We start from the raw sequence: 54,292 nt of genomic DNA, 5'->3' as shown, positions 1-54,292 counted from the left end.
ATCGCCAGATCGACCAGTAATCAGTTGAGACATAGATAAATAGCTGGGATCAGCTCTGAAGCGTTGATTCAGACCAGCAATCACGGCACACTCATACAGAAATCATAGTACGCCAGACCTATTGAAGGCGTTGAACCGAATCAGCCGGTCAGCTGGCATTCACTACCGTATGGCAAGGCGTAGGCTAGAAAAGTCTGGCTTGCGGTAGAATTTGAACCCACGACTAGTCTGCATCGACGCTTCAGGGCTGATCCCAGCTATTCATCTTTGCCTTAAGTCTTAACTATTCAGTATCTGTGCACACACTCTGTATTGTCACAACTGAATATTGAAAACTCAAAGCAATTTTACACTTCATGCTTTCATCACATCTCCAGTAAACGATAAATTATTTAACCCTTAAACTGCTGAATTTGTTTCGACATATTGTAATCATTTTTCTAGTTTAGTTGTTCTGATGTTGGCAATAATCTTTGTTTTGCGTTATATTACCTATCAATGATACAGCACCATGACTTTACCAAATTACTAATTACAGTTTTAAGCGATTGGACCATAAAGCAAAACAATACTGTATATGATGCTTTGTAACTTTATTCGCAAATAAACTGAGTTGCTAAAATATTTGAAATCATTAAAATCTTGGTTGACAATTTAACGTGAAATATTTCTGGCAAACTGGTTCCTCATGGTATTTTGTCACTGGACCGACAACAAAGCATTAAATATTTTTTATACACGCATCGTTTAGGCAAATCGTTTTAATCGAGTTCTTGTAACTTTCCTGTTCTAACTACGACAAGTATCATTAAAGATATTCCAAAAATTACTTTAAAATGTAAATACAATTATAGTTAGTCACTGCTAAAATCTTAACACATATACTCTAGCAGCCTTCAAATAAAAAAGGGTGGAAAAAGTCACATGAGGAAATTGGCGGTTTTTGAGAGTTTTAGCAATACTTTATTCTGAAATACGTGAATATAAAATCAAACAGCTAGTTGCTTGGTGGATAAAAACTATAATCCACTTCATGTCCATAGATTTTATGTTAATAAAAAAAATCATTCGTCCTTAAGCTTAAGATATATATGCATATTTGGCTGTAACAGCGTAATGCATGTCCAATACCTTATTATACCGTAGAGCAGTAGTCGGCAACCTTTTTTGCACTGACCGTTTTTAAACGTGAAATTTTATCGCGGACCAGTCTTTGAAAAAACAACAAATATTTAGCAATAAAAACGCCTAAATTAGTTCATCATCCCCGGAATACATGAGCAAAATGTTTCAAAGCATTTGACCTGAAAAAGTATACGGCCCGGTACGAACTCCTCGCGGACCGGCGGTTGCCGACCACTGCCCTAGAGAATGGATACGTAAAACGATTAAGAAATATTTGTAATAATTTTGTTTGTGAGAAACTGGTTTTTGAAATTATTTAAGCCACTGGTGGTGACAAAGAGCAGTTTTCAATACAATGCTTTGGAAAGATATACTGTCTGATTAATCGAGCTCTAGTTGCCGTTGGGAAAAGTTTTTTTTTGTAGCACAAGAAAATGCAGCGCTGCATTTTTCGTTACACGACGACGCAAATCTGTTTTAACGGCGAAAAGCAATAACCAAAAGTTTGTGCTTTGTTCACCATGATACGAATGAGAAACTTAAGTTCAGCCTAAAATACAACACAAAAACGAAACTATGGCTTGTAAACAACACAAATATGCACAAGAAAAGAAAAAAATAACATAAGCACAATATTAAATTGTCAAGATATCATACTAAAACCCAACAATATTTTTACGTCACTTATTAATTTTAGTAAACATAAAATAATGCATTTGGCCGAAAATGTTTAAAATGTATATTTTATACTCAACTAAATAGTAGCATTATTAAGCTACAGACAATGCCCACTGTTTCAACTTATGTCCCATCAGTGCAGTTTTTTTTAATTATTTATTTTTTCACGGGGTTCGAGCCCAGGACACTCCCGGGGACGAATCCCGATCAGGTTTTTTATGTCTGTGTATGGGTCAGGCCAACTTCGGCCAAGTTCCTGCCTCCCCCATCAGTGCAGTTGGTGATAAGAGATAGACCGTATTTGCTAGTGTAGCCATCCAACGGCACTCAAATTTGTTGGGTGTAACCGCCTACTATAGCCTTGCTTTACGTATTCTGTTCAATGCCATAACTGGGCATAAACAACAGTGTAAACTGGCTCACAATCGCCAAGCAAATGCTTGGGAACCAAAGTGAAATCGGCTTAGTGTCTCAGTTGCATTATTTCTTCTATATACCTTGTAGGTTGCTTGTTTGATCGTTATCACTTACGAGACACCATGAACGCGCGATTGCTTTTTTTGCGTTACCTTAATTGTAACGGGACACGGAGCTGATTTATGACGGATGCATTTGCTTGTTACGTTCTGATGTATGTAACCAGCCCAGCATAGTGAGTTTAAATAATACTCACTAGTCAGTATTCTATCAGAATTTTGTTTATCTTGTGCGTATTAATGTATGACTAGTTGCTTATTAGTTTGAGTTAGACATCCGCTGAAACAAAAAATATGCCTCATCAGATGAAACTTTTGTTTGTGTTTTGGGTAGTAATGCTCGTCGCACTTTTTGCTGGAAGTAAAGGTAAGTCGTTTGATTGTTTGTAAAGCATCTACAGTTTGATTGTTTGTAAAGCATCTACAATCTGAATTTGGAATTTTATAACATAGGTTGTAATTCTGCGAAACTAGGTAAAATTTGAAAACCATATACGGATGTGTTCATTAGTTTAACGATGAAAACAACGGCCCAAATAGACTTAAAATACTGCATGCTTTATTGTTCAACCGTTTCGGCAAATGCTCAGACCATCATCAGGGATATGAAGGGCCACAGCAGTTGCATCTGTTTATAACCATACTTCGCACGCATGCAGGTGGCTTACACCTCGCTGCTGCGCACCTTATTATCTTTTGTTAATATGCGACGCTTGTGTCGCACCTTTTTTATCATTCTTTTACGTGACTTAAGTGGATATATACTGGTAAAACTGGTATGGCCCTTCATATCGCTGATGATGGCATGACTATTTGCCGAGACGATAACTATGAAAACAAAAAAGTGCAACGTACTTTAGCTCTCGGGAACAAAAAAAAGTGCTACAATGCAGTTACTTTTAACTTGAAAAGTCTAAAGCACACGGCCATTGACATGTGGCGGATTTTTGTCTCAAGGTTAAACCACACAATTTCAATAAGTGCTCAATACGTTTAACTAATTTTCATATCTGTCCGAACTCCAAAACATTTTGCTGATTACTTACAGCTCGCACATCTACTCCCAAAACAGGATGTCGACCAGGAACAGGCCTGAGAAGATGCATAGGTAAATGCGCTGTTTGTGCAAATAAAAAATAATATTTTGTTTTACATTGGCTCCTAAGTCAATTGCTTATTGCGAAAAACATTCAATGCAACTTCATTTTTCTTGTTTAGTGTGCAATCTTAATTTTTTGAATATTAGTTGTCCTGCTGGGAAAAAGATTCAAATAATTTCAGCACTTTATGGACGACTTCAACCATACTCAAAGTAAGTGTGAAGGAATAACTTATATTTGATGTATTTTTATGTAACTAAACCATTTTTTTAATGCAAACAATCAGTTAATGCATTCGATGCCATGTTTCAACATTCGATGCCACGTTTAATTTTAAGCAACAGTACTTTGTGTAGTATTTTTTCTATTTATATGTTTGTAGATTTGATTTGAGTGCGGAAACACCATAACTGCTGATATTAGGTTATTTCCTTTTCATCACCTTTTCATTAAACTAATTTTATTGAATGCCCAACAAAAAGAGAAAGTAGCCCATACCTTTGTTGTCGTACGTTTACTATTTTTGAAACAAATGAAGCGAAACTAGGCAATTTCATTACTTATTTCAGGGTTTGTCATGGATCTGCGAAGGAAAGTACCGACTGCAATGGATCGGAGGGTGTGGCCATGATTATGAATTTGTGTCAAAACAAACCTCACTGTTCTATACCAGCATCACTCAATGTTGAAGATCCGTGCAGTAAAGTAGATAAATACATCGACATTGATTTAAACTGCTCAATTCCGAAACGTGAGTTGGCCGTTTTCAAAATCACATTTTAAGAGCAACAAGAAAGTAGGGCGCTTCAACATGGTTGTCTGTTACAGGATCACATCACACAATAGTAGAAAATAGTGTTCACTGCTTTGTTATCACTCATATTTAAAGACGTTTTATGAGCGCATTGAAGGTTTTCATTTACGTCTATTCTATTATAAACACATTATTTCACAGACGAGATGTTTTTGGAAACGGTGCGACATCTCATACCTGACGAAGCAGATGGATTTAAAAATCTTGAAAACCAAATCGAGAAAGTTTCGCAGAATCACATTGATACCAACGGAACCACCTACGACTTCGGGGAAACTCAACTGCATATCGTAGTTTCAGAAATTACAGAGGAAAGATACAACTACAACTCTATTCTTGAGCTTCGTTCGTCTCACATTGAATTCCAACTAGAAACAAACAACGTTAGTCGAATTGTTACTACTGTGTTTGTCTATAAGATAAACCAAACTAAAACAACAGAGACCCAACGTATAACCCCGAGTTCTCTCGCTGTAACCCGGTACATAGCTGCAGAAAACACAACCTTTATTGTCATTAATGGCTGGGACGCCGATAGCTTCCTGCGTTCATCCAATGACACAGCAGGTAACGATCAACTGCAAGGAAACGCAAACCTTGTCGTAACCCCAGCGTCGTCTGAATCAGTCTGTAAGCAGATTAAAAAAGAAAAAGAAAATTCGACAAACCTGATGATTAGAAAACTAGCACCTATCTGTCTTTTCGTCGAACGGTTATCGAAGAAGTACTCTGACGTGGGTTGCGTCACAAGCATTGATGACGTATCAGGTGACGTCATTTGCAAATGCAATCACCTCACTATTTTTACTGTGCTTCTGGCTGTGGAAACCATCACAATACCTGAATGGGTTAAGGTAGATAAATATACGGCTTTAGTAAATAATTGCATTTAATTTGACTTGGTATTTTCAGATCATATCTTACACAACAGAGGCAGCATCTATAGCATTTCTCATTGCCACCATAGTCATACTCTGCATACATCAGCGACACGACGATAGGAATCCGGTTCAAATCAGCTTGTCTTTGGCTTTTCTGCTGCTTCACGCAACCAACATGTCACATGACCTCGCGGTTTCACATGAAATCTCATGCATGATTTTCACGGTGACCGTGCATTACCTCTTGCTATGTGTTGGTAAGCATGCAGGCTTTAAACAAAAAAAAGTTTAAATCGTAGTCATAATCTTGGTTTCCTTTACAGGAATGTGGTTCCTCATCGAAGGAGTTCGTCTAGTGATGGCCACCTCCTTTCCATATGCGTTCGAGGCACAAGATCCGCAAAACCGTGTTAAGGTCTTTATGGTAGTAGGTTGGGTCGTTCCAGCTCTTATAGTGGGTGTTGCTGCGGGTGTTGGGTTTTCCAGTGACAGTTACATGCAACCCCAACCGTTCTTTGAGCAGTGTAACGAATTTGAAAACCAAACTTCATCCATTCCTAAGTATGACAGATGCTGGTTAGCTCCCGGTACTCCGATCTTCTACGCTTCGGTCTTCGCTCCTCTTGCTCTCATACTCTTCATGAATACCATGATCATCGTGAAGACCACTCACGTGATGAGCAACACACGAAGTTTGCACAACAAAGACGAAAATGCAGAAGTAGAGAATGCGCTGAGAGCAGCAAAGTCATTCTTTCTTCTGCTCGTAATGCTTGGAGGCACTTGGAGTTTGGTATTCTTCACAGGTGTGTTGCATACAAAGCAAAGAATACATATTTATACCCAATCGTTAAGCTTCATTCAGTGCACACTCTTGAACTGCAAGCTCTTATTTCATCAGTACATATGGTGACATAACCCTTGCATCGTAGGCTTGCGTAGTGCCTCACAAAATCTGTTGGATGTCACAACTGTCCATAAGCTATGTAGAAAATGAATCACAATGGAACCAAAGTTTTTTTACTCAATGCCATTTCACGAAATATTGCTTTGCAATATGCCCCTTTTTGCATCATTTAGTAGGATTTACAAACGTTGAACAATCTTCCAATATTCTTTTGCCCAGTTACAGGAAGCCTGTGTATCACCCATGTAGATATCTTTCCCCAACTTAATCCAATCACAACATTTAATATTTTTTAACTTTGTGCATTTTTGCAGGAATAGGGTACGACATTTCGAACGAGGTGTTCATGTACATCAACAGCCTGGTGAACGGATCGCAGGGAATCGTCGTCTTCCATCTGTACTGCGTCATGAACCGCGTCACCAGACAGGAAATTCTACCGTGTAAAACTTGGTCTAATGAACAGCAACGAGACAGCGCAGACACGGGCTTACCTCACTTACGTTAAAGGTTCAATTTGAAACCACCTGTTGAGCGATTTGTTACACATTGACGTTTTTTGTTCTGGTCATAACAATAACGGCAGTAGTAATTTAGTGTTTATATTAGATGTATTGATCTTGTCGGGATATTATTAGTACCATTGGCCATGCAACGTCGGGGTATCGAAGTTCTAACCTGACAAACTGTTTCCGCAAATTGCTATTGGTGACTTTGGATTATCTAAACACAATCGATCTCATGATGCAATTGGAACTCTGAAGCGTCTGTTATTTTACAATATTGTTATTCTTTGTGTCAAAATGAGTTATTCAACAGCACAGTTTTGGAGAAGAAACATTGTGTTCTTTTTCTACAAGTATAATATACTGGTGGGAAGCACTAGTGTAAAAGACATTTTCAATGATAAGTTTTTTGTATTTGTTTCATGCAAACTTTCCGCGTTGCGTTTTAATGCAATTACCCAGGGTTTTACCTTTGCTTGCACATATTTAAAGCAAATCATTTCGGCTTTCATTACTTCTGCTGTATATTAAACCACACATATAAACATGAACAGCTTAACGTTTCGTTGTATTTTAACGTACATGTTGTTTATGCATCTTTGTCATCTTTTAACCTTTTCTTTCACTGGAATCAATTTACGATTTGCCAGCCCATGCATTTTCCCGCTATGACAACGTTGTCTGTCTTGTTATCAGAATTTTGTTTACATTACGTTCATTACACCATGGCTTGACGTGCTAAACAGGTGCACCTATGGTGTTGTTCACACATTGGCAACAATGCAATACCCTTTAATTGAAATGTATTTGACATTTTTAATATGGAAATCTTTCTATCGCCTTTGAAAGCGTTGTAAAGTATTTGTTTTTCCTGGGTTTGGCTTTCATATTTTAACACCTTTTCAAAAAGTTTTGGTGTTCTTAACCAAAATTGTTACCTCGACCAACGAAATTTGAATCGGTGTATTTTGAATCTTTTGTGTCGATTTGGTCTCTTTGATCTTAGAAAATAATGTATATTTTTTGTGTCTGTATAAATTGTGAATATAGTGGTAATAAACACGTGTGCGTTAACTAACATTCTCTAAATGTATTGTAAGAACGGAATATAAGAATTATGTGGGCAGCACCAACCGTAAAATTAAGTACAGAAAATTAGGTTATGTGCAACTGAGTTTAAATTACTTGCAAATGTTGGTGAAGTCAGAACGGGTAACACGCAATCAATAACAAGTTTAAAGAGATCGCCAAAACGAGGGAATTTTCTAATCCAGGGGCATTTAACCAAGTGTACGTGCAGGTTTTGGAGTATGCACTTGATTCGAGATGCGGATGAGGGATATATATATAGAGAGAGATTTGCAGCAATACAAAGATGCTAGCATTGTGCCTTGTTCTGAACCCAGAAAGTTTTAGTGACATTGTTAAGTTAAGACCAAGTGCTTACCCGATATTTAGATATTTTTAACGGGGTTCGGCTCAAGACGCTCCTGGGAACGAATTCCGATCAAGTACTTTGTACATATATAAATATATATGATGTATTCGGCCAAGTTCAGGCCCCCGTTATGTATAGTGAAACGCAATAGATATTTGAAAGCCGTTGCTGTACGACACTTAGTGGTCATTAAAATTAAGAGTTTGTAACCGCTAGATGACAGAGCGTAAAATAGTCTGCAGTAATGAAATACTATGCTGTACATCAGAGGCGTGCAACATACGGCCCGCGGGCCAGTGTCCGGCCCGCGGCACCTATTTTCGTGGCCCGCGCAGACTTCAAAGTACTCTATTAAGTATGAATACTTTTACTGTTAGAGCATGGCATGTTGCTATTTGTACACCATCACTGGTATTTTTGACTTTATAAAACGTCACACCGTGATGAGGTTTTATCCACTGTGATGACATATTCCCATTGTTGCATCATAGTGTGCATTATGACAGAACTGCCTTTCTAGCAATGATTTAGTAACATGATTTATAGGTGCAGTAAATATATTGACATTTATTCTACGAAAAGGTTAGCAGATATCCCATTGATTAAAAAGTACTCAATGAGTAACTGGATGTGTTCGCTTTGCCATTAAATAAGCTTTTTAAAAATGTATGTGTTGCTTTATTGTCTGGGCCCCAGCATCATTTTAACTGTAAGTTGTGGCCCACTGCGATAAACAGTTGCACGCCCCTGCTGTACATGAACAGGTACTTGGCCGAATTGTCCGGCGCGCCTGACCCATATACAGACATAAAAAAAACAGATCGGGATTCGTGCACGGAAGGGTCCAGGCTCCAAACCCCGTGAAATATATATATATACTGCACAAGAAAGTACACAAGAAAGGAATGGGGATGAACTATTAAACTGCATATTGTTGTGTGCTAGACATCATACTTCGCATTGTAAATGTTACGATACCAAACCGAGTGTATTTAGATTTTTTCGCTTTTTGAATCCAGTACGGTTATAAGAATGTTTAAGATAACGTAGAGACGTATATACGCTCACCTCAAGAAATCACCTGGCCTTTTCGTTTACATAGTGCAGTGGTTTTCAACCTGTGGTACGCGAAGCTTTTTAGTAGCTTTCTGTTCTGCTCAATTTAAGTCAGATAAAAGTGTAACTTAACTGACCCAAATGATCAGCTCTGTTTTTAACGAAACCACTGTCTTGGTTATGTATTTTAATTGCTAATCTTGCTGGTTTCATAAATATATTGGACTAGTCAAGAAGAATTGGCCTATACTTTGGCCAACCCAACCAAACAGAGGTACGGCACACTGGTATAGTGAAACAATTGCAAACATTTTTTTTGCTTGGAATTTGTTTATAAACTCAGTAAACCTACTGATTACGAGTTGTTGACATATGATGACGTCAAACAACATCGGGTTCGTTTTGTTGATTTATGACGGAATATTTTTGTTATGTGATCAACGTTTACCAACCACGGTAAAGGCATTTAAAGGATTATCATGTCGCTGCGGATGTTTGTTTTTGAGTCTTCTGCTCATACGTTAATTGAACGGTTTGCACAGGGATCACATTTTTTGTTTTTTTTTAAATAAAAGAAAGGTCACCAAACTGGTTTAATACCAAGCGAACAACAATAGCTTCAATAGTTTTTTTCTACTTTATTTAGTTTACTATTTCCTAATACCTACAAATAGGATAACTTTTTCTAACAGGCTGGCTTTTGACATTTTGTATAATTAGCGGTTGATGCATGTAAAATGCGACTTGAATTTTTTTGCAATTTTTACTACAGTACACAACACTTAAACAAATGTTTCATCTGTATTTCATTAAAATAAAAACTTTGTTTCACAAAATGTATATCGATTACATATCGTGTAGAGCGTGAGAGCATTTAGGTTTGATTTAATTTGTTTGGCGTGACAAAGCACAGCAAAACAATAACAACACAAAAACAATCACCCAGTCGGAAATGGCTGCGCAACGTTAGGACGTTTGGGGCTTAACAAATGCTTTGCCTTGTATAACAAAATTTATTTTGGTACAGTATTTGACTTCGTATCATGCATACGTTCATCGAATTAGAACGCTTGTATTAAGGTAGGAATACCAGGAATCAAACATGAAATATTTAAATAATATATATACAGTAGAGTTTCAGTTATTACACAAAACACAGAAAACAAATCATTCGTGTTTTACTAATGTTTCTGGCATTAAATTATTCAGCATGATTTGCATAGCTCATTATAGTCATTTTTAGCTGATATTGCGCAAGACAGCTGTTTTCATTGTTCGTGCTGTTCAATTTAAATAGGTTTAGAAAACACGCAAATGCGCAGCAAAAGAAACGAAAAACAACAAGGTTCTGAATCCAAAATCCTTTATGCCTAGTCAGAATTTTTTCTGATCATTTTAAGCCCATGAATGACATCATATATAAGTTGAGTTGATACCTTTAGTGCAAAACGGGGAATAACTGCACGACCATGAAACGTCATTATGCGCAAAAAGCTTGCAAATCAAACTTAGAGAATCTTGTATAATAACGGCCTTTTTACAATTAAATGGCACACATATTTAAACAACAATGCATTGATTGGATTACAGGTCTTTGTTTTATTCGGATGTACACAAGGCATAAAATATTCAAACACCGTCGTTCATCCATAAATAGTAGATGCATTTGTCCATACGTTTCCATCTGTTTGTTGAAATTTGATGAGGGTAGTTGGACTTATCATTTATTTTTTAAATTTGGGAGAGCGTCAAACTTGATACTCACGCTAACAAATAAATTAATATACGCAAAAATACTTTGTGGATAGATACCGCAATGCTTTCATACATCAAAAGATAGTTTCGGTTTTGCTGAAGGCGATTACTTTATTCATTGTTAAGTCGAGATCGAGTTAATCATTTTGCGTGTTTTCTGCATGATTGCAAAGTTAGTTTCGATTTTGCTGAAGGCGATAACTTTATTCAATATATGTCAAGCTCGAGTTAATTATTTTGTGTGTTTTCTGCATGATTGCGAACAGATAAATTTTCGCAGACATCTGTTGTTGCTACGATAGGGCTATTACACACACACTTAAAAGCATATAAAATGTTCAGTTAGAAGTTTTCCGTGTCTGGGTTGTTTAACAGGATTTCAAAAAGTTTTGGATCGATTTGCATGATTCATCTGCCTTTGTTGTTGCTTCCATCCTATACTTTCGGACATTCTTTGCTTGTGTGCCCGCTTGGTACGAAAAACATACACGGTATAAAACAATAAACCAACAAAAAGTTGGTGAATGTTTGTCAAAATTGTTTCTGATCAATTTTAGTCAGTGGGTGTGTGATTTCGTCTCAACTTTTCGGCTAACGCTGGTGAATTTTAGCTTGTGTCATTTTCCAGAAAGTCCATGTATATCCTAACTAAAATTGATTAAAATTTACAACGAAAAACACAAATCAAACAACAAGATAATTAATCAGTGACAAAATTGTTGTGATCAGTTTTATCCCATGTATGGAAGAGAGACTATTGGAATAACGCGATTTCGTCTGTTTTCCAGCACCAGAGGGAAGGAAAATAATCTTTGCTTGTAGTTGGGAAATGAGAGGATCAAAGTAACATTCAGAGCGACCTGATCCAAGACGTGAATGCAACCGATTATTGGTGGTGAAAGATAGGGAGATGTCCGTACATAAGGATGCAACAAGAGTAGAAGAACAGTGAACATGATATCTGTTACTACACATGCTACAGTGCTTGCAATTAATCGCTTGCTCACATCTTCGATGCCTGAGAGGTTTCTGTAGTAAGTTGAGAGCGGAAGTAAGATGAGAAAAAGCAAGAGAATGTGAGATAAGATGTAACCGCCGTAGATAAAGGCGACCAACGAACCAAGTTTCTCAAAGGAGCAACCGTAACGCCTTTCATATTTTGTTCCAGTTGATAATAAGAGCAATATAGAAAGTGAAGATGCAACAGCGAAAAGGAGCAAAACAAACTTGTTTGCATACTTTGCCACCCTGTTCCATTTAGTAGATGAAGTTACTGATCTGTACAAAGCATGTTGTCGTAGCCACAGAATAAGATATACCGAGAAACGGTTGCCCACGTTTGCAATAACTAGCACACTTAAGCTGAATGTGCACACACCGCTTAAATATTTTTTGACTGTGATATTGAGCAGAGGTGGAAGTAGAGATAAGATTAAAATATAAGAAGCAACACAGCAACATCTGTTAACTGTTTTCAGTTCATTTTCTTGCTTTGCAGCCAAATACACGGATGATGAGATTGCAAGATAAAAAATGATGCAGATAAGTACTGAAATTGCAACTGGTTCAATCACATCCAACCAATAATTTCTGATCACAATTTCTGGTGTAGTCGTCTCCATTTGGAAATTGCAAATTTTACCGGGGTAATGAACGAACGTTAATAAATATGATTTATTAAAACAAAACCTACCAAATACAAGATGAAAGGATTTTAGGAAGAGTAACGAACGTGTTGTAAACGACTTTGTTTCAACTTTTTTTAATGTTAATTAGATCTAATCAACACGTTTTATCGTTTCCATATACGGTTCATAGATTACAATTGTATCAAGCAAACTGATCTTTTCACTGAAGTAACCAACTTAGTAATTCAAATTTTTAAGTAACTTTACCATTTGCCAATTATCGAACTACATTATTTTTTTACAATCGTCTGCAACGCTTATAAATGTTTCACTTTCACTAACTTTCTAACACACCGTGTTGGACACTGCACAAAAATGTTAAATGCAACAACATGTATGGTGTTTTATGTAAAACCTTCTGTAAACGAAAACGTATCCACACAGTCTAACTATCCCTGCCAGTAATGAACCCATTACCAGACAACGTATGTTTTGTAGGGATTTAACTATTTTATTGATTTTGCTTCAGAGCTATTAAAACATCACAATGCACGTAAATAATTTAACACCATCCATTACATAAACCTTTAACAATGACAGCTGGAAAAGATAAAAAAAATGGAATTAAAATGTTTAACACATATAAGTCGTTTGGTTGAAATGAAGGATAAAAAATTTTCATCACATAAATTCGAATTTGACGCTAATAATTTGCGTGCAATTTTTATTCCGCAATATTTAGTTAATTGATAAGAACAAGCTGTTAAAAGTTTTGTGATTTGTTAAATCTATGCTATTATTTGATAATAATACTCTCCTGTGCAAACTAACATCAATTTTACAACACTTTACTGTAGCTTGAAAAACATTAAAACACATTTTAGTTAAATAGATCAGACAGAATGTTGCTGAATTGTTGCTGATTGTGGAATTTATGAAAACTGATTTGACATGTCGTACTGCCTTCTACTTAAGACGCAAAATTGACTGCCACCTTTGAACAGATTAAAAAAATAACCAACAAACCAAACACATATAATAATCAACGCTCGATGAAATGTAATTAACGAACTTTAATTTGTAAAACTCAACTACATTTTTTCGCTCAAGAGCATCAAAAATTTCGTTTTGAATTTTGTTTCGAAACAAAAAAGTGTCATACGAAGCGAATTTTCGTTTTTCAAACACATGCACATGTTTGAAATTTGCCCAACTTGGGTATTTAAAAACACACATGTTGATTCACACAAATTGAAAACCTCATCAGTGTAACGTATGCGAAAACAGATTTCGCATTAGTGGAAATTTAAAAACACACACGTTGATTTACACGAATGAAAAACCACATCGGTGTGAAATGTGTTAAAAACGATTTACTCAAATTGGAGCATTAAAACGACACATGTTGATTCACACTAATGAGACCTGATGTTTTGTGAAAAATCATTTCGCTGCAGTGGTAGGTTTATTTAGCACATATTGATCCACACCAATGAAAAATCGTATTACTGTGTTGTGGTAAACGCTTTCGCGAAATTTGAAAAGAAACACGTTGACTTACACTGGTGAAAAAGGCGAGTGATGTGATGTTTGTGAGAAAAGACGTAATTTCAGAGCACATGTTGATTCACAACAATGAGAAACCTCATAGATGTAATGTTTGTGAAAGAACCTTTGACCGAATTGGATCATTAAAAACCAACATGATGTACCACTCTGTAATTATCAAACTCAGATTGACCAAAATTCAGCGTATAAGTCGCCAATGTGTCAGTGGTGTTTGATCGAGGATAAATTTACACCACCGGCCAAACAATGTGTCAAGATGTTTTTCAGACGATTTCTTGCTCACATTTTCGGTTTTCGGACGTACATGATTGGAAACCGTCAGTACGTTCTGTGTATAAGTTCGCAAAAGGGAAAAGGCTTCAGCCGGGAAAGTTTATTTTTCTCGTGGTATTTGGTTGTATTGTATATAAAGCGTGTGCATTTGTTATTTTTGTTTTAAGCAAGTATCGAGTTTGTTCTTCAATTTACATGTGTTGTTGCCGGTCCGACTGGTTGTGGGAGCACCTTTTTTTATTCGCGTTTGATAAGTGAGAAAGGTTATTTAGTGTTTTAAGTATCGTTTTAACACAAACAGTTTCAGGGGTAAAGTGTAATTCGTTTACGTATCAAAGTCATTCTAAAAATGTCCAATCGTCTGCACATGTTCACAGTTCTGGCGCAGAGCTAACCAAAGCTTGCCTAAGGGGCTATGAAAGGCGCCAATCGCGAGACGATCAACTGCATTTGCGAGTGCTGCTATATCATACTCAGGCTTACGCTGCAAATAAAAAATGTGCAACGTCACAACAATCGCGCAAACACAAGTGGAAAGCGAAAAAGGCAATCGTTAAACGCTACTGGGATCGGTCTTTAAAGGCCCTGCACGACAAAGTGCAGACAAAGTCTATGCCTTCTAAGAGTGCGTTGAGCCATCTGGAAGTTGTCATGATTTTAAACAACGAGACGCGAAAGTAAAGCTTTGTAACAAAATGTTGGAGAACTATCGTTTTTAATGTGATGTCCACATTTAAAGTGATGAATACTTAAAATTTTTTTTAACTATATGACTTGCTTACCTCCAACCCTTCAGTCACTATTGTTAAATAGAAGCATTGAAATCATAGATGTTGATGTGGTGTTGCAACGACAAATTCTAAAATACGTAACCGTGCTTTTGTCAAAACTGGTCTAAAAACGGAAACTGCAAAACAAAACAATAAAAAGTAACCTAAAAAGAAGCCCAATTTTAACTGAGATTTCAATGCCTGCCAAGACACGTGCATGTAAAAATCCATGCAAAATAAAAATGCGTTTGGCAACACTGCTAATAAAACGCAATCTGCAAGTAGTGATAGTAAACCGCAACTCGACGTCGAAAAACAGCCCAATTGGACAAGAAAACCACCACCATAGCATCACTGCTTGCAAGACATTCAGTCGTAATAATATGTAATTGAAACGAACAAAGAAAGTTTTTTAAACCAACACTGGTAGATATATGTATGTACACAAGTGCGTCAATTTATTTGCTTATTTGAGTCAGTATGTGTTTCTTGATAAACAGCAATAAAGGAAAACATAGCAGTTTAAATGTGGAGGCCACAATTTGTGAATTATGCATGATCGTAGCCGTAACTGTCCCGGATTTTTGGCTCTGTCCCGATGTCCAGCCCGTTTGGCGGTATACGATTTTCACAATACGATTGTGAGTTGATTGATTATAATCAACCAATATTGGCTACATTTTTCATTTCCTAATTCTTTGACATCAGCGGCGGAAACTAAGGTTTGCATTTTATGCAGCTATGTGGGGACAAGGCCTCATGAATAAATATTTTACTTCAGCTTCCAAATTTTCAGATTTGCAGAAATCAATAGCTGGAATAACTGCATTGTACTGATGTTAGCAAGAAATTGATTGGCATTGGAAATAACCACATTTTTCAATTGGAGGCGGTAAAGATTTTTTTTCTGTAACATTTACAAAACTAACTATTGTTTTTACGATCCGAAATTATTGGAAATATGACCTCTAAGGTAATGGTTACCATATAACCTTCACGTTCATTTTTAAAGAATTTTGGTAGAGTGGTACGTTCCAAATGGGAAGGGGTAGCATCGTACCTTAAACGTAGTTTGTTTTTTTGTACTGTACATTACGCTGCCATCTTTGTACCAATAAAAATAACGTCCCTGTTTTCTGTGCAAAAAATATGGCACGCCTAGCTATACAGCATTTAACTGGTCCCAGACTTCATTAACGTTTCTATTTTTTGTTCAAAATGTCAAGATTTTTACGATTTTTGGGTTACAAAATATAAAAGCTAAAAACCACTGATTTAAACAGTATTGCGTTGAAAAAAAAAAAACGAAACAGTTTTTTAACTTTTTGATCATTTGCGTGACTTTTTCAAAGCACAGTCATCAGCACAAACCTATACCAACACCGGCTAAAAAGATTTCCGAAACTGGTAGAAAATATGCTTTAAAGGTACCGCGTAAATGATATGTGAAGGACAATACGCTTGTCAGATTCAAAATGCTTTGGTGACAATTTAAAGCAGTGATAAGTAAAATACTAATTGCTGCTTCCTATACTCGATGCATGACATCGGAAATACCTGATTGCCTGTTTTAGCGTTTCTATTTTTCCATTGAGACACAGAGCTGATGTATTACATCGTTCTGTTGTGTTGCGTGTAATACAGTGCTTCTGGTCCCAGACCGCTTTATTGTCAATGTGGTCAATTACTTCCTGTGATACGAGAACGTACAAAAGGCGGAGGTCGCAGCTGCACAACTAGTTACTATTTCTCCGTGTAACCGCAACAGCTGGTCTCATAAGCTTAGTTATATTAGATTTTTAGTAGCAAGTGTAAATGATAAAAAGATAGATTGGTGCGGACCATTTTGCTTGTGTTTGTTCAGAACGCACAATCTAAATGTATCCCCTGTGCTATGGTATGTTGTATCGCATTCGTTGCTATGCCGAGAATTAGGAATGCAGATAGCGGAGTGTGGCCTATATGTTTTCAAAACTGTTAACAAATGTTGTATTAGACTTTGTAGTCTACCGAGTCCCAATATAGACAAACAATCTGTTGCTGCCAGGCAAAATGAATATACAGCAAGTTTGCTCATACACCATGTTTATTACAAATAATCGACGTTTCTTCGTCCCATGCTAGACGCCTTCATAAGGACGTTAAAACGTCAATATTGAAAGCTTTAACAGCATCACTCACTGATATAGAATGGTCAGTTTTCAAAGTATGTAATATCTCAAATACGCTTTTGCATTATCAATTATATCTGCGATAACTCATGTGCTTTAGATATTATCGGTTTAAAAAATGTTGCATGTAGCACAACCTCTTTAAAAACAACAAGTATTGTCCTAAATATGCTGCTAAATGCAGTTACACACACGTTGTAAAGCAGTGGTTCCCAACCTGGGGTAAGTGGACTCCTAAGGGGTCCGTGGAGGCAAACGTACTTGGTACCTTTCACCAACAGTACAATATTTTTAAGTTTCTAAACCGATTTTAACAGATTAAACCTTTGGATCAAGAAAACTTGAGATTGTTACTTCCATTGTGACATCATAACACACATAAACAACAGAACTAATTCTGCTTTGTTTCAAGTGTTGCACTCCAGAAAATTTATTTCTTTGTTACATCGACTGGTACAGACATAAATTTATTGAGATTTAGGAACTGTGAACGTTGATTACAATTCTGCCCCCAAAGCGAAAGTAATAACATATACTGCCAGAAACGAAAAATAAAACAAAATTACGTTGGGGGTACGCGGACCTATAAAATTTGTAAAAGTGGTCCGTGACTACAAAAAGGTTGGGAACCACTGTTGTAAGGTAATAAAAAAATCCTTTTTATTTTCCAAGATTTTCGTTTCGATCCGTTTCGCAGGCTGCTCCGTGTTTAAAACAGTAAAGCAATATGGCAAATAAGAAACTCCATCGATGTGATGTTTGTGAAAAAAGTTTAAGCCGAAGTGGAACTTTGCAAAGACACATGTTGATTCACACTAACGGGAAACGCCATCGGTGTGATGTTTGTGAAAAAAGATTCACTCGGTTTGAACATTTGAAAAGACACATGTTGCTCCACACTAATGAGAAACCCTTTTGGTGTGATGTTTGCGAGAAAAGATTCAAGTGGGCAGCATCTTTAAAACGACACCTATTGATTCATACTAATCAAAAACCTCATCGATGTGATATTTGTGAAAAAAGATTTGCTGGAAGAGGAGACTTGAAAATACACATGTTAACTCACACCAAACATAAACCTCATCGATGTGATGTTTGTGAAAAAAGATTTGCTCGAACCGGAGACTTGAAAACACACATGTTGACTCACACTAATAGGAAACGCCATCGGTGTAATGTTTGTGAAAAAAGATTTAAATGGACATCATCTTTGAAGCGACACTTGTTGATTCATACTAATTAAAAACCTTATCGATGTGATGTTTGTAAAAAGAGACTTGCTCTAAGAAAACATTTACAAAGGCACATGTTGATTCACACTAATGATAAACCTAAAAGATGTAAAGTTTGTGAAAAATGGAAAAGACACATGTTGAAACACACTGATGCAAAGTCTCATCGATGTAATGTTTGTGAAAAAAGATTTGCCCAGTTAGAGTATTTAAACAAACACATGTTGACTCACACCAATGAGAAACGTTTTCATTGTGTTGTCTGTGATAAACGCTTTCGGCGAAATGAACATTTGAAAAGACACATGTCGACTCATACTGCTAAGAAATGCCGTTAATGTGATATATGTGAGAAAAGATTGAATTGGAGAGCACATGTTGATTCACAACAATGAGAAACCAAGAAGATGTCATCTTTGGTCCAAAGTGAAACATTGAAATTTAACATGATAGCATGCATTAGTGAGAAATGCCATTAATGTAACATTTGTATGATTAATTAATTTCAAAGCGGCAACTGTATAAAAGTAGTTTAATAAAGAATTTTCTATCGTATTATTCAAGTTTACTTTAACAGGAAAAAAGAAGGATCATTTGAGTTGAGTTTGTTTGCATGATGAAAAAAAAACTTAGCGAAAATATTTTAAACAAAGCGAAATAATAATAAACAATCACCAAGTCGAAAATAGCTGCGCAACTCTGAAATGTCCTTAATTTCCCTTGATATTTAAAAACTATTTAAATTATTGTTATTATGTTCTAAATTAAATGCAAATACGACCTTTAACGTTATTGTAATGTTTTAACCTTCATATACATTTTTAAAGAATGTTTGCAGAGTGGTATGTTCCAAATTGGAAAGCGTAGCATCGTACCTTATGTTATACGTTCTTTTTGTTGATTATGTCGCACCATATCTTGTGCTGCCATCTTTGCACCAATAAACAAATACCGTCACGATTTTCGGTAGAAAAAATGTGGCATGTCTAGCTATGCAGCATTGCGCCCTGACTGCTCTGATTAATTACTTCCTGTGATACGCGAACGTAAGGATGTCTGGTGTAGCAACTGCACAACTGGTTACTGTTTCTCTGCGTATGCATAACAGCTGTTCTTTGTAGCCTAGTTAAGGTTATGCTTTTGTAGCGAGGTAAAGCTAGTGTGTTCGGTTTTGTTTACTATGTTAGTTCATATTCGACGTAACACATGCTGAAATACCACTGTTTTTTTTATGAAACTTTAGACAAGCGTTGTATTAGATTTTGCAGCCTATCGAGCCCTAACATAGAATGAATAGTAAATAAGCTCTTACTGAAAGGCATAATATACGAGTATAGCCGAGAATAATTCTTTCAGCAGTTTCATAGAAATAATTGACGTTTCGACGTCTTATACAAGACGCCTTCATCAGGATAATGGCATATCTTGCAAGATAAATTTCCTATAAAGCGACAAATTCACACCAACCACACACATAAAACAGCGATAACAAGATCGCGCGGCTGCAAACTCGCACCAACGTAGTGATAGAACAAGCTCAATGGTGTAAAAGCGGGCGATAATTTTTCGGAAAGGTACCAGTTTACCTTCATAGATGTGGAGATTTTAAAAGCGGCGGATGGTAAACTTTTCACGTGTGTGTCCAACAAAGCTATTTACACTTCACGTCCCACCATCAACTATAAAGGAGCTGTTGTCAAAGCACTTAACGATCAGGACAGACGCTTGATGACAGACCTGGCAATGCTTCAAACGGAATCGCAAAGGGTAAATGAGGCCCTGCGGTTAAATGGCTACTAGAACTAGATTCTCCGTAATCATAAAAGATTACACGGAAACAGATCCAGTACAAAGAACGTGTCTTCGTCACCTTACCTTACATACCAAGGTTAACAGATTTAATCCGCCGTATGTTGACCACTGCTCAAGTGATACTGATTACCACAAGCGAAGTTTCCTACAGTCTTGGAACATCCATTCCTGCGCTAACATAATGAACGTAAAAAAAGGTGTTCTAATACCGATTAATTATCCGGCCGCTTTTACATCTCTGAGCTTGTTTTATCAATACGTTGGTGCGAGTTTGCAGCCGCACAATCTTGTTATCGCTGTTTATACGTGTGGTTGATTGAAATTCGTCGCTTTATAAGAAATATTTTTTGCAAGGTATGCCATTGTCCTAATGAAGACGTCTTGAATAGGGTGTCGAAACGTCGATTATATATAACAAAACTGCTTGCTGAGCAATACACGGTTATATGTTATGTCTGGCAGCAATAGCTTATTCAAATATTCTGACAGTTAAATGTACATTTATATGTACATTTGTTGTACTCAAAGGTTGTGCATAAGTTGGAGAAAAAGTGTTTTAAAAAAAAAAAACTTTAAAAGTGTTTTTTTTTTGCAAAGACATTTCTTGAAAAAATTTATTGCTAAATGCAGATACATACACCCTGTGTGCATGAATAAAAACTAACCTTTCATTTTTTCCCAGATTATCCTCTAGATCTCTTTTGCACATTGCTCTATGATTAAAATAATATGACAAACAAGAAAACCCATCGATGTGATGTTTGTGAAAAAACTTTTACTCAAATTGGAACTTTGAACAGACATATGTTGATTCACACCAATCAAAAGCCCTATCGGTGTGATGCTTGTGGAAAAAGCTTCAAACGGACAGGAGCTTTAGGAAATCACGTGTTGATTCACACTAATGAGAAACCTTATAGATGTGACCTTTGTGAAAAACAATTTCGTCAAGTTGCTACATTAAACAGACACATGTTGACTCACACCAAAGATAAACCTTATCAATGCGTTGTTTGTAACAGAAGCTTTGCCCAAAATGGAAGTTTGAAAAGACATATGTTGACACACACTGATGAAAAACCTCATCGATGTTATGTTTGTGAAAAACGATTTGCCCAGTTGGAGAATTTGAACAAACACATGTGGGCTCACAAAAATAAAGAACCTGCTCAATGTAATGTATGTGAAAAAAGATTTAGCCGAGGTAAGTGTTTGAAAATACACATGTTGATTCACACTAATGAGAAACGACATCGGTGTGATATTTGTGAGAAAAGATTTACCCAAAGTGGAACATTGAAAAGACACGTGTTGACTCATAAAAAATGTGACCTCTCATCGATGTGATGTTTTGTGAAAAAAAAAACATTTTGCTGCGGTCGAGTGTTACAGAGAAAAACCTCTCGCAGAAGTGCCCATTTGGAAAGACAGTTTGATTCAACATTTTTCACAACATTAAAAAGCTCATAGATGCATGGATGAGATATTTGAAAAAGAAGTAATAGATGGAGTTTCAGTGAAACAGGTGGAGTAGTTTCAACATCTCGTCACATTTACAAGTGATGGGAAACAAGACACGGAAATTGATGTCAGAACTGGGAAAGCAAGCTCTGTGATGAAAGCATTGCAGCTTTCGGTTGTCAGGAAGCGAGGATTGTCGAAGAAGGCAAAGATGGCGGTATTTAGAACCATTTTCATTTCCATTCTTACTTATGGTCATGAGTCGTGGATAATGACCGAGAAGGTGCGATCACAAGTACAAGCGTCTGAAAGGAGGTTTTTGCGTAGGGTGGAAGGGGTTACTTTACTTGACAAAGTACGTAGCTCTGAAATCCACGAATCCCTGAACGTCGATGCTCTACTTCTCCGAATCGAAAGATCCCAGCTGAGTTGGTTTAGCCATGTTAGCTGAATGCCTAAGGAAAGCCTTCCCAAACAATCTTTGTTGGCAAAATCAAAAGAGAAGCGGTCCACTGGACGACCTCGAACTCGATGGCTCGGTCAAGTTGAAAGTTTAACCTGGAATCGTTTGGGACTTCATCTAAATGAACTGAAGGAAGTGGTGGAAGACCGTGAAGTGAGGAGGCTCAATCTTGAGCTGCTGCCCCGGCGACCCTCAATTAGGGATTAAGCAGGACAGAAAAATGATGATGATGATGAAAAAGAAGCAGTGTCCAAAGTGGAACATTGACATTGCGTTTCAATAAACAGACCATTTTGACACAAACCAAGGTGTTCTTTGCTGAATAACATTTGCTCAAAGGTGGATGTTTACACACCCACATGATGAAGCACATTAAAGAAACTCTACTAATATTATTATGTTCATATTGGCCTGCTCCAAAGAGTAATTTTATCTATGCAATGTGTTTTCCATATTATGTAGAATAACATTTGGATATATTTGGTAGCGTGCTGTTTGTGCAATATGCAATCATCAAAAGATGCTAACATTGTACTTTGTTTTAAAGGAAGTTTTGAATGCATTTTTAAGTTGTCATACGTGTCAAGCGTTTCATATTATCAGACTATGTGCATCCCCGTTTTACTTTTATTTAAAAAAAAACACACACACAGTAGAGAATGACAAGAACCGTTTCTATACGACACCTCGTGGACGTAAAATAGCAAATCTGTGACCGCTAGACAGTGAAGTGTAAAACTAAACAAAGTCAAGTCAAATGCCCAAAACTCATATATATATATATTTGAATTTCGTCAAAATGGCAGAAGGGTGACACCACGGTCTTGCCTTCGGAAGAATGTAAATCTTGTTACACTATTTCTGTTTTCATGAGCATGAAACTATTGCGGCATTATTCAAAACCAGTGTCAAATGAAGGTTCTCACATTACATGAAATAAATAAAACTAGTAATATTCGTTGTATTTGAATCAAACAGGCAGCTTATTTAAAAGCATAACGAATTCAGGGTTTACCCGCCCACCAATATGTAACACAAAAAATCTTCGCTGGTTCAATCTACATTTTAAAACAGAACACCGAAAACAAATACTTCAAACAGTTCATCGCGATTCATCAACAGAACATGCCAGATTGGCGATATTGCAATTTGATTTTGGCTTGGGCGGTCGGTTACCCAAGTTAGTGAACATTGGGAGAGAGCAAGCTCAAGCTTCTTGCTCTGAAAAAAAAACACAAAAGGAAAAAGATAGGATTCAAAACTACAACCTTGCGAACATAAGTTGATTGCGCTAACCACTCTTTCATCCTGACGATTGTATTTAAGTTTGGTGAACACATAAACATCAGTGTTACTCTATCTGGATTGTATCTAAGTTAACACTGCGGTACAACACAGAGGTGATGACAAACATTGTCATCACTAACCTACCTTGAAGTCACTGTCGTTAAATAGGGGCATTGAAACCATAAATGTTTATGTGGTGTTGTTAGGACAAGTTCTGAGATGTCATGCTTGTCAAAACTTGTTCGAAAATCGCAAGAATTAATAAAAATTTGGCCAATACTAAACAAATTTTACTGAGATTTCAACACTTGCAAAGACGCATTAATGCAAAAAGGTCGTAAAATATTAAAGTTTATTGCAACCCGCATGATAAAACGCAACCTGCAAGCAGTGATAGCAACCCGCAACTCGACATCTGAAACCAGTTCAATTTGACAGGAAAACCGCCCCTAGCACCACTGCTTATTACAGGCATTCACTTTGCTTAATACTGCTCCAGTCGTATGAAATCTAGGGTACTTCAAATAGCTTCGTCTGGCTTTGACATATTAGGATAAGGTTAAACAGTCGAAATTTAATCAAATCGAACAGACACAAAGAAAGTATGTGTACATTTTGGAACCAACACTAGGAAATATACGTATAGTGCTTTTTTTCTGTTGAGTTAAGTATATTTTTCTTGGTAAACGAAACATAGCCGTACAAAAGTAGAGGGCACAATTATTTTTTCAAGATAGCTTTCAAGACCGTAATTACAAAGCGTTGCGTGACGGGAGCTGGCAAGCAGGCAAGATTGTCGCCATGTAGGTAAACAGTATTACGTCAAGTATGACGTCAGACGAAAGAATGGAATGTTATCACGCGTTATCGGCACACTTCAAATGACATTATGCCGGGCACACTTTAGAGGTCAGACTTAGTGGGGTTTTCCAGGAATTTCCTATCGGGTTAACTGCTCAGCGGTAGATTTCAGGAATAAATGCATTGATTTGTCAGCTAACTGTTTGGTAGTATTTAATATTTACAGTATATTACCTGAATTTATTACACTTCCTACATTGTTGATCTCTTAAGCGCATATTTTTTAATAAGCGGGCTTGATTTTGGCCTAGCTTCACATTCTATGTCCGTAATTGTTTGAGTCTAAATTGCATAGCTGAGTAGCTAGTTGCTGGACTACACCTAATGTCCAAGAGCCGTAAAATGCATGTTTAGGCCATTGTACATTATCATCCAATGTGTATGTCTTCTTTGTTACAGAACTATTAATCAAACATTCGGGCCTAAACGGGCTTTTTGAAAACGATTCGGGTTCGGGCTTATACTTTCGGGTTCAGGCCGTACCAACTCGAATTTCGAGCCCCTTTACAACTCTCGAAAACGGAGTGGTACTTTGAAAATAGGGTCAATGTCTTGTCACCAGCTGTATACATAAGATAATGTAGGTCGACAGTGTGCACTGTCTACAGCTTACTTACAAATACAATGTCTCTATCCTTTAATATAAAATCAGAGTGTTTGTATGTAGTGCAAACTTCTAAACATTTTTGAAGAGACATATTTACACAATGAAACTTAAAATGCGTTTAAGTTAGAACTTACCACGACATTTGCGTGTTAGCTAGTGCATAAATGTGTTCTATTAAGGGTATGTCACTGGTAATTCAAAAAGGGTACACATGAATCACAACAGCTTGGAATGCAGATAGATGGTAAAAATGCGCTAAAAGCGGAACTCTGGACTTTTATGATAAAACAATAATTTGGTGACATTAAAATGTGGTGAGATACCAAAGCAATAGATAAAAATGTTCCTTGGAAATACGCCCTGCTAAATTTTGAACTCGTTCAAATAAGGTTAACTTTACATGACACACTTATAGCTTCTAAAACAAACACTTAGGCTTTATCGATGGTTAAGTACATGAAACCATATATTACGTGTGTTTTATTGCGTTGAACGAAGGGTGTTTTAGCAGTGCTGTGATCCAATGTAACTATTCAGATTTGAGTTGCTTAATGACCCTAGTCAAGTTTTGTCGATAGTTACTTAAACGAAACCACATACTTTTTGTGTTTTACTGCTTTGAGCGAAGGGTGTTTGGGCAGTGCTGAAATCTAAGGCTGTTTAGGTTTGAGTTGAGTAGTTGTTTTTCTCGGTAACTTGTCGATAGCTACGCGTATTTGACTTAAATCAAGTAAAATTACATGCAACAGTGGCGTCAGTTTGATTGCAAAATGCTGCTGCCAAGTTAAATAATATCTGACACTGATTTCAAGCAATAACCTATAAATAGACGTGATGCAGATTTATATCATATATTTGATACACAATTGCTTTTTTTTCAGATACACAATTTTAAACACACAATGTATCGTACAATCAATGTAGTCGCAACATCTTTTGTTCTAGCTGCGCTTGCGTTTGCAATTGTAGCGACAGACTCTAACTCGTGGATTGTTGAAGACGGTGTGAAATATGGACTTTTCGAGTACTGTATCAATGGAACGTGTTTGTTTCACGAAGTGCCTGGTAAGTTCAAAATCGTTATTAATATTGAAGGGAATTAAAGACAAGTGAATTTTCTATCCAATGCTGCGTGTGTCAAAAATAAGGTTTCATAAAAACGTTGTTGTTATTTTTTTTACTACTACTGTAATGACAATAGTCTTGTCAAAGTATTTCATACGTGTCAATTAGGAGTCTAAAGTAAGAATTTAAAACGCAACTTCCATAGAGCGTCGTTTCGACGTCCTATACGAGACGCCTTCAAAAGGATAATGGCATATCTTTAAAATAGGCGTGTGCAGACTGCGGCCCGCGGGCTAAGTGCGGCCCATTGATTGAAGGTTGTGCGGCCAGCAGAGATGCTTGGATTTCAAATCTACTGAAAACGAGTCCAATTTTTAAATATTTTTGAGCAGATTAATGCGCCCGGTGTTTTTTTTCTGTGACCTGACAATAATGCGGCTAGAATCAAATGCGAATTTTACTTTTCAACTCAATATAGGCATATTTGGTATGCAACAAAGTAAAATCCCCTTGTGTTGTATAAAGGTGGGGCGGCCCATCTAATTATGGTGATTGTAATTGGCCTCACAGTGAAAAGACTGCACACTGCACACCCCTTGCATTGGAAAAACATAAAATTTATTTCAAACGGCAAATCTACTTTCGGTTTACTTCAGCCAAACTATTTACTGCCCTATTCACTAATCTTCGTGTCAGGAAATATCAGTTTGTAGTAAAACGTTGTTCACCTAATGGAAGTTCCCCTATAATGTCAGGCCGAACTGGCTACCTCATGTGTTAGACAAGGGTCGGGCTTTGAACAACTTGCTCTAATATTTACATAAGCACGATAACCAAACATATCGGCCTTGTGTAAGTTTGCTGTACCGAAACTGAGAGTACATGTTTTGCTCACTTTTGGAGTCACTCCTGTATAACAACCCCTTGTACAAAAGATTATGAACGGATAGTACAAAAATGTTATTGCGTATAACATAAACACAATCCTTGACAATGGCAAATTTCCCTCCAATTATCATGTGATTAAAATTGCACAAAAAATACACGCTGGTCACTACTTAACAGAGAAACATTTTAAAATAGAACCTTCCAACCTACACAAAAACTAATATCGCGCCAACTAGTATATTTTTTAAAGCGTTATCGTTTAGTACACTACTCACAAAACATCGGTAACTCTTTTTGCAAGCAGGCAACAACGGGCGAGACAGCATTAAAATATTTAGATTTAAGATTATAATGTTGTGGCAATACTAACGCTTACCCGGCAGCAAACCTCATGTGTTTATGTCAAAAGAATAGCTTTCTGCTTCGCGTACCGCCTTAAACGATTCGGTTTATTCGGCGGAAGTGCTTGTGTAAAACTCTTGAATATTCGGTTTCGGACAGAACCTAAAAAAAACTGATTTGGTGCATCAATGGTTGTACGCACTGATGGTGGAAAATCATTGCGTTTAAACGACGCATTCCAAATGGAAAAACTGTAAATGTTGTTACGAATAAACTTGCACAAAAATACGATAATTTTTAGGAGAGAATGTCTAAATTTCTGCAACTAATGTCCAATTTATGCCTTATGATTAAACTTTGTGCATAGATTCGTTACTGTTGCTATATACAAAAGTAGCATTTGTTTTTGGTTCTATACTTCATAAATTGCTTTGATATTATGTTTTACAGTTTTAACGAACATCACCATTGCCTTCATCTGCATCTCAATCTTCACGTGGTGCGGCGCTTTTGTCGGGTCTTTTCTCAAGTTCTTCAAGGAGAATAAAACCATGAGATTGGTCATTCTTGTGTTTTCCGTCATATCTTGTAAGTTACATTGAGTTGTAGGGTGGAGTTTTTGCGCTTGACGAAATAACACATAGCGACACAAATGCACTAAAACAGTCACAAGCAGTTGTATTTCTTTGTTTCGAACGCGTCCAAACCCTAAGATTACTGGAGCTTTTTAAAGCTATTCAGGTTTGCAGAACATTAAAAAGCTAAATGTTTCGATCGCGACAAAAGTACGAAAAATGTGAAACAAAATCAATATGCAACTTAAATGTTTCATGTGGGTTTGATTATTGGTCAGCCTGGCAATACCCTACTGCGGAGCTGATATATGCAGCATATGAGGCAGGCAACGGTGCATGTGATTCCACTTTTAATGTGCTTACCGCTCAGCCTGTGTAGCTCAGTTGGTAGAGCGTGAGTCCTGAAAAGGCTCTTGTCGTAGATTTCAATCCCACCGCTGGCTAGTTTGTTCTAACCTACGCCTTGCCATATTGAAATGCTTAATGACCGGCTAATTCAGTATGCCGCATTCGATTAGCCTGACGTACTATTTTTTGGTCTGATTTTTGTTACAAAAAACATAAAAACAATGTTCTAGCGTTGTTTTGCACATTTGCAATTCGTCGTTTGCTCATTTCGCATTTTGCTAAGCAAACTGTGGAAAATTTTATTGTAGGGTATTGTTGGGCCTTTCCAATAACCGTCAATATGTTTAAAGCACACTCGCCTAGGTTTATTACCCAGCAAACCACGTAAAACGCGCGCTGTGTGGTTTTATTGCTTTTACAATTGCTGCGTAAACACAACCCCAAAGTGGTATTTCCCCTTTAACAATACAACTATTTTTTATACAGGGTGTTTAAATCTGGCTGGGTGCATAGCCTACACTGCCGAGTACTCATCACGTATCCAGACAACCGCAGCATACTGGGGACACAGCTTTATCATCGCATGGTGCTCTACTGGTGCTGGATTCTTTGCTATTGTTTTCAACACTGTTATTTTCAGAAGTAAGGGATTTTAAAGATTTTTGTGCTTATTTCTATTTTTCAACTTAACGTCTGGTATGAAACCTTCCTGAACAGAAATTCTACTCATACCTCATGTCAGCCGCACGTTTAGCTAAATTTCGATAGGTGGCGTAAATAGCAATAGTTATAACGGTATATCCTAAGAAAAAAGAGGTATGGTATTATTATCACAAATTAAAACTAAACTTAATTTGTATGTACAATTTTAAAACTTACAAACCACTACACCCCTCTTTTCATGATAAATGTCTTTGCGCCACCCTATCGAAATCTAGCTAAATGTGGAGCTGCCGCAAACAAAGTCTATATAAAAGTTGACCGACCCATTGTTACGCTAAAGCCTATGCACTGTAAATGCTAAAGGTGGATTTGTGTTGGGTGGATTTTTTTCCACTCTTTTACGTGGGTTGTATTTTTTATATGTACCTTTTCGGGCATATTTTACTACTTTTGCCTTTACATTAAAGGTGGAATATGGGTTTCCCCCCGTTGTGCCAGTTTCGTGGTCAACAATGTTTCTTACCGGGCGTAGCCTACTTAAATTACATTTTGTTCGAAAATCAACTTGTTTGATTGTTGTTTAGTGTTTTTTTTTTATTCAGTAGTTTTGTAAAAGGCGTTGGAAAAAAAACTGCCGCCACCACCCCAATGGTCAACTACTGCGCATGCGCGTTTGTATTTTGTAGTCCACGTTGTTGCGAAAAACACGCGTTTGAGTTTGTAGCCTGTGTTTATCTGTGTTAATCAGGTAATGCTGTGCAGTTAGACAGTAAGAGGTTTGATCAGAAGTTTCTTAAAAACAAAACAGTTTGTATATACTGTGTTTAAATTGTTTTTATTGACACGCTCTAATGCCCAGTGCAGCTATGCAGTGTTAGTACTGAAGATTTCTTAAGTGCCGGGAAACATTACAATATTTGTTGTTTACAATACGAAACTATGATGTATGGAAAACACATAATTGTCATAAGTTGGACATTAGTATGTTACCTACTGCATTAGATATTTTTGATTTTCAATTTTTGGAGATTTTTTTTCTTATGGTGGCATGGATTTGTATTTTGATTGCTACCACTACAAAATTAGTGACATTTTTGTGATTAATGTTGTCGGTGATAATCCTTTTTTTTAAAGTGAAATTTGGTTGGTCATTTAAACATGCTTGGTTTTTAGTTGGCAATATTTATGACCTAGTTGTGAACAAACAGCTTCATGCATACTGTGTTCATTTATTATGCAATTTTTGGCAGGTGGTAAAACTTGCCAGTGAGCTTGCTGGTCCCTTTTATGCTTATACTTTACAACAGTTACATTAAATTAAAGTACCTGCCTTGTTTGTAGGTTTACCACATTTGTGTTTTTCAAATATTCATCAAAATGTCATATACATTTCATGTGACACATAACCAGACAAAGCAACTTGTCACTGTAAAATGCCTCAATGACCTTTATGAGGAGATTGCCAATGTGTTTGGTATAAGTGATTTTAAACTTCAGTACTATGTTGAACAATTTAGTGACTGGATTGATTTCGACACGCTTCAAGAAGCTCCTACCACAGGCAAACTTAAAGTAATAATTAAAGATGTGGAACAGCTTCAACATATGGAACAGGAGAATAGCTTCTCTTCAACCATACCAGAATCAGACACAGTTGAGTTAAAAGAAGAGTTGCCTTCTACCTCATCAAGTGAAGACACCAGAAGTTGGCCGATGATATATAAAGTTCCGGAGCTTTACCGGCACATATTTTTTCAGAAATTAGAAGTGTTGAGGAGGGAGTCACAGCACACATTGGGAGAAAACTTAGGAGAAGGATTGTGGCCATAATTTTTGCAGACATGGTCAAGTATACTTTGTAAGAATAAGTTTAATGCTGTATTTTTTGTTGAGTTAACAAATACCATTCACAGATATCCAATGCCGTATCAATATCAAGAAGTGTGTCAGTCACTATAATTGCTGAATACCCGATACTGAGGGATCGATTCTCAAATACTGGCTGTTACTTTGTATGTTTTTTTCTTTTGCTTTCTGAAAAGGATTTGTATAAAGCTGTTTTACATTTACTTTATTTGTAGACAACATGGGTGAAAATGTTGAGAACCAAGTTTACAAACTGGCGCAGACAGTTTACCAATAACAGTTATCGAGAAGTTATGAAGCGAAAGTATGGTCATGTGAGGAGCAACAAGTCTGTTGTGGTAAATGAGGACTGTAGCAAAAAAAGAAAAACTGATGTAAATACTTGATTTGCAAGAGTAGTGTGGATATCTGAAACACTAATTTCATATTGCAGGCAAAAATGACACAGCCTGATGATTTTGGCACAAATATGCTTGTAGATCAGCTTCAAAAAGAAATGAGCAAGCGAGAACCTTGTGAGGAAACAATAAGGGATAGACTAAAAAGAACTTACGAGTTTCGTCGAAATTTTAAAGGAACAGCTAAAGACCTACTTGAGATTTACCAACCTTTAAAATCATCAAAATGGGTGTGCCTATTTAGTTCTTTGATGCCAATTTTATTCATTGATATTAGCTTTCTATAAAGAAACAGTGGTGATTTAAAATACTTTATATTCTAGATTTTAGAGGAGATGGAACAGGTATCAGGGATTAACATGAAAAAGTTGCATGCAGATGAGTTTAAAAAAATCAAAGCAAAAATTAAGTGGGAAGGACAAGTCAATGATGCTATTTTAGGTTAGTTTAAAAATGAGTGTAGTATGTGGCACATGTCAGCAAAAAATAGGTTTGGTGGGTATTATTTTAGAAAATAAATATTTTAATATCTTTTTGTGTGTGTGTGTAGAAATGAAGAATTCATGGATCTTGTTTTTACCAGCAGCTTTCCAAGAGAAAATGAGCAGTTTTTTTTGTTTTTGATAAGGTAAGGTATTGTAAATTGACATGGTCACTTAAATCTGCAAACTGAAAAAGATACTTTTGTAGAATGTCCATTGGCCATGTCCACTTGTTACTGTAGCACCTTCGTCAACTCATGTGCACATTGATGGAACAGAAATTTGTGTTGGGGGTGACCTTATTACAGCATTTGCAACTTTGATTGCGGCATATTGGGTATTTGATGTTGTCATACCTCCTCAATGTTGTAAAACCATGGCATTTGTGTGTGGCTATATTCCAAATTTAACTGGAGTAAAAATACCTTTACATGTACTGCGCATTATAAACTCATTGTAATGCTACCAAGACTTTGATTTTGTCTGCCATAAAAATATGTGTGTATCTTTCTTTGCTGAAAAAGTTTTGTAACTTGAAAACTGGGTTTACAGTGCTACATTTGAATTGTTCATGTTAAATGGTTTAAGTATCTACAGTGCATCATTTTAACTTGCTTGTTAAGGTAATACAAAATGTGTTCGTTAATAATTTGAAGTGTTGTTTTAGGGTGAGAACATTGTTTTGCCAATGGTGGAATTGGTGTTTTCCTCCCAAAAGATATGGCATGTTAGGGTGGAAAGGTGGAAATACACCTTAATTACGAGGCCGTTTTTATTACTTACGGGTGGAATTTTTGCAATTCCACCTAGGAAAATCCAGTATAAAATTGGGTGAAAATGTATAAAAACACCCGCTTGGAAAGATCGGGTTGTTTCTACACTGTAAATGGAAAAGGTGGAAATTAAATTTACATGTTTGTACCACACACCCTCTCACTGTTTTGGGGTGGAATATCTGGCATGTTCGTAAAAATTCCACTTAACATGTTGGAATTGATGCCAGTTTAACCGCAGGATGTGTTGTACCTCCTTGAGAAGGGTGGTAAATTAACAAAGGTGGTTTTTAATGCTCTATGGTGGGTTGATAACTAATATCCTGAGTTGTCAGCAACCCAACTGCTGTTAACAGTGGAGTAGCTAAAGTTTCGCTCTGGATGCAATACTTTAAAGAATCTAAAAATGACCCAATCTAACGGCAAACATTCGGATATTCATGGCTGCAACACAACACCAACGTCGGGTAGCTTTTGTTTTTACCGACAGGGTTAGGTAACATCGCAAAAAAACGTCCAAAATTTCTTGTTTAAATAAAGACCTGGACTAAATAAGAGAATATATGCCTGTTGAAAAGCTTGAAAAAGAAATGTGTGTGAATTTATTGATATGAATGTATCACAATCTTCTACAAACGAAGAAAAAACAACAAATATTTAAATACGATTTCGGTTGACACAACGTGGTTTGCGATCACGTGACTTTACATCGCCATTTTGGCGTTTGCGTTATAATGCCTTCGGGTTTGTCGAAACATCGCGAAGGTTTATCTGATAAAAGCAACATTGTTAAGAAGATTCAAGGTAAGACATAATTAAAATTATTCGGTAAAATGATGTGTAATGCTTTAAAAAGAAAGTGTCGTTAAAATAATTTCCGAGGGCGACTTTTTTGATAATTTGGAGGAGTTATTGGAACTCTTGTTTGTTTAGATGGAGAATCCAAAGTTTCAATGTCCATTTGCTAACTGTGTGCACCTTAATCATCGCAAATATCTTCTTGCTCACATGAGAAATGATCACGCAAGATCCAGTCAGATGTTAGTTCTCACTTGTAAGGTTTATAGATGTGGTAAGATTTACACAAGTATAAGAAGTTTTGAAAAACATTTAGTGAGAAGTCATGCCAATATAGTTGCTAGTGAAGTCCTTTCATCTGAGACCAGCGATGCTTTTGATGAAACTGGTAGTAATGCTCGTGTTGAAGAAGATTTGCCCATATGTTATATTCCAACTGAGGGAGATTTTGTGCGAAACATAATTAAATTGTATCTAAATATCAGAGAAGGGCATGTTCTTCCCAAATCTGCTGCTTCTCATATCATGTCAGAAATTACGGCCAATTTTAGCAGTTTTCACCAATCCATATTGCAGATGTCACACTTATCACAGTTAAATGTAGATCATACATACTTGGCGGATAGAAATTTTTCTGCTGCTTTGTGGGGAAGGTTACAGTCTGAAACTGAACTTAACAAATGCCTCACTGCAAATTTTGGTTTGATAAACCCATTGGAAGTTGTATTGGGTTCACATAGTTATCAGTACGTTCCTATTTTGGATACTTTGAGACAGTATATCCAGCAACCAGAAATTTACCAAAACATAGTAACAGAAAGAAAGCATAGTGAAAAAAATCTAATTTTTAGCTTTTGTTGTGGAGATTTTTTTAAAAGTTATGAGTACTTTCAAGGCAACCTTGCCAGAATTCACTTGTACTGTGATGAATTGGAACTGTGCAACCCATTGGGCACCTCACGCAAAAAGAATAAGCTTACCTGTTTTTACTTCTTTTTGGGAAATATCTCCAGCAAGTACACATCTTCACTGCATCACATATTTTTGACCTTAGTTGTCAAAACATATGTGTTACATCAAACTGGCTATAAACAAGTATTGCAACCACTTTTGAAAGATTTGAATATATTAGAGAGACAAGGCATTAGCTGTAAAATCAATGGTAAATGTCAGACTTTTTTTGGAAGTCTTGCAACCCTTTCTGCAGATAATTTAGGTGCACATGACATTGGAGGCTTTAGAAAATGCTTCAGTAGTGGCAGAATTTGCAGATTTTGTATGTGCTCATACGAAGATATAAAAGTTAAGTGTCATCCACAAAATTTCACTTTGCGAACATCTGCAGCCCATGAAATTCATGTAAGGGATGTGCAGATTGACAACACACTTTCTGGAGTTTATGGTGTTGTTTCTAATTGCCCTCTAGAATCCGTTATGGGTTTTAGCCCTGTAACATCAATACCTCCAGACATCATGCACGATTGTTTGGAAGGGGTTATTCCAGCTTTGTTGCAGGCAATATTAAAGCACTTTCACCAAAGTGGGATTCTTTCATACTCCAGTTTTAATGAAAGAGTTCGTGGATTTGCTTTTGGTAAGTCTGATATGGCAAACAAGCCAAGGTGCCTACCTCTAGATGTAGTTCATGCAAATGGAAAAATTCACCTTAATGCAAGTGAAAGTTGGTGTTTTTTTCGCCTTTTTTCATTTTATGTTGCTGATTTAGTTCCTGATGATGATGTGTTTTGGAAGTTATATATTTCACTCTCAGAATGCATGGATATAATTTTTGCTCCTGTTGTAACAAAGGAATTAGTACATTATCTTGCAGTCATTGTACCTGAATTTTATCAATTGTTTGTTTCGGTGGCAAAGGATTACATTAAACCCAAATTTCATTATATGCTTCATTATCCAAACCACATTCTTAACTTTGGTCCATTGTCACATATATGGTGCATGAGGTTTGAATCATTCCACACCAAACTAAAAAATATTGGAGTAAAATCGAAAAACTTTAAAAATATTTGCAAGACTGTAGCTGAGCGTATTCAGTACCGAAAATGTTGGGAACAGTCCAATCGTGTTTTAGGTGAAATTCCACACATAATTGGGGAAGAAAAAGTTTGTGACAAAGAGTTGCCTGTTTCTGTCGAACAGTTAATAAGAAGTGAGTTTGAAGATTATGAAAGTGGTCAATCAGGCCAGGAAAATTCAATCAGCAAAGTGAAAAAAATCAAGTTTCTCGGACGTTTTTATACAGAAAATGGAATTTCTGTTTTGGATGTTGTGGATGGTATTCCTTTTTTTGCAAGGGTGAAGGGTATTTATTTAGTGAACGAAAAATTGGTCATTCATGGACTACATTTGGAGACCCTTTCTTTTAACTCGCATTTGCACTGTTATGAAATAGCAGACACAGAAAACCACCTTTTTTTGAACCAGGATCAGAGTTACACTGTTGTTTGGATATGTATATGTACAAAGAAAAGTCCTATGTCAGACTACATTACCAAGTTGTTAAATAAGGGTGTGCAAAGGTGGTAGTTTACTTTTTCTGCAAGTTCTTTGGTGTATATTTACTGTGTCATGGATTTTCACTTTACTTAACTGTGTTTGTCAAATGCAGTGTTTTATCCTGAGTATGTTGAGTTGCTCACTTTAAAGTCTGTGATATTACTAATATTATGTCTCATACAAAAGTTTTAAACTGTTTGTTTTAGGTGCAAAAAGTTAAAAATGGCATTTGTGTATCATACAACATATAATGATTCGAAGAAAATAGTATCATGTGAAATGAAATGTGAGCTATATGATGTGGTTTCCAATGCATTTGGCATTGCAGGTGCCATAAAATTTCAAATTTACAATAATGAGTTTGATGATTGGGTGGATGTAATGGATTTAAATGAAATTCCACAAAAAGGCCGACTGCTGGTTAAATTGGATCGTAAGTTTGTAGTTCATATGTTTCTAACGTGGGGTTAATTATTGTAGTGGTAACTATGTTGAATTTTCAGAGCAACAAGAATGCTTAGATCAGGGGTGGGCAAACTTTTCAGTTCAAGGGCCGCATTAAAGTTTATAATCTTATCGGGCCGCTTGGTATTTCACCAACGGCCGCCAATTGCTTGCTTGTTGTTTTGTTTTAAAACAACTGATGCAAAGAATAAGGTTTGTATCATATATATACCATTTAAAGTCGCCTAAGATGCTCTGATTAACAATTTCTAACTTGTGCACAAGTTTAGCTGAACAGAGCTAACTGTTTATGACGTCATAAACTGTATTGTGACGATTGCAGTGCCCTTTTTCGCATTGTTTGCACATAATAAGCGGATAAAAAGCCTGGCGCATATGGTTACTAGACTGGTAATCTTTTTTCCAGTCCCACGAAATCTGTTTTAGCAGTTTGAAAATCAAAATATTTAGCAAAATAGATTGCGGCCGCAGGTTGTGCACCCCTGCGCAAAATTATTACATAGCATATTTTCAGCTTGCAAATACTTTTGTTCATGATTGTACAAACAGTGGTTGAAACGCTACAATTGTAATTGTTTTTTTTGAAAAAACAAGCGTTTGTTGCAACAAAGGCTGAACCACGTTTTTTGTTAATGAAGTCCTTGTGTCAAAGTTTGGGCGTCAACAGTGCAAAGTGGGCTGTATTTGAAAACGTGAATCGCTTTTACTTTTATCGAACGAAGAAATTGTGTCAAGTGACGATTTGCATAATAACGTGGCAGGCTAAAGCACGTGAAAAGTATCTGTGTTTGGTTCCAAAGTATCGTGCGCAGTGTTTTTTTTTAAAGGTGTTTCGGCCCCCCAAATTTCTCCAGCGGTTTCCCAAAATTTGGAAATGGCTATTTTTTGGTATTTAAATGAAACACTTGCGGTCTCTTAAAACTACTTAGCGGTCACCCAAACCAAACCTTAAAAAAAACTGATCGTGCGGGTACAGATACTGCACATGGTATTGGTATCGGCAAGTCACACCCCCGGTAATTTAAAAACTCTGCTCCTGTGCTCATAGTACTATTCAGCGTTACTCGGAAACATTTGGCGGGCCGCATGAACTCCTTTGCCGGGCCGCATGCGGCCCGCGGGCCGTAGTTTGCCCACCCCTGGCTTAGATGATACAAATACAAGCATTGCTACAACTTCAACAAGTGATGACACAAGTGAGCCAAGTGCTAATTGGTTCGCCACTTACAAACTGCCCCAAATTCCTGTAAATGTATTAATGGATCTGAATGATGTGGAAGCAGGAAAAAGTGTTTTAAAGGAAACAACAAGACGCAAATTGGTTCAAATAATTTTTGATTCTTTGGCATCAAAAAACTTGTAAGTTATTATCAGAATTAAGTAATCAATTTTAACAATTTGGGTATTGTTTGGGACAGGTATCCATCACCTCTTCAGTATAGAAATGCATATTTAGAGCTTGTGAAAAAAATTCCTTTTCTTGCTGACAAAAACTGCACTTCACCTGTGATATATGTTTAATCGAGAGCAGATTATTGTGTGTGTCTAGTTAACTAAATTTTAAACATTTACAACAGGTTACTTGGGTGCAAAGCCTACGAAGCAGATTTCGAGATATGCGTAGGCCTTTACATAATGTGGATGCAGTAGCAAGTAAAAAGAAAAAGTATGGCTTCACAAAAACACCCAGATGTGAAAGTGAGCAGAAAACTGACAATGTCATGCTAAGTGGGCGTAGAACAAAGGTTGGAACTTGTACTGATACTGTAGCATTTTGTGAATTTGTTTACAATGTAAATCAACGTGTAAATTATTTAGTGCAGTAGTTAGCAGTTTAATGAGTTGTAATTATTGAAGGTTCAGAGCAATGCTATCATTGAGGATGAGACAAGTATTACACAGCACATAAAAATGATGCAAAATGAGTGTACAAAAGCTACCCCAAACCTTTTTTTGTTGGAGGATCGCATGAGTCGCACTTTTTTTGACCGCCAGCGTAGACTTTTGAAGACCAAGAGTGTTGAAGAGTGTTATCCAGCATTTAAATTTCCTTCCATAGTGAGTAAGAGTTAGAAATTAATTTTGCTTCCAAAATTAATTATTGTATTTTGGTACAGATGATATCCGAGGCCAACAGAGTCTTGTCAGAAATACAGTTATTTGACATATTTGTAAAAGAGTTTAAGAGAGTGGAAGAAAATTTACACAAGGCCGTAAAGCCATCACTGGTCCCGGCAAACATCCGCCAACTTTTATCTATGTTTGGATCTAGTGCAAATGGTATTAGAGTATGTTTGTTATAAGTCATTGCAATAAATCAACTTTACTTTTAGGTTTACTGTTGGAGCCTATTATTTTCTTGCCGACAATATTTAGAGAGAGTTACAAAGATTTTCATAAAATATGTTGCAATGTGTTGTTGTCGAATACATACAAATAGGTGAGCAGCATTTACATGTTTAAGAAGAATGAATATTTTGCAGGATGTTCTACCAAAGTCTCCATATCCAGTCATATGTGCTCGTGAAGAAAAGATTGAAGTATACCTTGATCACCAGTGTATTTGTGTGTGTTTTGATATAATTGAAGCAATTGTAACATTGATTTCTTGCTATTGGGTATTTGATGTTGCTTTTCCTAATAGTTGCAAAAAAACTTTAGAACTAATTTGCCGTGTCATAAAAATACAGGCCAGTTGCAACATAACTGTACAACGCATTTTGAATAGGTTGTAGATTTCAAGGTGGCCTCTTTGGTTGTTAAAATGTTTCTGGGAATTGTGCTCACTGTTTATTTGATTGTTGCTTGTAATGCATCAGTTACAGGTTGGCCAAAGTTGGTTGGTTTTATAATGTTTGGCAATTTTCGGAACGTAAAGCCAATTGATAATAGTGTATTGCATTTTGTGTGTGCAATTGCTATGTAAGTAAATGAGCACACTTGTCTTGTAATTAGTTTCGTTTTTTACCAATGTGTGATTGTGGCATATATATAAATGCTGCCTCTTTCATTCATGTGACATGATATGCCCGCTGGTATTTCGCATTTGTGACTGGTAGATTGTGTTTACATTTGGCACCAATAAACCCATTTGTGACTTGTATCAGCTATATATGAATGCAAACACATTAGGTAGGTACACAGGTTGGAAAACATGGCAGCTATAGGTTGGATACTAATGCATGCGGTGGGTGTAGCTGGATGAACCTAAATGTGATAAAACGCAGGGTGTGATATTACACCCACCACGATAAGGTGGGAAACTGCAACCCGGGGTGATACTTTTGGGACCACGCATGTTGGTGGAAGTTCAACAACCTTTGCGTTTACAGTGTACCCTTGGGATATTAAGAAAACTTCCCACCTTTTGGTGGAAATTTTGAACCACCTGTATCGGTGGTCGTTTACACCTTTACGATTTACAGTGTGGGGCCAACCTTTATCCACAATTTTATCGTGCAGGGGTCGGCAACTTTTTTTACGACCCGTTTAAAAGCTGAAAGCATTTAACCCATAAAAGAATGCGGGCCGGTATAAATCTCTTTACGGACCGGCACTGGGCCACGGCTTGGCAGTTGCCGGCCACTGTGGGAGGAAAACAAACAAGTTGTTTGATTTTTCAAACTGGACAGCTTAAACTCCAAGTTGATTTGCCAAATTAAGTGAAGTTAGTGTTATTTGACACTAAAATAGGGGTTTAGTTATAAAAAAAAAACATCGAACCTAAACCTATGTATATAGAATTCCTTATAAGACATGTGTTCGTTGCGCCACCTATAGTTTAAAGGCTGTGGAATACTTTCCTGCATTTAAATAGCTAGCATAAAGCTGACATTGGAAGTGGGCGTTGCTTTTTGACTTCCTGATTTACACACATTTTGTGTTTGCCTAACTTTGCCAAGCGCTCTGATCCTTTTCATTACACCGATAACGCATCGCAAGCCATAAATCCAGTACTTAGGGTTGACCAAATCTCATAAAATCTTTATTTTGAGCGAGTTAAATTGAAATGGAACGTTGCCAATAGTAATAGATAAGCGGTTTATTGTACGACTTTGAATAGGGTCAACTTTGCGATCTGAGTGCACAATAGTAAACCCGGTTTGTGACCGGGAATAACCCCAAAGGTATCTCTATGTTAGCAAAGCCAAAGCTATATTTAAAGCATTGCTTTTGTCGCGCAAGTCGCGCGTTAGAGATTTACTGTGCAAAAGGGCATGGCACTGTGTAAAAGCTTGTTCCTCTGAAATTCTGCGTGGGAAAGCAGTATGCTTAGTGGTGTCATCACTTGAATATGTTGGATTGGACTTATTAAGTTTTAAAATACGAGCAATGCATTTGAGATGTTTAATTCCTCTACTGATATTCCGCTTAAGTATGTCCATACGCTATTTCACTCAAAGCATTGGGATAATTTGGGATTACCATAGCGCATTTATACCAAACTGTGTATATAATAAACAGACACTCTGCCATGAGTCAACTTGTTTGAATTGTTTTCAATACAGACTTTGTTTCTGGTCAAGTTCATATATGTTTCCTTTCAAGTGTTTCTTAGTGATAAGTATTTCGCAAGATTAAATAACTATTCACTCAACCAATTACAATTATGAATGTTGATCAATCGGTCAAAATTCAAACACTCACCTTGAATAAATATTTAAGTTTCACGGTTCAACCGGTAGCACTTTCCCAGAAACGAAGGTCATAGTCGTTAGTAATAAACGCTTTCGTAATCTTGAAAACCGACGGACAGATATGGTCTACTTGTTAATATTGAAATATTTCAATTGAAGCTACCGGTAACCGTTGTTTCACTTTTTAAGTGTAAAACGTATAAATGACAACAAAATCAAAGACATTTTTTCTAAGACACCGCCCAATAAAATAAAGACAAATGTTAGAAATAACGACAGTTTGGCCCCTTGGTAGAAGAACGTAGTTGTTACACAGCTACTAATCCAGCGTCGTGAATACAGATAAACATTTATAAACTTGCATTTGCTATTTCATTAAAAGCGAAAATAATTAAGAGAAAGCGTTTGTCAACATTGTTAACGATGTATTTAGTGTTTGTTTGTGTTTAAACAAAACATTTCTTTTCAGTGCCGATTGTTGAAAAACCGGTAAAAGACAGCAAAACACCCAACGTACAATCAATTACAGAAAATGTGCAGCCGCAAAAAGACAAAGTCCTCATGGCGAAGCTAAAGCCATTGACGGATATGAAAGACACAAAACCCAACGAAACATCAATTGTTATATCTACAGCAATGTAGCTAACTTTAACTCTCACTGAGAAATGATGACAACAAAAATTCTTTGACATCGCCTTTGCAATAGAGCTTTTAAACTGTTAAAAATCTCAGCAGTTAAATTTTGCTTTAAGTAATGAATACACAATAGCAAAACATGTGATGAATAGAAAACAATGATTAAAAATAAATACAGTTTGGTCCAATTCTGACAATGTCATGCACTACATTATAGCATATTATCATCCTCATGGTTATCTTTACCGATTTAATTAACTGACAAAAGTGTTTATACATTTCCGAGGCGGATATAATTATTCAAACTTTGCATCTTTTTCTTTTTTACTGTTCAACACAAAAATATATGCTTTCGCCGTACGTTGAAGTTTAATACTTTGGACTAAAATTTTATTCCTAGAGGGTTTACGGTGCACAGTGCACAGGCAAAATTCTTTTGGAGTTTGATAAGGGCAGGTTGATGATGGCTAGAATTAAATTAAAACGAATAGAAATTTGGACCGGTTTAAAAACCGAGCTGTGTTCTGGGGTGCCACGGCGTAAATTCACAAGAAACACCCACTAAAAGTAATTATCACTTAAACTTTATTCCCGAATTTAATCGACTATTTCACATACTGTTTGTTTAAAGTAGGGTTTATTTACTCTATTAGACCTGCCAGTTTACTCTATTAGACCTGTTTAAAGCCAAAATTAATATCGCATTCCAACACGAGATTGCTATCTACATTTTAAGGGGGCCACAGGTCCTACATGGTTACTTAAGGGGGGCCACGAGGCCAAAAAGTTACTGTAAGGGGGGCCACGAGGCCAAAAGTTCAACAAAAGGTTGAGAACCACAGCTCTAGGTAGTTTAATCATACAAAGTGATCTCTGCAAAATTTATTTTTATGTATAAATTTTTAAAAACCGTAACCGAACTCGAACCCTTAAAAACAAAACCAAGTGAACCCGAACCGAACCGAACCGAACCTGAACCCATATGACAAGCGACTTTCACAAAATGAGTGTAATTTGACAAAATGAAAATGAAATCACTGGGTGAAACAGCATCAGCCATCAAATGTTCTTTGTTAGATACAAAGTTTTTTTCGCATTATGTGTATAATGTTGTTGTAAACACTTTCGGTTCTTCTAACACACCACTGTTAAATAACGCAGTGCCTATTTGTAAATAAACTTTATTATCGTTGCACCTTCGTTGGCAATATGTAAAATACTAATTTGGGAGAAATGTATTCAAATTATCACTTTCATATTTTGGGACGTTTGGAACGGAAAGGCTTAATATATTCTGCCCCAAAGCTTATGTCCCAAACTTTAGGATGCATAAACTAAAGAATAACGTTTACGAAATTGCTTGATTATCTGTTTTTTTTCCTGAAGTACAATTCCCAGTTATTTTTTTTTTGCATCAATATCAGCGCCTTACTGTTTGCCTCGTATAACTAATTGCATTTGAGTCATCTGGTACAAAACGTTTCTACCACGCTTTGGCCCCAACCACTTTTACAAAAGTAAATCAACAAAGTAAAACAGAGTCATAAGCTTTCTAGAATCTGGCTAGGAACCAATGCTTAAAACTTGACTTCGTTATTAAACCGTGGTACGGAATCCTTTATATGCCTGACCGAATATAACTACTAAGTTTAAAGTCTGCACTTGCCAAATTGGTTCCCAAAGTTACCTTGTGCCTTAACTATTATTGTATTTCTCTTGCGGCGAATACCTAACAAAGAATCGGTAAATTTTTAATTTACCTACAGAATCGAACTTAGTCACATTTGATTTATTTATCCGAGTAACAAGATACAGAACAAACATTTCAACAATTTGGTACACACAAGACGAGCCACTTTTTAAAGCGTAGTTTAGATTCGAATTTTCTTCAAAATGCACATTTATAAACACAAATGAATCAAACTGAAAAACAAAATACAGGAACAAGACAATAATATTTAACACAAACGGCTTGCCAATTTTTGAAGGGAACTGCGCAGTCCAAATTCGCAGTAATAATTGTTTTTGACACAAACTGAGTAGGAAGAAATACAGTAACGAAGAACTTTAACAATGTCTAACAGAAACGATAAGCCATTTTTCAAAGGTTACTATGCAGTCGAAATTTCTATAATATATTTCAACACAAATACTTTAAAAAAGGAAATAAATTATTTGATAATATCTAGCACAAAATACCAGCCACCTCTCAAAGTGTATTAGACAGTGACAGTTTGATTTACACGGATAAGTTACGGTATATACATACAGAAACATAAAAGCATCTAACACGAAAGACTTGCCACTCCATATATTGTATGGAGTGAAAATTGGCCTCAATTAGCCTACTTTTTGAACATACGTAAAAAGTTGCAATATAAAAACGACAAATTAAACAATATATAACACAAAACACCAGCAACTAACAGTACAAATCGAATTTTTATTTTGTTCGGCATTTGGTTCTCTAAAAATTAGTCGTAGACAAGAAATAAACAAATTGGTCCAATTTGTCTAGTGGTTAGTATGTTTGCATTAAAATTCAAATTGTCATGCTACTCAACAATCTCAATCACTCTATCTTCTGCATCGGGGTTGTACCTCACAGCCAATTCCGATGAGCGACCTACAAATGCACATTTTCCAACCACCCATTTCTTCACATTGATTAGTTGATCTTCTATTACTTTGGAGTAGAGCAAGGGATTAAGGGCGCTGTTGATTGGAAGTAACAGACAAGCGCTCAACACATAAGCATCTGGTGGCATCTTGATTCCTCCAACACTTAAATATCCCATGACACAAACTGGAATCCAGCAACAGAAGTCAGTCACAATCAACCTGGAGATCCTCTTCTGCATCTTGGTGCTCACATCAGTGCTTCTGGATCCTTTCATGCGGTTGCTCTGTTTGTAGATGAGGACATACGCAACCACCATGTAGACGAACATGAGGAAGTTGATCGTGATAAGAAGTGTTGAATATTCCCAAGCGAATTCATTGGTTGTGGCAAACAAACCTGGCATGCAAACACTCGTTTCCCCATAATATCCAAACTCTCCCCTGGGTGGATTACGAGAAAATGCCTCGGAGATGGTTTGTTTAACGGAGAACCAACTTTGTGGTTTGACTTTAGCAATTCGTTCCGCAAGAAGTGTCATGTTTTCTCGGGAAACAAAATCGGTTCCAAAAAAGTTGTTGGGAAACCAAACATCAGTTGTAAAGTATCCTGAAGTGACTTCAAGCAACGGTACTGTTGCAAACGCAATAGATGTAATCCAGGAAACCAGTTCAGCAACTACAATTTTACTTACACCTACACTTCGAATAGTGAAAGGTTTAAAGGCAGATACAAGGCGAAACGTGGTCATTGCTGTCAGAGTAAATGCTGATGCTTCAGAGGACACAATTGCAAGGGCTCCAAGTCCTGAACACAAACTACTTGATCTCCATTCTTTATCGTGCAAACAATACGAGCCAGAAAATCGAGTTGCTTGTAAAATAATTGCAAACAGCTAGGTAAACGCCCATAAGGAAATCGGAGAGACTAAGGTTCAGTACATAAACACTGGTGTTGATAAACACGTTTTGCTTTCAGTCTGCTTTCCATAAGCTGTGAGCAGTTGCAACAAAAACAATCGTATTTCCTCCCATGGCTAACACAGATGTTATCCAGAAAATTACTCGGTATATTGGATTGGCAATCATTTCATTTACATCTGCAAACGCGTCCCTTGCCAAGTTCACACGTTCATCACTTCCGTCTGAACAATCCTGAATTCCATTTTGAACCAGTCTCCATTCCACTGACAAAGGTTCTTTATTTGTGCAATAAAACCTTACTTTTTCACAACTGCATTTTCTTTCATCAGATTCATTGTCACAATCGATAATTCCGTCACAAACAGTCTTTCTGTCAATGGAAATCTTAGCTTTGTTTTTGCAGCAAAATCGGGAACTATGACAACGTTCTGTAAATTCGTCTGAGCCGTCGTCGCAATCGACTTTTCCATCGCACACTTGATTTAAATGTATGTTGATTTCTTGTTTTGCGAAGCAATCAAACATATTTGGACAACCTACTTCACCACGTAACCACATACCATCACGAACTATTCCAGTACATCGTCCTGTACGACTAACTTTGTGGCAATTTGCGTTATCTGTTAAACAACGAGGCTGTTCCGAGTTTTTCTCGTATAAGTAGTATTTTTTGTGGTCTGAGCAGAAGGTGCTATTGGCACCTGCTGTATGATTAAATTGGCAAGCACTTTTTATTTCGTCACACAGGCTTTGATCTGGACATAAACATTCGTCTGACATATCAAAGCAATCTACTATGCCATCACAAACTTGCTTGGGTGATATAATAAGTTTTTTGTCCAAACATTGAAAGCACCTAAACTGACCGTTTATAAAGCAAAGATCTGATTTGTCAGAACATTGAGCAAACGAATCGTAGATGTTTGCTTGAGGTAAAACACAAACACCTTGTCTCGATGATCCAGAGCATTTAAATCCAATTCCTCTCTTAATTTCGTCGCTGTTGTCACTACAACTACTTACAGAATTACAAAAGTCACCGATGGTTACGATTTGCCGATTTTCACAAATAAACAAATCCCAGCAAAAATGTGGAGCCATTTCACATGTTGTTGAGACACAAATTACTTTTCCGGTTTCGCACTTGTTGCTGTCATCAGCACAGAATGGTTGAATTACTGCAGAGCACTCTGGTGGAACTGTGGAATGCACAAGATACTTGGCGAGTAGTCCACTCTCACAAGTTGTGGCAAACATTGTACAAGACTGACATGTAAAGTTGGAAAATAAACAAAGTTCGTCACTCTTATCAGAGCAATCAGTAATGTTGTCACCTAACCATTTAAACGGTATGCATCTTCCTGTTGATGGGCAATGTTTGCGACCAGGATCACACGGACATCTTGCATAAACTCCAGAGCAGTTACATGCGTAATGTGTCTCGTCACTGTCGTCAAAACAGTCACGATTTCCATTGCAAATCTCAGATCGGTCAATACAACTTCCTTCCGAACTAATATTGCATTGTTTCGAAGCAACACACGAGCATTGGAACTGATGAACAGGACATGTGCAGTTAACCTCATCACTCCAATCTCCACAATTATTCTTTCCATTACACCGTTCGTTTTTGTTGATGCAGCCATTTAGTGTAGTACAGTTGTTCGTTTTGTAACACGGACATTCAAAGTAGTCAGCTGGGCACGTGCAATTAATTTCGTCGCTCCAGTCACCGCAGTTATTCCATCCATTACATTTTCCGTCCATCCTAATGCAACCAACACTTGATGTGCAGTTTTTTGATTTGTAACAAGGGCATTCAAACGTATGAGGTGGGCAATTGCAGTTAATTTCGTCACTCCAGTCTCCGCAATCATTTTGCCCATTGCAAACCATTTGCTTGTCTTGACAAGCATTATCAACTGTGCAGTTGCTGGTTTTGTAGCAAGCATTCGAAGGTTTCAGCTGAGCAAGAGCAGTTCACTTCATCACTCCAATCATTCCACCCAAAGCCAAAAGTCGCCTAAGCATTTACCTTGGCCTGATAAGTTGTTTGTTTTCAAACAGTCACATTCAAACCCATCAGCTGGGCAACTGCAATTAACTTCATCGCTCCCATCAGGGCAATCAACCAAGCCATTGCACGGATAATGTACACAACCAACCACACCATTGCAAGTAGTGTTGAAACAGTGGCACTGAAAACCGGAAGGACAATAATCACCGAATTCGTCACTATAATCCCCACAGTCGTTGCCCCAGTTATTTACCTTCTTCATCTCAATGCATCCTGGTTTGTCACCACACCCCAAACTTGTGACAAGCACATTCGAACATGGAAAAAGGGCAGGTACATCTGGGACCACGGTACGGTTTCTCGCACACCGAAAGATTTTCAGGTTCTGAACGTAAAAATGTGAAGAGTTTTAATTGTAACAAGCAACTTTTTTAGAAAAAATGTTGGCATTATGGCATTGTTCCGGCCTTAAAATATACACACTTCGTCTACGGCAAACGGGCACAAATCAACCATTGCAAGTAAGGCGCCCTTTATGAAGTTGAATGTGTTTTAACCATTTCGTAAAACGAGTAAATTTTATCTATAGTAAGGTAAATTTGTTGTTTATTATAGTACTCCGGGCCTGTGGAAGTCGTTATAAAATCAAGCGGACGTCAAGCATTCCCATGTGGCAAAAAAAGGATTAGAACTTTCTACAAGAGCGTTTTTGTGGTTCGCGCTTTACCAACTAAGCTACACAGGCTCAGTCTCAATTGTAATCCGTCGAAGCCGACTGCCTTGTGGGGTTCGTGTGAGTTCTTAATGGTACTGTGAATGCTACTCTCGCGAATTAACAACGCAATAGGTTTGCGCTATCAGCCTCGCTAAGTTTATAGTTTAAACTGCTGCCTCAAGATTCCTTGGAGACACCACTTGTATAATCCGTTGACTACATTGATGGTTTATTTGGTTGTCAGGGACAGAAATGTTTCAAGCAGTCTTATTCAATTAGAATCGTAATTAAAGAGAAAACACCAATTAACCCTAAATTACAAAAGAATCCAAAACCAAATTTAAATGTTTAATGGTATAATTAATGTTTAACAAGCACGGTTAAGTATTAACTTGCTACTCTATGTCTCAGCTCTAATAAGTCCGACTTTGATTTTCCGACTAATTATTTATTTCTACTCGGCCTAGTATGTCTAATGGCTGCGGGAAGGCTCAAATTCAGGGCCGCAATTTTGGTTTGGCCGGCGAATAAGCCTCTATTTAAACACTTAGTCAGTTTTTCAGCCTTCGTTAAAAGTCCCATGACTGACGCATGTTAGCCTTTTCTTTAGCTGCTACCTATCCAAACGTTAACATAACAATGGCATTTTTCAGCAAAATCGCTGTTTATACACAATAGTGTGCGGAGGATTCCTGTCGATGTGAGCGGTCAAGTGGAATTTTATTAGTCAGGAAGAACTTGTTGCATATTGCGCGAGAGCGGTGTATATTCTGTAATGTACGGGAAGCTAGTTTTCTAGCCAGCTGTACGTAACTGTGCTTATGTTTTGGGAAAAGCAATACAATATGGCGGGCATTGACATGTTGCCGCTACAACCTCGTATCTGCACATGTCATCTTCGTAATAGGGGCTCGCCAGTTTAACAACCGATGAACATACATTCGTAAATGGGATCAGCCCTATAGCGTTTACGCCGACCTGGTGGATGTGCTGGCCTATACTTTGGCATATGTGGGAACGCTTGGTGACTGGGGTGGGGTCCATAACACCATACCTCACGGCAGATCCACATTTGACTAATTTTTAATAAGTGGCGCAAAGACCTGAAATATTTATTTCGCAGCTAAAGAGGGATTCGGTTAGGATGTAAGTTTTTGAAAATTTCACATGAAAAATTAAGTTATATTACTAGTTTTATTAAATTTTAAATGCTAATACCATACCCCTACCTTAATGGCCTTAACCGTGAGCATTTTTATAGATATGTCGTTTCATTTGGCAAAAATGCTCTCTGCGCCACCTATCGGAAATTGGCCAAATGTAGGTTTGCCACGAGGTATAGTGTTGGTAGATTTTCCGGTGATCGGCTGATTCGATATGGCACCTTATATGAGCCTGACGTAGTATGATTTACAAGTCAGGAAAAAAATGACATGAATACCCACACAAGCTTTTAAACACAAATATTTCATTTATAGTTTATCGAAGTAACTTCAATGAAATAAGTAGCTACGTACACGTTCCATCTTTAAATGTGTGATTTATAAGTTTCTTTTTCTGTTACATAATTTGCATATGAACCTCCTGTGTTCATCTATTCTAAGTTCACAATTACCATATGGAGGTCGTACTAGGCTACATTTTCCATGCGATATTTCTGCTTAAAATTTGCATGCGGGACTTTCATGGCATTTTAACACTTAAAAAAGCGTAGTAAAATTCGGAAGTCGGACCCTACATGCAGTATTTAAAAAAGTGTAGGTGAAAGGCATTATTATGAAAGTAAAAACATTTACGGCAAAACCGCATAACAATTTATTACAATACTAAAAATAGACTGTAAACTTTTATAAGTCTATGCCCATCCACCGATTATAAATAATATTATACTTGCACATTTGTTTCATATGCTATTTTTGTTTTTAAAAAAGTACTGAATATGCTTAAAACTATAGTGAAAGATATTTACAGTGGATGAAATGCTTACTAAACTTAGTGTGTTATAGTCTCCATCGCTTATACAGAGTCTCTGGTGACTCATTATATAATATACCACACAGATTACACACAGCTCTTACAAAACTAGTAAAAAAAACTTACTTGTATAAGGTTTAGGGGCAAGACTTAGATCTTCACCCTTACATTCACTGTGCACGCATCCAACCAAAATCAACATCAACAATAACCTCAACATCTTTTTGACCTCTATGTAAAAACAAAGCTTTGGTTTAATTAAAATTATTTAGGTTAAAATTGAAGAATGTTTTGTGTAAAATTACATTGCTTGCATGATAGAACTAAGTATGTTGCAGCATAGAAGTACAACTCATTATTTTAAACTACGAAACACATATTATTCTCAACGGCCAACTTATTTGTAGCAATAGGGTCTTGTGCCGGCTCCTAATATGTAACACGTTTCCCTATATAATAGCTTTTAATTGATTTATTTTATTCTGCCAGTAAAAAGGGGCTTTATTATTTGGTAAGAAAAACAGATTATTAATGAAATTTCTAATTCAGCAATTAATTTTCCTGATATCCTATTTGATATTTTGTTAGTGATGTTATCAATACAAGAACGTGTATTCGTTTTTAAAACTGCAAATATTTTTAATATTTATTTAACTGTTTTTTTACATGTGCGATAATGTGATTGTTTCCACTTTATAGAAAATATGCAGTCGACCACAAATTGACACTATTTTTTGTAACGGTCTCTTTTACTAATAAGAAATAAGTTATAAGTTAGTATGTATTTTGTCTTCGTAAAAACGGATCATGTAAACTAAGCTCATGGAAACATCAGCATAGGGTTGGTTCCTTAAAAGTTTCGGATTAAATCATATCATTTATATAAAGAAAAAGGCTTAGTTATTTAAAACGTTCGCTACTCAACTATATTTCCGTTCTGCTAAAGGTCCATTCAACTCGAATATAATTTTAACCATCCTTACGTCAAACTACTAATCTGTTCATTAAAAACGACTATACAGCAAGACTTAAACCTAAAACTTGTTGTTGGGCCAAATACGCCTCTTTTATATTGTAAGCGCTAATTTTATGCACGCATTATTTGCATAATTTTCCTGCAGCCTTTCAAACATATTGGAGGGGACAAACTTAATACGAACCCGGTTTGTAGAACTAAAAATGCACACACTTGCATCAACAGGATGTTCAATTTGAATACAAAGTGCATACAGAGTTGGTCCAAAGGACATTGCTATACTACAACGGCCCAGTACAAATCGACGCTATGAATGCTACAAATCAGTGGTCGGCAACCACAGGTCCGCGGCCCGGTGCCGGTCCGCAAAGAGTTCTCCCCCTCGTGTATCCCGGGGATGATAAGCTAATTTAGGTGTTTTTATTGTCAAATATTCGCAGTTTTTTGAAGGCCGGTCTGCGATAACATTTCAGTTTCATAAACGGTCGGCAGTGCAAAAAAGGTTGCCGATTCCTGATATGCATTATTGTATCAAATAACGTTAAATGCATTATCGTATCAAATGTTTGTGAACGCATGCTTACAAAATCTTAAAAATGTGCAGTGTTGAAAAAGCCGGACTGACAATATATTTATAGTTTTTAAATTTGTAATACCATAAAGATTATAAACTTGTAATACCTTAATATAAACGCAAAAAACGAGCAAACAATTGTATGAAAAATAAAATTGGTGGGATTTCGTCTGGAATTTTGTAAATCCTTTCGGTTTCTGTCAAAGATTTGTTAGATCATTTTACATGTTCAATTTAACCTCAATTGCAATGCTTCACATAACCAAATAATAAGGAATTTGCTTCTACCCATATTTGGCCATCCGTAATGTACAACGTATATGTCACTTACGTGGCGTTATAACGTTATTATTTGATTGGATGAAGTTACACCAGGCACATTAAAGGCGTTATAGCGAATCAAGCCGGCCTTCCAAGCAATCTTATGTGGCAAGGTTATTTAAAGGCATAATATCGAATATCGAGAGTCTGACTTAATTCGGTAGGACGCCTACAATTGACAGTCTGTCTTTGTTCTCTGTTATTTAACAATGATTAAAAATAATCATTAACAATTATTGCGGCTTTTTGTAACCATTGATTAACAAGGCCATTGGTGTGAAATTAAACATTTAACGATGCCTGCAGAGCACCGTTTAAAATTCGAAAGGGCGTTGTGGTAAGGCAAGGCACTTAACAACCTATGCATGCTCCAATTATTCAAAATCAACATCCTGTTTACGTAGTTTTAGGCATTTTGTCCAAACACAGTGTTTAAGTAAAGTTGATGCCCTTTAATTGGAGTATCTAGCCTACAGGAAGAGTATTTTAATTATCTGCGAATACAATTTTTGCTTGCAATATAAAAAGAGGCATGATTGCCCCCAACGATTTGTTTAGGTTTTAGTCACATTGGTATGTAGTGCATTATTCTCAAAATAAAGTCATCTATGTACAGCAACAGCAGCATTCCTCAAAAACGTATTACAAAACAACTACTCATATTATTTTCTGTAACACCTGCGATCGACTTAAAATCAGTCCAGATACAATACAGTGTTTCTAAGAGTGTTGAAACAGTATTTATCTCGATTACTCGATCTAACTTACGGACTAAAGGTTTGAAATGGTATAATAAACACACTGAATTACAGCTTGCCCTTAAAACAACTATGCGCTTTAAGGTGACTTTGAACATCAGACATACGGCGACGAAAAATCGAAGTAAGCACTATTCATAGAACATTTTGTGTAAGTGTGGCGTTGATGCGATGATCTCATCATGTTCATTTCGATAAATATAAACTAAAATACGCGAATTATAAACTTTCTGTCAGAAGTTTGTGCGCTAAAAAGCTTAAAAAGCGTAGAATATTGTGGTAAAATTTGGGAATTGTATATTTTTTAGTTTTCGAAATATCGCATTGTGCGTTGGTTTGAGACTAGTTTTGATAATGATATTATCTAGATTGTACTCTTTACACTGAGCCTATATAACATGTTGTCCAAGCGCAAACCTGGAAGGATTCGGTATAACGGCTTCAATAGGCTTGGCGTATTATAACTTATATATGTCGTAGACCTTTTGCAAGTAAGTGTGTTCTGTGTATGGTCACCAGAGACTAAATATAAGAAATGAAGACATCAGTGGCAGATAACAACAGACTTTCAACTTGGTTCGACGCCAAGACTTTGGTAAACACACGACAACACCATTGGTGGCGATAAAGAGCAGTTCAAATGCATTGTTATTGTTTTACATTATATGATGCCCTTTGTCAGATGGAAGTAATATACTAGAGAATGTTCTGATATGTTTCATGTAAAATGTTTATTAGTTGTAATTTGTGGTGCTGGACTATGCTTTTTTGATTATCATGTATCTGCTAAAACGTCCAACCAAGTAGTGTTTTTTTTTATATCAAACAGAAATCCCAATAACTTGCAGAAAATCATTCTGTTTACCGAAACGTAGAAAACTCCATTTTTTAATTCGTTAAGGGTGCGTTGATTTGGACCAAACAAATTAACGGTTTCACTTGCAAAACATAACAACACATAACATTTTGGGGGTCTCAAAAGTTGGCTCTCACGAAATATGATAGCTTAAACACAATTGATTTAAACAATAAGGCATTGAAAAAAAAACGAAAGATTGTTTTAGGTTTTTGAAAGTTGATGTGATTTTTCAAAGCACAGTCATCAGCACAAACGTATACCAACACCGAATACAAGACACTCCAAAACTGTTAGAAAAAAATATGCTTTATAAGATACCGCCTGGATGATATGTAAAAGGACAATGCCCTCATCAGTTATAAAATGCTTTGGTGTCGATTTCAAATACTGATAGGTTAAATATTTACTAATTGCTGCTTTCCTATACTCGGTGCATGGCATCAGGAATATCTGATTGCCTTTTTTAGCGTTTCATTTTTCAAATTAATACACAGAGCTGATTTATAACGGATGCATTTGCTTGTTCTGTTATGTTGCGTGTAATCAGCCCAACAAAGCGCGTGAGTGGTTACAAGCGTAGTTGTAATTACCTTTTGGAAGTGTTTTTGCATACTGCAGTCAAAGTGTTCTTTTTTCGTGTAAAATACGCAGTTTTTAATCAGTTTGACGTCAAATATACGTCGTACTTAAAAATGTCTTTGATATGATGGTTCTGTTTCTTTGCTGGATAGGAATGCTTATCGTCCTTTATGCTGGAAGTGAAGGTAGGTGATTTAATTTATTGATCAAACTAAAGATACTTTGTCAAATTTAAAATATACAACACAGATTTAACACATGTATTAACCCAATTTTGTGCAATTTTTGTTGCATTGGTAAAATATTATGAGCACTACTGTATAAATGATATTATCAATACAAATGTTTGTTTTTGTGCTCCATTATTAACTTTCTTACTTGTCTTTTGAAATTCAACTTCGGGTTTTGTTTTTTAGTTTGTTGGCGTGATACTTTAAATGCAACTTGTCCTGGTGGGAAAAAGATTCAAATATTTTTAGCTCTTTATGGACCGCATCAGCCATACTCAGAGTAAGTGTAAAAAGTGTTTGGGGTTTATTCAGTCAATCCGATGACCAATCTGAGTTATTTGAACTTTTGCTTCAATTTCGGATCCATAAACTTTATACTTGATTTTTGAACTATTGTTAAAAAAGGTTTTGTCATTTTTGTCA

At 36.6% G+C, this 54,292-nt stretch overlaps 4 protein-coding genes, 4 long non-coding RNA genes and 1 pseudogene across 8 annotated transcripts; 7 read left to right on the top strand and 2 right to left on the bottom strand.

The window, feature by feature from the left end:
* Positions 1–5,399: 5,399 nt before the first annotated feature.
* Positions 5,400–6,489, top strand: LOC145219466 (corticotropin-releasing factor receptor 2-like). Its single transcript, XM_080086831.1, has 2 exons — positions 5,400–5,880; positions 6,296–6,489. The coding sequence occupies exons 1-2, from the start codon at positions 5,400–5,402 to the stop codon at positions 6,487–6,489; spliced, it is 675 nt and encodes a 224-aa protein (XP_079942957.1).
* A 3,838-nt stretch (positions 6,490–10,327) lies between these two features.
* Positions 10,328–12,945, bottom strand: LOC145218306 (uncharacterized). The gene has a single exon (XM_080085718.1). It carries the CDS (start codon positions 12,356–12,358, stop codon positions 11,468–11,470), a length of 891 nt encoding a protein of 296 aa, XP_079941844.1. The 5' UTR covers positions 12,359–12,945; the 3' UTR covers positions 10,328–11,467.
* A 4,572-nt stretch (positions 12,946–17,517) lies between these two features.
* On the top strand, positions 17,518–20,874 carry LOC145218307 (uncharacterized; annotated as a pseudogene).
* A 1,856-nt stretch (positions 20,875–22,730) lies between these two features.
* Positions 22,731–23,634, bottom strand: LOC145218313 (uncharacterized). The gene is made up of 2 exons (XR_013857566.1): positions 23,547–23,634; positions 22,731–23,336 (listed from the first exon to the last, which is right to left on the bottom strand). It is a non-coding gene; the product is annotated as an uncharacterized LOC145218313 (long non-coding RNA).
* A 2,128-nt stretch (positions 23,635–25,762) lies between these two features.
* On the top strand, positions 25,763–28,897 carry LOC145220164 (uncharacterized). The gene is made up of 3 exons (XM_080087445.1): positions 25,763–25,935; positions 27,616–27,753; positions 28,575–28,897. Exons 1-3 carry the CDS (start codon positions 25,773–25,775, stop codon positions 28,742–28,744), a joined length of 471 nt encoding a protein of 156 aa, XP_079943571.1. The 5' UTR covers positions 25,763–25,772; the 3' UTR covers positions 28,745–28,897.
* A 1,584-nt stretch (positions 28,898–30,481) lies between these two features.
* Positions 30,482–31,217, top strand: LOC145218568 (uncharacterized). Its single transcript, XR_013857656.1, has 3 exons — positions 30,482–30,609; positions 30,665–30,763; positions 30,833–31,217. It is a non-coding gene; the product is annotated as an uncharacterized LOC145218568 (long non-coding RNA).
* Positions 31,218–31,224: 7 nt separating this feature from the next.
* LOC145218567 (uncharacterized) lies at positions 31,225–32,262 on the top strand. Its single transcript, XR_013857655.1, has 3 exons — positions 31,225–31,245; positions 31,339–31,456; positions 31,566–32,262. It is a non-coding gene; the product is annotated as an uncharacterized LOC145218567 (long non-coding RNA).
* A 608-nt stretch (positions 32,263–32,870) lies between these two features.
* LOC145220204 (uncharacterized) lies at positions 32,871–36,108 on the top strand. The gene is made up of 2 exons (XM_080087480.1): positions 32,871–36,018; positions 36,089–36,108. The coding sequence occupies exon 1, from the start codon at positions 33,204–33,206 to the stop codon at positions 35,613–35,615; it is 2,412 nt and encodes an 803-aa protein (XP_079943606.1). The 5' UTR covers positions 32,871–33,203; the 3' UTR covers positions 35,616–36,018; positions 36,089–36,108.
* A 1,978-nt stretch (positions 36,109–38,086) lies between these two features.
* Positions 38,087–39,153, top strand: LOC145220239 (uncharacterized). Its single transcript, XR_013858044.1, has 3 exons — positions 38,087–38,108; positions 38,168–38,330; positions 38,534–39,153. It is a non-coding gene; the product is annotated as an uncharacterized LOC145220239 (long non-coding RNA).
* The last annotated feature ends 15,139 nt before the right edge of the window (positions 39,154–54,292 follow it).

The sequence above is a fragment of the Phallusia mammillata genome, chromosome 3 (genome assembly GCF_965637545.1).
Source record: "Phallusia mammillata chromosome 3, kaPhaMamm4.hap1.1, whole genome shotgun sequence".
In the NCBI taxonomy this organism is placed as follows: Eukaryota; Metazoa; Chordata; class Ascidiacea; order Phlebobranchia; family Ascidiidae; genus Phallusia; species Phallusia mammillata.
The sequence above is the reverse complement of the archived record's forward strand: the minus strand, read 5'-3'. Positions and strand labels throughout refer to the sequence as shown.

What these genes read in the sequence shown, in the direction of transcription:
- LOC145219466 (XM_080086831.1), top strand. Translation starts at nt 5,400, where the DNA reads ATGTGGTTCCTCATCGAAGGAGTTCGTCTAGTGATGGCCACCTCCTTT. An exon ending in GAGTTTGGTATTCTTCACAG is followed by an intron (nt 5,881 to 6,295) that starts GTGTGTTGCATA and finishes GCATTTTTGCAG; the next exon opens with GAATAGGGTACGACATTTCG.
- LOC145218306 (XM_080085718.1), bottom strand. Translation starts at nt 12,358, where the DNA reads ATGGAGACGACTACACCAGAAATTGTGATCAGAAATTATTGGTTGGAT.
- LOC145220164 (XM_080087445.1), top strand. Translation starts at nt 25,773, where the DNA reads ATGTATCGTACAATCAATGTAGTCGCAACATCTTTTGTTCTAGCTGCG. An exon ending in TTTGTTTCACGAAGTGCCTG is followed by an intron (nt 25,936 to 27,615) that starts GTAAGTTCAAAA and finishes TATGTTTTACAG; the next exon opens with TTTTAACGAACATCACCATT. An exon ending in TGTGTTTTCCGTCATATCTT is followed by an intron (nt 27,754 to 28,574) that starts GTAAGTTACATT and finishes TTTTTTATACAG; the next exon opens with GGTGTTTAAATCTGGCTGGG.
- LOC145220204 (XM_080087480.1), top strand. Translation starts at nt 33,204, where the DNA reads ATGGAGAATCCAAAGTTTCAATGTCCATTTGCTAACTGTGTGCACCTT.